Raw genomic sequence first — 72,089 nt, 5'->3', positions numbered from 1 at the left:
CTGACAACACGGCTACCCGCAATACTGCTAACACAGATACCTGAGTGCAATTTAGCTGTCACGCTTGTGGGTAAAAATTGATAACGAATGAACGCATGGGTGGCTTCCTGTATAGAAATTAATGTGTCAGGAAAAAACAGCCATAATGCAAGCAGCTAACCTTTTTAAGAGCAGAAATGAGAAATTACACTCTGTGGCTGCACAATAAATCGAACGAAAGCGTCTGTGGACAACGTCAAATACAACATTTACATCCGAAAAGTGCAAAATGACAACCTGTTTAGTAATTCGTATTGCACGAATGATAACACCGTAATGATGGAAGACCGTAACGACTAGAAAAGTAATCTTACTTTTGTAGAGAGCCTTTTGTACGGAAACTGATTACGTACAATTATGTAAAGGATACATTTTAAGAAAGAAACGAATTCAGCGCCGTGTTGGAGCATCTCCCCCAATTAGGCCATACTTTAAAGACTGACACAGAGGTTAATAAGCTCTAAAATCTCTTTTAATGCAAAAACTGATCATATTAGTGCAGGCATAATGATAAAGCAACTGTCTGTAACGACACTCCTCCAAAATCAGGCATAGTGTAGTGCACCACATTTATTTGGGCGACAGCTTATATCCGACTGAAAGTATGGTTCACTCTCTTTGAATTGTTGGTCTACTTTTAGGGACTGGATTGAATAAGCATTGTGTTTATTATTGATTTGTTTAGGTATATGTTACCGTAGAAGCACATATCATTTTTTCAGATTCATGTCGCTGGATAACAAGGGATCGTGCGGTGCATTGCCGGAGCGGCTTAGCCGCTTTTATCTGGCCACCAGACATGTCGAGCCGAAGGTAGTTGCGTCCGGAGGCGCGCATGCGTTGTCCACGGAATTCGTGCAAGCTTTTATTCAAGGTAAAATGGTTATCTGTTAGGTGCCTTTTATTTTTGTTAACCAACTGAGTATTTGTGTGCAATAAATAGTTTTGTTGACTTTCGTCGCATGGTACTTAATAGTTTGATTTTCTTACAAGCTGCTGATGGTAATTGGAAATATGTTATAAGCAGCAACGCCTGTTAAAATTTCATTAACATTATTTTTTGAGAGAAGACAGAAGGTGGCTGTCTTAAATCCACACAAATTATAAAAATGTGAATATGTAGTTGCGTATGTACAATATGTATGTTCCACATCTCCTACTAAATCACCGACCTTTTTCACCAAAATTTGGTAACGTACCCCTTACTATAGGGGTAAGAACCACCTACCTACCATAGGGGTGGGGGGTGAAAGAGAAGTGTAGCTCACGACTCCCGAATACCCAGACTTTATTCATCCGGTATTTGAGAATGAGAACACTTAGTGACTTGCAACAAACTTTAGGCTTGGTGTCAATCCTTTAAGAAACTTTTTGTCGTTGACAACCACCACAAAATAAAGAAAGAAAAAAAGATATCACTTATTACATTTTCGCTGTTGATGCAGTAAAGCTGCAAAATCAAGCAAGAGGTGTTTATTTATTACTCCTTCATAAATAAAAGAATTCACGATTTTTTTTTGCAGGTAGTATTCACATATATCACTGCCTATATATGCAAAATTATGTCATTGTACGACACATAATTCAGGAGTTAAGAGGTCATAAACACTGAGGTACTTGAAAAACAGTCGCATCGTGCATGACGTTTAAATTTATTACGGTACTTCTTTGCCAGGACCTCCATACGCAACTCATTTCGCAAACAGAATCCACATAAGCTGCTGAATGTATCTACAAAATTTCATCATATAGCACACACAGTTCCGCAAAAATGACGTCGTAGAGGTTGAGCTACGTAAAAACGTAACATGATTGCGAAATTCTCTAGAGATACAAGCGAAATAAGTGCAGAAATATTTGTGAAATATGTGAAATGTGCGTACACGGACGAAACCGCGAGTGAAAAGCTCTAGCTACAACTCTGGAACTGTTTCAACCAAACCTGGTTCACATATTACTATCTGAGAAGATACTGTATAATGTGGAGATATGAATCACAATCCTGCTGTTGGATTGGGGGTGACATCGTGGCGAGGGGCAGAGAAGGAAGAAGGATGTGGACAAGTAGAGGGGAGACGAGGATACGGACAGAGAGAGAGAGGAAGATATTACATCGACAGAAGAGGGAGGAGGAGGACAGAGAGAGGAGGAGGAGAAAATGGTTAGACAAAGTGGAGAGCAGGAAATGAACGGGGAGAAGGGTAGAAAGACCTGGACAGAGAGAGAGATAAAAATGACATGGATAGAGAAAGGGGATAAGAGAAGGAGAGGAGGGAGAAATATAAAGGGAGGAGGGAGGGGCAATGAAAGAGAATGGGTGTGAGGGCTGAAGAGAGGTAGGAGGCAGGTCGCTACAGCACGTAAGTGGGATCCGTTCCTTGACAGACCTGAGAACAACATCGCCATACAACAACCATTCTTTTTTTGCTATAGTCCGCGGTATGATGGATATTTGGAGATACGAAGCCTCACATTCAGCCTTCCATAACGACAAATTATTATTCACCGATAGTAGAAGGTCTCTAATCTTAGATGGTGGACGGAAAACTACTCTAACTGTCTGACTGGGTATTTGTGAAGAATTTAATCTGGAAGAAGATATTGCCAAAAAATGGAAGAAAATCTGTAAACTTTGGTGGCACAGTATCTTTCTTGTCCGAGGGCTGGTCTTTTTGTTCTGATACTGCCCTGTTCTTTTGCTGGGGTTTGTCCATTTTCCCTGCAGAATTTTCAAAGATACTGTCATCGAAACATGATTTGTTATAGCGGAAGGATGGTGTATGTAAAACTTTTTACCGACATGGTGCGACTTATGTGGGTTACATCACACACGCTTCATGAAGAAACATTTCACAGAACGTCAACGTAGCACTCGTATTTTGTAATCCACATGGTGTGCCCGTTTTCTGATCATCGTATGTCTAAGGAGCGCAGTGGAACACGATAAAACATAAATTTTGGCTGCAGCTATTTTGTTTTTCGCTGTTAAAGAATCTGCAGAGGTACGCATAGCACAAAGATTATTAACCGGGAAGCGGCTGTCAGTTGCGTAAAACATGGAATCAAGTTATTTCCATGAGTTGCTCTCGGCGAAGACGACAGAGTATGCCGAGGGCTACATTGGACGCAGTCTATCGACCAGTTGAGTTTCTTGTCTCTGACATCCAAGGCTCTGCCTGCTGGCATTGTGATCATTCTTGCAATTACGGTCATGAATCATGAGCGAAAAGAGTAAAACGCGCTAGTAAATGCCGTGTCGTGTGTAACCGATGTCAGTCTTTAATATCTCACCTGTTGATGTGAGACGGACGCCTAAATGAAGTATCAGGTATGGCAGTAAACAGATACCGGATGCTTCTACATAACATTCTTCCTACTAGCTGTTGCAGGATTTCCGTCCCCACGCATCGAATGACTTACAGAATGGTGGCGTCTTCCCATATCTTTCTTTCTTTTCGGTCATTCCATTCTTCCTTTTTCGACCATTTCAGTAATATGTGGTTTATTACATTTTTTACTTACCCACGATAAACTATACGTATCCCTTTAGGTTTGCCCATTATAGCGATTAAATACACAACTTCAGGAATCTGTTATACGCAAGTGTAGGTGGATCTGTTCTTTCCATAGTTATTGGCTTCGTATCCAAAAGATTCTGGCTAAATGGCTCTGAGCACTATGGGACTCAACTGCTGAGGTCATTAGTCCCCTAGAACTTAGAACTAGTTAAACCTAACTAACCTAAGGACATCACAAACATCCATGCCCGAGGCAGGATTCGAACCTGCGACCGTAGCGGTCCTGCGGTTCCAGACTGCAGCGCCTTTAACCGCACGGCCACTTCGGCCGGCCCAAAAGATTCTCCTCCCTAAGAAGAGAGAAATTATGTTTCCTTTGTACTCCAGTCTCCTTTTTAGCATTTCCACACTACTGTCATTATCTGTATGGGTCTCAAATATTAGTGCTTATGCCCTTCATCTAATTCGATTACTATGGTTTTCATTACAGCAGTTTGTCATTTTCGCTTCTCTGATTTTTCATATCTACTGAATATCGTAGTAAACAGCCCGTTCAATAACTTTAATAACTTTATCCACTTCTTTTGCCCAGAATCACTGGAGAGCGCTGTACCCAGAGGAAATTGTACCTAGGAACAAACCACGCGTTTGGTCAGTAATTCAATTTAGTGACAGCTGTAAGCAGTTACCGCTAATTTCTACAGTTTTTGAAGTTGGTAGAGTTGATAATGTGTTTTTCACAGCATTTGTAGTTATTTCGTGTTCTAAACATTTATTTGCTATATATTATATTAAAATTATTAGGGATTTATTGTTAATTTTTATGGCAAAGAATTTATGGCGAGACAAATGCTATTTATTTTAGAACTATTTATTTAACTTGTGGACAGTTAAGCCATACATGGTAAGTCATGCACCATATTGTACCTGAAAACAGAAAAAAGTGTTTTACCATAATGCGATACTTGCAAGTAACCGAGTTTCTTTAATGTTTTAACATTTCTGCCTGCCTTGAAAGTGTAAATTTGTGTAAATTTCCAACAGCTTCTATTTAGAAATGTATTTAATATGTTACTGGATTTTGATAAAACTTCTGCTTAGTTTGATTTCACTCACTGATCATTGGTGTGTAGTAAAGAAATAACGTAACAGATCCAGTATTAAATAGGACACTGACAAAATTTTCTCGACAACAACGCTTTTAAATTGCAGTAGGCTATTTATTTCTAGGTATAGGATCATATTGTACTTTCGAACATGTTTCTACATTTCTAAAAACCTTAATTTTCCAGAGTAATTTTTGTAATTTCAGAAAAAACTGCAGCACTCTAAAAGTAAAAGCCATCGTTTAAAAATGGAATAAGAAACGAATTATATTAAACTTCTATTACAAGACTGGCTAGAGGTGAAAGTCTTCTTGCATTGCACTGCACTGCATTACATTGTCTTACGGAATCTGAACAATGACGTTACTTCTCATCGCACTTGTTGCTCCACTTTCAATCTGATTTTTTTTTTTTTTTTACATTTGCACTTCAAGGAACATGAAGCGTAAGGAGGATGATAAACAGCATTTCTGTCTCAACTCATGTTCATATCTGCTTGTCGTCTTATTCTGAACTGCACTCCCAGCCTGTATCGTACTATACGAGAGTGGCCCACAGATGGACCACTGTTTCATTTTCATCCTAGGGTGTACCTCAGAGCTATTTGTCCCTTATAATATTCAGAAGGATGCTAATGTTAGATTATGTAACGTGAGTTCCATCTCCACACGGCTTCTCGAAAGCGCTCACGAGGCTTACTGAGCTCCTCTAGCAGAGCTAATCCCGTTTTAGGTACCAGTAATGAAACATGTGTCCACTATGTGGCTGCCAACCACTCTCATACCTCGGCCACATCTATGAACCTTACCATCCCTACTGTGCTAATACGTATGGTAAAGTAAACTTCATTAGTATCGCCCTCAGACCTTAGAGGTTGGTGAAAATGTACAGCCACGTAAGAGTTAATCTTGTATTAGAACAATTCATTTCAGAAGTTAAACTGCTTCATTGTTAAACTGTGTGAGAAGACAACTGCTACTGCTACTCACTTCGGGAGAAGTTACTTCTAAGTAGCAAGTCGTTCCTTCAAAAGAGCCTTCATTTTTCGTTTTGTGCGGAAAACTTTTAGATGTTGCCGGCTTCCCTATCATAACGACTTCCGTCTGGTTTACTTCATTCTTCTCCAGTGTGCCGGCCTGATTTTTGATCCATTGCCTTGGAAAAGAAAACGCTGTTAAATTGCACGGATACTGTGTCTCTCCTACATGTAAGAAGTCAGAAAGATACAGGGAGGGACAAAAAAGAAGAACTCAGAGTTAGCAATAAAACAGATAGCTTTTATTTAATGTTTAGTTAACGCTCATTGCTACCCAAAGACTCTGGAGGGAGACCTTGTAAAACATTTCTGTTAAGTTTGTGTTTCACTTCATTCCACACAAATGTTCGTTCTTAACGCAAAATTGCATCTACTTTTCCCCTGTTTTGCTAAATCACATATTGTCCCTTTTTTAATTTCATTAGTATCATTAAATTGGAGGTAAAAGTACCTGAATTTATAGAGTTTACACACTGTAACCATGTAATCGTAAGTAAAAAAGAAAGGTATTGACCAGTAACGCAATGGAACTTAAAAAGCGTTTGAAAATCTTTTAGGGAAAGCAACAAATTGTTTAAATTTACGTTGTAATATAATTTCGTACATGTTCCATATATCCTTCTTATCTTTGTACGCAATTAAAAGAAGTACATGACTTTTCACTTTGTAACTGCTAGATAAGACAATTTTACATGCATCATCTAAAATACAGTTAACTTTCTCATCATAATTTGTTTCAGGAATTACAAAATCAGAGCCTAATCTCAAGCGTAAACAGGTCACAGAAACTGAAACATGCTATTCAGCTTCGTGGGTATTTGGTACCTTATATAGAAAAAAGAAATTAAAGAGAACGTGTCATAGAATTTTTTTGCTATAAAAATGAAAATTTAGTCCTCACTTTATTATTTTTTATTTATTTTCAGGAAATGACAAGCAAAAGATTATAAAGTATTTACAGGAGTATGCTTATCTTGAAACAGATTCTACAAGAATGCTTTAACATTACACCAAAACAAATTCGATTGAAGGCGTATTGATCAAATATATTATGGAACGAGAATTGATAAACAAATCTATGTATGGTGCAGAAGATGATGGAAAAATTCCACTTATTGCTAAATGGAATAAAAATATTAAATGTTGTTACGCAGGTACTTTAAATGGAGTAAGAGAATGAAGTAAAATTGGTTTTAATACTTGAAAAGAGCGTGCAGATTTAATTTTTGAAGAAGTTACTTCAAAATATCATATTATTATATCAAACAAATGGCGTTTGTATGATGCATGGTGTCTGTTCTTTCTGACATGTCCGAAAGAAAAGACTGCATGTAAAATCCGCAGCTGTGGTACATATTAGGAGTAGATTGAAGGTGGAGTGGGGAGAAAGAAAAAGAAAGGGAAGGAACAAATGACATCAGCTGCACCTGGACTTGTGTGGAATCGCGAGCGACGAGTGAAAATGTGTGCTGGACTGCTACTTGAACCCATGATCTCCTGGTTAGCAGGCAGTTTCGTTGACCACTGCGCCTCCTGGACACATTGTTTATTGGAAATGTGAGGACTATCTCAGCAGGCTCCCCGGCCAAGTCAGATTCCCAGCCTGGATCACCTATCTGTAGTCCCCATCCATATCCCTGACCCTAACTAATTTTAGATTCTCGCTGGAGGTCGAACGTTGGTGTGCATACATACTGAATCTGCCGAAACAGCAGACACCACAGATTCATATAATCGAATCATCCCGATCGGCAATGAATCCACAACTTTCAGTGTGGATGCACATTTGTGTTCGACCTCTAGTGGGATTCTAAAATTAACGAGTAATGATGACGTGGACTGGGACTGCAGATATACGGCGTTAGGTGGGAATGTGAGTTAGCCAGGGAGCGTGACTAGAGAGTTCGCACATTTGCGATAAACACTGTGCCGCTTTGGTGCAGTCATTTATGCAACTGCTCAATAGGAAGGAGATTTCGGGTTCGAGTCAGGCTCTTGTGCACATTTTCACTCATCGTCACTGAGTTCCCGTGGAGTCGTAATGCAGCTGATATCTTTAGTTCCTTCCTTTTCCTTTCGTTTCTCCCCTCTCCACCTTCAATTTATATAAAATGTAGTTCACAGAGAAGAGAAACAGGTGGTCAGTTTTATTGCTGAAACCAGTATGATAGTAAAGTGGATGTAATACCAAATTCTTCTAATTTTCATAATAATGTTGTAGAAATTTGTGTGGATAAAGATGAAAGTTGGTACCTTGATAGTGCTGTAAGTAATCTAAAGAATAAGACAACAGTAATCTGTAATATGTCGATTTTCACTTGCTGTATATTTTTTGGGTTGTTCTGAAATTTTCTGCAATGTTAATTCACTTTTCGGAGGTGGTGGCATTTGAGTATAAATACCCTGGTAAGGGGTTACTCGTACATTCTGTAAACAGAGAGACGATGTGGGAAGCTATATATATTAAACCGCCAACCCAGGGCATAAATGCACAGACCCAGTAGCAGGTTGCCTATCAAGGCAGGGGCAAAAACTTTAATTTTTAATATTTCATATGTAAGCGGTAGTTACGTTGCCGAGAGCGTTTGAAGCACGTTGCAGAGATTTCACTGGGAGGCATTTATACATTATTCATACGGTCCTTATCTCTCCCCAAGCTATTTTCATGTTTCTGAATCTGTGAAGAGAGACATTCGTGGCCATCATTTTGCTGTGGACAAAGAGAAACAAGCATGGTTCCATAGTCTAATACATAGTACTGAGTGATTATTAATATTAAATTGTGAAGATGAACTATTAGCACTGCCTATTATGTATATAATATATTTTTTTGCAATGACATGAATATTGTTACAGTGGCAGTTGTAGGAAACAAAGAAAAGATCATTTCCACTCATCTTGTTGCGGCGTCAGTATGCAGGGGCAGTTAAATTCCATTAAGATATTCCAAAGTGAGGTCTATATTTGACAAAAAATGACTGAGATACTTTTCTTGAAACTCCACACTTTTTTTTTACAAACTTCTATGAAGCTAACAAATCCTTGCATACAACTCGGCAAAATATTGTAAAAAGATACATTTATATCATACACTGTTCGTTATAAGCCCATTAGAAAGTATAATTTGTATTAATGTTAATGATTAATATTTTGACCAATTCTGTTTGAATTAGTAGTAAGAACACCTGGCTGACTAGGTTGCCGAAATGCACATATTTTTGTTTAAAGGGCAGACGGAATATTTTCATAACTATCCACTAGGACAAAAAAAGAGAGATAATAGTCGGTACAATACAAAACAGCACCCCAGTGTAAGCCGAGAATTATGCAAAAATCGACAAAAAATAGTATCTAGCGATTCATTAGCAGTGATCCTGGCTTCGATAGAGTCAATTTGGAAGAGAGGAAAATTATCTATGGTTGTTACAGCAGGCAATTATAATCATTTTTCCATGAAGGCTTTGGTCGTTTTTTCTCAAAATGAGATAAATGTTAGGCTAGGCTTGGAGATACTCATTTTAATAAGGTTTCAAGCGCCTACAGCAGTTACATTATTACAAATGTGTTATTGTACTTTACAGTAATAAAATTTGACACAGAGAAGATGAAACATTGGGGTCGAAACATGTCTGGGTAAATATAAAAAAATAAACTAATTGTGTTCACACGAGGCTGACTTCCAAAACCACGCAGTTTTTGAGATAAATGTATCAAGAGTTATACTGATTATTTTTGAAGTAATAAACAATTTACTTGCTATTTTAATCTGTCTCATTTTCATTTGACTGGTGAAAGGTTTAACACAGTAAGACAAGCATTACAGTTAGAAATTATGTACATGTCTTAAGGCAGCGTTGCTTATGGGGCGCAGATTACGTGTTCTTCCAGTATTTGAGAGTGAGAGCACTTATCAACCGCCAACAAATTTTGCACATAATTTCAACTCATTAGTAAAGTTATCATACGTTGAAGTTGTTTTATACATGAAAATTTGGTTCTATACAGAATCAGGGCGGAGTTTTAATGTTATTTGACTTTAGAAAAAATAATGAAGTTAATGATATTAGCAGAACGAATACCTTTCAGTCTGTTTAGTGCGGGGAGGCTAAAGGAAACGTGGCCAAACTTATGTACCTATCAGGCAGACCTGAAAGTTAAAGAGTGGATCGCCAAGGGATGGTTGGGCTTGTGTTGAAGGCACGTAAGCAGTTGGAGTGGACTGTTATTCTGAAAAAAAGTATCCATGCACTGTGAGACAAGAACGCAGGCATTAGGTTTTTAATGAGCTGTCACCACTTTGTTCATGTAGTGGGCAGCGTAACTGAGAAGGACAGGCCACGACGCTCAGATCATTGATTTACTTCAAACTTTGTGCACTTTTAGCAGCCCATTAGGTCAACATAATTTGGAAGTAGTGAGGCATCCTACGTATACAATTTCGAGAAAATCGCAAGAGAAAATTTTACATGTCGAATACATTCCGGTGCGTTGCGACTCTGAACACAAGGTGGCGAAGGTCAAGAGGTTAGCATGGAAGCTCCGTAATCGGTGGATCTGTGGATCGAGTCTCGTTCATCTTTATTGTTTTACTACAATTTTCCAACACTAGTCATATTATTTCATATACACGGCATTTGAAATGTAATATAGTGAAAATGAACACGTGTATTTGCATGAACTTTTATTGAATTTCCGCTTTTGGCTGGTTACTAATTTTACATGTTTTCAAGAAATAATATATTTTTAACTATCGGCAAGTAAACGACCAAACACATTATGTTTATGGAAAATGTAAGCCTCCTGATTTGTGAAAGCCCTTATTCCTGCAATCGGCAAAGGTACACAGAACTGCTTTGCAACTGAATGTTTCGATCTGCAGACACAGAGACAGGCCAAGTTCGGCAGTTAACTTGCGTAGCAATGGTACCTTCAAAATGTAATAGGAACGAATAGTGTATGTGTGAATATTTGAAAATCGCAATCACAGAGAACAGTATAAAAGTCCATACAAATACACGTGTTTTTCATTACGTTACACTTCCTTTTCTTTCTTTTCTTTCTTTTGATTGCGTCTTATTCCCGCGAATACGCAAGGTCGGCATGGTTAATCAGATGTGGCAATGTTAGGTTAAAGGGTGGCTGGATGCCGTTCCTGCCGCCACCCCGTACCCCCCGGGGAGGAATTAGTGTACCCCAACAATCTGGGAATAGTGTAATCCATGGAATAGTGCGAAAGTGTACAGATGTCTGCGAGCCGTGTAGCTGAGGCGGGACGTGGGGACAAGCCCGGTATTCACCTAGGGGGATGTGGAAACCGCCTAAAAACCACATCCAGGCTGGCTGGCTCACCGGCCCTCGTCGTTAATCCGCTGGGCGGATCCGATCCGGGGCCGGCGCGCCTACCCTAGTCCAGGAAGCAGCGCGTTAGCGCTTTCGGCTAACCTGGCGGGTTTTTATTACGTTACACTGAGATGCATAAAGTCACGGGATAGCGATATGCGCTTATACAGATGACGCTACTGTCACGTAAACAAGGTATAAAAAGACAGTACACAGGCGGGGCTGTCATTCGTACTCAGGTGATTCATCTGAAAAGCTTTCCGAACGGATTGTGGCCGCACGAGGGGAATTAAGAGACTCTGGACGCGAAACGGTAGTTGAAGCTGGACGCATGGGACATATCATTTCGTAAACCGTTAGGGAATTCAGTATTCCTCGATCCACAGTGTCAAGATTATGCACAGAATACCACATTTCACTCTTTAAATCTCACCACAGAAAACGCAGTGGCCGGCTGATTTCACTTAACGACCGAGCGCAGCGGCGTTTGCGTACAGCTGTCACAGTCAGCGCTGAAGCACAAGCGACACCGCTTGAAATAATCGCATAAATGTTACGACAGTGCGGTGAAACGTGGCATGAATGGACTGTATTAGGAGATAACGGACGCTAGTGCTTTTGCTAACTGCACGACATCACCTGTAGCGCCTTTCCTGGGCTCATGAGCGTATCGGTTGGACCCTAGACGACTGACACCAAATGGTTCAAATGGCTCTGAGCACTATGGGACTTAACATCTATGGTCATCAGTCTCCTAGAACTTAGAACTACTTAAACCTAACTAAGGACAGCACACAACACCCAGTCATCACGAGGCAGAGAAAATCCCTGACCCCGCCGGGAATCGAACCCGGGAACCCAGGCGCGGGGACTGACACCCCGTGGCTTTATCAGATGAGTCCACATTTTAGTTGGTAAGGACTGGTGGTAGGGTTCGAGTGTGGTGCGGACCCCACGTCTGTTTTAATGCTGGATTAGACGCATCACTTCGTTACGCTTCCGAGTGATTGTCTGGATGGTCACAGGTCAGTGTAACTGATTTTAATTCGTTTGTTCCAGATCATATTCATTACAAGTTTATGAATACTCTCTGATGTAAACTGAGTTGATGGAATTAGGTTATAGTAATGCAGACACACACAGCATCGTTCAGCACTGCATGGAACACATTAGACGCGTTTGTCTGGGTCAGGAAGATAAACCAGCAATGGCAGAAAGCAGCTTTAATATTTGAATTTGAAATAACATATGCTGTACCAAACTAGTGGTTCTTGGAAGAGCATCGTCAAAGAATAAGTTGAGACTCCATTACATCTCGTCAACAGGGATGAAGGCTACCAGGTAATTGTAGTGGAAATCTGCAGTAGCATCTATGCAGCAAGAATAATCTCAAAAGATGACGCTTCCCAAATTTGGGCAAGACTGAACTCACCTATTCACCAACAGACCAACAGTGTCCCGCCCAACACCTGAGGCAGAGGTGGGGAGAGATGCCACTGCTACATAACTTCTTAATTATTTGTGTTACCCACTCACTAATGGATTTTAAATTGTGACAAACATTTTTGGAAGTGCCGGAGCAGTACGGCAGCGTCCCACGCTCTCAAAAGTGCCCCCCTTCCCAGGCCATAAGACCACTTTCAGATGTCTATAGCTATCAGCGTATTGCGAAAAAGCCCTGCTTTCTATGGTTCTGTTCACAGAGGCGCTCTCCCAGTTCTATGCCAAAAACGGCACATGCCTCCTTCCTTAAAAACAGACTTTTCCGGTGTCTCGACGCCACTGGAGGTAGTATCTGCGTTGTGACTCTTGGCATCGGCGCCCATGGGCGCCTACCTTAGAGTTTCATCACAGGGCGTTGATTCCCACAGCTGTCGGCGAGTCTCTTCTGTCAATTGTCCTGGGACAGCCCCCTTGCCAACTAATGTGACCTGCTGTTCATCCACTAAGTTGCAGTTCAGTGTAATATGCTTTGATAGTAGCCTCTTATTTGGGTGAACGTGCATTTCAGTATAAAAATGTTATCACTTAGTTAGGTACTGGCAATCACTGCTGGTCATACGTGTCTCATTTATGGTGGGAATTAATTATTACAGTCTAACTTGCCTTTCTAATACTCGTTTTATAATAGTTACAGAACAGTTTTGGAAGAAATGGTCATGTAAGAAGCCCAACAATTTTCAACCCATCCATCCATTAATTCATTTTTGATAGAATTAATAGTTTAAATGGTTTTTCAACTTCCTATTCTATTGCAGTCATTTTACTGCAGACATCAACAACTATTTTTTTGTTTACAGTCAAGGTAGAGCAGTATTTTTGATCATTAAATAAGTCTCCATAAAGTGAGCGTAGAATTCTGCAGTGCATACACTGAAAAAATCTTCTCGGCTTCTATCTAAATGGCTGTGTTGAAATTCCATAATGTTTTGGTGAGTGTCACCCTCATCATCTTCCGGCAAACGGTCGAGAGTGCGTGGAATTCCCATATATTCCATAAATCGTCATATACTGTGTTGGAATGCAAGGGGGCCATCCCAGGAGAAATTACAGAAAGGACTCTTCGACAGGTGCGGGGCAACGCCACGCAGTGAGACCAGCAGTGCTCCGAGGCAGCCGACCCTGGGCGTCTATGCCAAGAGTCACAACACAGGTACAACCTCCAGTGTTGCCGAGACGCTGGCAAAGTTTGTTTTTAACAACCTGCTTATAGATGGAGTCATGTGCCACTTTTGGGAAAGACCTGGAAGAGCGCCTTTGTAAAAAGAACCATAGAAAGCACCTATAGATAACATCTGAAAGTGGATTGATGATCAGGGAAGTTGGGACACCTTTAAAGGCATGGGACGCTGCCGTTCAGCTGGGAATTGCTTGATAAAAATGTCTATCACGATTTAAAAACATCAGTGACTGAGTAACACGAATAATTTCGCAGTCAGAAAGAGAAACATGACTCAGTGGTCCATCGTCATTGGCCATAGATAGAGACAGTAGAGACAGAAAGAGCACACAGTTATTCTGCGACAAGTGTGTGATAGCTTCTTACTGGTTAATAGCCTAGCTTCATTTAAGACGTCTTTTAACAGGTTGGTGCTCGGAATATCAATATTTCAGACAGCAAAAAAGATGTGACGAACGAAAAACGCTGAGACGCGAACCTCTCTTTAAGGAAGCAGTCGACACGAAATAACTCTGCAGCCAGCAGCAACCAAGAGGTGCTCTATTTGGCCGAGCATCGCCGTAGCCAGGTGACGTTTTTATCAGAGGACCTGGGGACAGAAATTTTTCGGGCTGACTTGAACTCAGACACTGAGGCAAGTTGTGATATGAAGCCAATTACATATTTTCCACCCAAGACAGCTTCCATCTGCAGATTAAAATGGTGAGATCTTCCCGTGACAGAGAGTCGAACTGCGAGGAGAGCTGAGTTAATTATACCGAGTTGCGGTAACTTCAGACTTCATTCTGAAGACTTGCTTGCAGCTTTGTGGTCAATATGCTTTCAGCTCTGGCCATAAATAACACACTTACCATTCTATAGAGCTATCTGCCTTTTAACGCAAGCATTTCGACAATCACGGTGAATTTTATTGTTTTATCCACATACATGTTTACTACTATCGGACTTCAGAGCCCTCACGAGGCTTGCCAAGACGTTACTTAGCACTGTCATTGCGTCCCACATCTTTTATCATACACTTTAATGTAATAAATAATGTTAATTGTGATTCTTGTTTAATTGAGTAAATAACGAAGTCCTTGTTCATTGGAGGGGAAGGATTTAGTTAAGTGAGATCATAGGGCCAGTTTATTTATTTCTAATTAACATCTCCCCAACGTACACATACAGGCACTTAACGGCGTGGCCGCAGCGCCTTTTCTTAACGCGACGTGCGTGTTAAAGAATAGTTGCTCTTATTGAAATTAAAAGCAAAGGCAATAAACTGCACCCACACTCATAAAAAGTTTCAAATATTATTTCTAGTATAGCTGTTCATGCAGTAGTCATACACTGAAGAGTCAAAGAAATTGGTAGACTTGCGTAATACTATGTATGGCCCCCTCGAGCACGCAGAAATGCCGCACATGACGTGACTCGAATAATGTCTGAAGTAGTGCTGGAGGGAACTGGTACTATGAATCCTGCAGGGCTGTTCATAAATCCATAAGAGTACTAGGGGGTGGAGAGCTCTTCTGAACAGTGGAACGTGCTATTTGCGTCCAATAATACGACCAGCTTGTGATAAACCGGTTGCCCCATACAACTGCCAAGGTCAGCCATGTACTGCCTACAAAAACAGCTTGTACATCACACATAAACTGCATTCGTAGTCCACGAAACATATTAGGACCACCCATCAGTTGTTGCTTATTAATCCGTCCAGCATGCTTATTAGCTTGCAAAATTTAAATACAAAAAATCGATCAATTTAACAACCACAGTAAAAATTTTTCTTAAATTCCTTTTGAAATCGGCATAACAAATGGTTAAAATATTAAGAAAATTCCTGTTGATGCAAATACTTAACACAACCAGGACTTGCCAAACTCTGAAACTACAAGAATATCATGTACAATGACTTATCTTTTGCAGTATAAATTCATACCAATGTATAACATTAAGGCATAACATAATGCACACAAGTAACCATAAGGCAACTTCCAAAACTTGAACGCTCAACAATGAAGACATCGGGCACACGAACTTATAAGAAATAATCCAGTTGGTGTCAGTATAGGTAGGTGTTAATTAAATAGCAAACAATTACTAAAGAAACGGCACCTCAGCGTCTAAACATTGTCTGAGAACATACACAAATGAAACCCTCCTTTATAAGAATGAAACTTCAATTAGCCTACGAGGTACAAATTTGATAAAAATGGCTGATAAGGAAATACAGAATTAATAATTTTGAAGGTAGTTGCGTACTGCTATTTACAGTTCCCACAATCTAGTACCAGTATCAGGGACTGGGTGTTGTGTTGTCCTAATCATCATCATTTCATCCCCATCGACGCGCAAGTCGCTGAAGTGGCGTCGAATCGAAAGACTTGCACCAGGCGGGCGGTCTACCCGACGAGAGGCCCTCGTCACACGACATTTTTTTTATGTAGCTATAGACGTCTCTGGTCGTAAGCAGTTGATAGGGTCTCGCTTCCCACGCCCGGGTTCCCGGGTTCGATTCCCGGCGGGGTCAGGGATTTTCTCTGTCTCGTGATGACTGGGTGTTGTGTGATGTCCTTATGTTAGTTAGGTTTAAGTAGTTCTAAGTTCTAGGGGACTGATGACCATAGATGTTAAGTCCCATAGTGCTCAGAGCCATCAAGTTGATAGGGAGAGCAGATATAACTACATGGTTGATCAGAAAACATGTGAATTACAAGCGTAGCTGCAAGCCGCCAACCGATTAACACTTCACACATGAGCGTTACATTAAATCATAGTATTTCACGTTACGTTCGCCCACGGAGCAAGGTCTGGAGCAAATGAAAGTGTGCTATATTCCATAATGTAAAGAATATCTGTAGAGTATATGTACTGTTATGCGCATGTAGCTAACATCAAACGAAAATATTCACGTGATGTGTAAAACTACTGTTTTCATTTTACGGTAAGACTTTTAACTATTCTACCTATTTACTCTCTTTTCAGACATTTGTTTATGAGCAACAAAAGTGCTGCTGAATTGTTGCTGCTATGGATGCAATTCGAAATTGATCAGAGGACGAACTGTTACTCATCACTGACTAGTACCACAATAATCTAATTACAACTGTCATACTAGCAAGAGGAGCTTAACGTATTGACTGTTATCAAGGATCAGTCTACTGAATGGGACAAAATCGTAGATCTAATTAATGTGACTGTATGGACGTATATGGCAACGGCCTTGCCGCAGTGGATACACCGGTTCCCGTGAGATCATCGAAGTTGAGCGCTGTCGGGCGTGGTCGGCACTTGGATGGGGACCACCCAGGGCACTCAGCATCGTGATGCCAATTGAGGAGCTACTCGACCGAATAGTAGCGGCTTCGGTCAGGAATACCATTTTACGACCGGGAGAGCGGTGTGCTGACCCCACGCCCCTCCTATCGGCATCCTCAACCGAGGATGACACGGCGGTCAGATGGTCCCGGTGGGCCACTCGTGGCCTGACGACGGAGTATGGACGTATACCTACCAGAGAAGTGCTAGATGAATTCCGTAATGTAGGAGTGTGCTACTTGTCATTCTGAATATACACACATTGCGAGCAGTTTTCATATTTAAATAAAATTTATATCTGTCTTAGCACATCTGGATGAAACATATCTCCAAAGAATTGTGTTTATTTTAAAGTAGCCACAACAAGAAACTGAAGTACTAGTACTCGTGATGTGGAGCTTAAACAAGTGCGATAAATATTTTATTTTCCCTAAGGATGACAGACGATTTAACTTACAAAAATATGTAAAAGTAAAAAAAAATTGAAGAATTTCAAATTACGGTAAACCTAGAATTTTTCGGCCTGTCATAACTCCAAAGCCGATGATTTTCAGGATACTTTTAACTTTGACAACTGTACGACTAAACGCCTTTCGAAACCCAAAACTGTCGAATTTTCTTTCCTATTTTCCTCTAACAAATCTGAGGTGTGACATTTGTCGCAAAAAAAAAAAATCGAAATGGCTTTACATTTATGTCATAAGAGATGAATCCAAGTCCGGCCAGATATCGAAAGTAAATTATTAAATATTATTAAGATGCCTACGAAATGCGAACATGAAATACATAATACATTTGAGCACGATCTGTTTATGCTGACAATATAATTACATTAAAAATCTGAATCGGTTTGTGTGAAACACTTATGACGCACTATAGTCACGTGACTGTGAGAGGTGTCATGCTTGCGGCAAAAATTCCGTTCTACACATTTTAATGTTAGTTATTTATGTATTCCATACCATTTGAATAAGTCTTTTATTAAAATGATGGGGAACGAATTAATTTACAGAATGTGTACATAAGATAAGTGTTAACACTTGTGTCTGTTACGGGCTGCCAGTTTTTAAATAAAACTTAGTTCAAGTAATACAAGGAGATGTTTAGGAGAAATTATTTTCGATCGGATTTAAAATTAGCTTTGCTACTGGTTAGACATTTCGTATTATTGGGCACATAATCAAAAATGGTTGTCGCTGCTTATTGAATCTCTTTCCGAACCACAACCAGCTTTAATAATGAGTAATACTAGTAATTTTTTTCCTCTAGTGTTGAAGATGTTCTAAAATTGTGATGGATTATTTATGACGAATTTCATTGGCGAATATTTGTATTATGAAGGAGCAGTTAAAATGTCAAACTCCTTGAAGAGGTACCCAACATGATAACCGCACGTGAACAGCACATTCTTCTTACAGCTCGCTTTTATGCAGTCAGTTCTTTTTTTCTAAAAAAAAATTCCGTAAGACACTACGGAGTGTAAATATCCAAAATATGTCAGAAGGCTGATTCATTTGTTTCCAAGTATAGCAATTATACGAAGAGGAAAAGTAGCTGAACTTAAGTGTTTGAATAGCTCAGCAATATGTTTCTTCCAGTTCAAGTTTCCATCACATGAACCCAAAAAATTGCTGAGTTGTACCCTGCTCATGTCCTACATCAGTTGTTGGCATGACTCCATTTATAGCACGAAACTGAATATTGCATATTTTCTTAAAATTTAGGTAGAGTCTATTTTCAGAGAATCATCATTAACAATCACTTCTGTTGATTTCCCTCTAATGGGATTTAGTTTAACACCAGTATCATCGCAAAAAAATACCAATTCCGCTTGTTGAATGCTAAGTGGTAGCTCATTCACTTACCGCATATAAGAAATGGCTAAGGCAACGTTCCTCGTTGTAGGCCTACGCAGGCCAGTTGTGCCTTGAGCGAGTGCCGTGGCATCTTTCGCCAATGGCGATACTGGATGCGATATGGAGGAGCTTAAAGTAAGCACACCGCTCTGTCTTGACCTTAGAACAGTCACTTGTAGGTCGTGTGCCTCCTCACTTGGCTTCACGAGGCTGAGTGCATTCAGCACCAGTTCTTCCAACAAGGAAACAAATCTGACACGACCAGAAATAGAGGTCGAGGCCTCCGCCAGGCAGTCAGTGGAGCAGAAGACTCAGCGACGGCGGCGGACATACACTCCTGGAAATGGAAAAAAGAACACATTGACACCGGTGTGTCAGACCCACCATACTTGCTCCGGACACTGCGAGAGGGCTGTACAAGCAATGATCACACGCACGGCACAGCGGACACACCAGGAACCGCGGTGTTGGCCGTCGAATGGCGCTAGCTGCGCAGCATTTTTGCACCACCGCCGTCAGTGTCAGCCAGTTTGCCGTGGCATACGGAGCTCCATCGCAGTCTTTAACACTGGTAGCATGCCGCGACAGCGTGGACGTGAACCGTATGTGCAGTTGACGGACTTTGAGCGAGGGCGTATAGTGGGCATGCGGGAGGCCGGGTGGACGTACCGCCGAATTGCTCAACACGTGGGGCGTGAGGTCTCCACAGTACACCGATGTTGTCGCCAGTGGTCGGCGGAAGGTGCACGTGCCCGTCGACCTGGGACCGGACCGCAGCGACGCACGGATGCACGCCAAGACCGTAGGATCCTACGCAGTGCCGTAGGGGACCGCACCGCCACTTCCCAGCAAATTAGGGACACTGTTGCTCCTGGGGTATCGGCGAGGACCATTCGCAACCGTCTCCATGAAGATGGGCTACGGTCCCGCACACCGTTAGGCCGTCTTCCGCTCACGCCCCAACATCGTGCAGCCCGCCTCCAGTGGTGTCGCGACAGGCGTGAATGGAGGGACGAATGGAGACGTGTCGTCTTCAGCGATGAGAGTCGCTTCTGCCTTGGTGCCAATGATGGTCGTATGCGTGTTTGGCGCCGTGCAGGTGAGCGCCACAATCAGGACTGCATACGACCGAGGCACACAGGGCCAACACCCGGCATCATAGTGTGGGGAGCGATCTCCTACACTGGCCGTACACCACTGGTGATCGTCGAGGGGACACTGAATAGTGCACGGTACATCCAAACCGTCATCGAACCCATCGTTCTACCATTCCTAGACCGGCAAGGGAACTTGCTGTTCCAACAGGACAATGCACGTCCGCATGTATCCCGTGCCACCCAACGTGCTCTAGAAGGTGTAAGTCAACTACCCTGGCCAGCAAGATCTCCGGATCTGTCCCCCATTGAGCATGTTTGGGACTGGATGAAGCGTCGTCTCACGCGGTCTGCACGTCCAGCACGAACGCTGGTCCAACTGAGGCGCCAGGTGGAAATGTCATGGCAAGCCGTTCCACAGGACTACATCCAGCATCTCTACGATCGTCTCCATGGGAGAATAGCAGCCTGCATTGCTGCGAAAGGTGGATATACACTGTACTAGTGCCGACATTGTGCATGCTCTGTTGCCTGTGTCTATGTGCCTGTGGTTCTGTCAGTGTGATCATGTGATGTATCTGACCCCAGGAATGTGTCAATAAAGTTTCCCCTTCCTGGGACAATGAATTCACGGTGTTCTTATTTCAATTTCCAGGAGTGTATATGAGGAATTGGCGTGGACGCAAAATTGAATCCAATGCGTCTCCTCGTTATGATATCTCTCCAGTCCACTATACTTTCTTTCCTTCTAAACTGTTTGAATTATTCAGCAAACCATGCTTCATTGTTTTTGTTATGTGTGATTCAAACAAATTGAATGTAAAGACGTAATCTCAACAGAATTTAAGTTTTTATAAGAGAGTAACATCATCTACACAATCAAAAGTCTTGGAAGGATAACAAGAAATACCGACTGGCGATATTTTTACTATTTCAGGCTTTTAAGATTTGGTGATTGAATGTGTATATAGCATTCTCAGTCAAGCAAGAAGTTTGGAACTCAAACTATGATAGTAAATTGTTTCTACTTAAATGTGAGACTGCTGTTGAGTACACTGCTTTTCGAATATATTTGGAAAAGATACCAATAGGGAATATGGACTATAATTATTTAAGACTTCCTTGTCACGTATCTTATACAGACGCATAATGTTTACATAGCTTAATCTGTCTGGAAAATTCCTCTATGGCAGGGATGTATTCCTTATATAGCTAACATCGTTAATTATTAAGTTAGAACAACTTTTCAGAAAACTGTTTGAAATTACAAGACCACACGATAATTTGTCTTTCAGAATTTTTCTAATTTCTTTAATTTTAGTGATGTGCATTTTGTGGAATGATATTTTTTTTATTCTCTTGTTTCTTCAATTGAATTATTTAATCTCATTTCAAGAATCATGAAAGGAGGCTGTATACATGGAAGAAGCCAGGAGATACTGACAGGTTTCAGATAGATTATATAATGGTAAGACAGAGATTTAGGAACCAGGTTTTAAATTGTAAGACATTTCCTGGGGCAGATGTGGATTCGGACCACAATCTATTGGTTATGAACTGCAGATTGAAACTGAAGAAACTGCAAAAAGGTGGGAATTTAAGGACATGGGACCTGGATAAACTGAAAGAACCAGAGGTTGTAGAGAGTTTCAGGGAGAGCATAAGGGAACAATTGACAGGAATGGGGGAAAGAAATACAGTAGAAGAAGAATGGGTAGCTCTGAGGGATGAAGTGGTGAAAGCAGCAGACGATCAAGTAGGTAAAAAGACGAGGGCTAATAGAAATCCTTGGGTAACAGAAGAAATATTGAATTTAATTGATGAAAGGAGAAAATATAAAAATGCAGTAAATGAAGCAGGCAAAAAGGAATACAAACGTCTCAAAAATGAGATCGACAGGAAGTGCAAAATGGCTAAGCAGGGATGGCTAAAGGACAAATGTAAGGATGTGGAGGCTTGTCTCACTAGGGGTAAGATAGATACTGCCTACAGGAAAATTAAAGAGACCTTTGGAGAGAAGAGAACCACTTGTATGAATATCAAGAGCTCAGATGGAAACCCAGTTCTAAGCAAAGAAGGGAAGGTAGAAAGGTGGAAGGAGTATATAGAGGGTTTATACAAGGGAGATGTACTTGAGGACAATATTATGGAAATGGAAGAGGATGTAGATGAAGACGAAATGGGAGATAAGATACTGCGTGAAGAGTTTGACAGAGCACTGAAAGACCTGAGTCGAAACAAGGCCCCGGGAGTAGACAACATTCCACTAGAACTACTGATGGCCTCGGGAGAGCCAGTCATGACAAAACTCTACCATCTGGTGAGCACGATGTATGAGACAGGCGAAATACCCTCAGACTTCAAGAAGAATATAATAATTCCAATTCCAAAGAAAGCAGGTGTTGACAAATGTGAAAATTACCGAACAATCAGTTTAATAAGTCACAGCTGCAAAATACTAACGCGAATTCTTTACAGACGAATGGAAAAACTGGTAGAAGCTGACCTCGGGGAAGATCAGTTTGGATTCCGTAGGAATGTTGGAACACGTGAGGCAATACTGACCTTACGACTTATCTTGGAAGAAAGATTAAGAAAAGGCAAACCTACGTTTCTAGCATTTGTAGACTTAGAGAAAGCTTTTGACAATGTTGACTGGAATACTCTCTTTCAAATTCTGAAGGTGGCAGGGGTAAAATACAGGGAGCGAAAGGCTATTTACAATTTGTACAGAAACCAGATGGCAGTTATAAGAGTCGAGGGGCATGAAAGGGAAGCTGTGGTTGGGAAAGGAGTGAGACAGGGTTGTAGCCTCTCCCCGATGTTATTCAATCTGTATATTGAGCAAGCAGTAAAGGAAACAAAAGAAAAATTCGGAGTAGGTATTAAAATTCATGGAGAAGAAGTAAAAACTTTGAGGTTCGCCGATGACATTGTAATTCTGTCAGAGACAGCAAAGGACTTGGAAGAGCAGTTGAACGGAATGGACAGTGTCTTGAAAGGAGGATATAAGATGAACATCAACAAAAGCAAAACGAGGATAATGGAATGTAGTCAAATTAAGTCGGGTGATGCTGAGGGAATTAGATTAGGAAATGAGACACTTAAAGTAGTAAAGGAGTTTTGCTATTTAGGGAGTAAAATAACCGATGATGGTCGAAGTAGAGAGGATATAAAATGTAGACTGGCAATGGCAAGGAAAGCGTTTCTCAAGAAGAGAAATTTGTTAACATCGAGTATAGATTTAGGTGTCAGGAAGTCGTTTCTGAAAGTATTTGTATGGAGTGTAGCCATGTATGGAAGTGAGACATGGACGATAACTAGTTTGGACAAGAAGAGAATAGAAGCTTTCGAAATGTGGTGCTACAGAAGAATGCTGAAGATAAGGTGGGTAGATCACGTAACTAATGAGGAGGTATTGAATAGGATTGGGGAGAAGAGAAGTTTGTGGCACAACTTGACTAGAAGAAGGGATCGGTTGGTAGGACATGTTTTGAGGCATCAAGGGATCACAAATTTAACATTGGAGGGCAGCGTGGAGGGTAAAAATCGTAGAGGGAGACCAAGAGATCAATACACTAAGCAGATTCAGAAGGATGTAGGTTGCAGTAGGTACTGGGAGATGAAGCAGCTTGCACAGGATAGAGTAGCATGGAGAGCTGCATCAAACCAGTCTCAGGACTGAAGACCACAACAACAACAACAATCTCATTTCAGTAGTGCATTTATAAAGTGATTGTTAACAGCACTAGAAACTTGTGAATTATCAGTGACAGTATTATCATCCACTTTAATTGTTATGGTATCTTGTACAATGACTGGCTGTCCTGTCTCTCGTTTGACAATATCCCATATTGTTTTATTTTTATTATCTACATTATTTACTTACTTGTGAACGTGCATACTTCTGGACATTTTAATAACTTTCCTTTAAATACTAATGTATTTCCTGTAGTATGTAATTAACGTCGGTTCTTGAAATTTTCTAGAGTTTATTTGATCCTTCATTGCGCTGCTTTGCACATCTACAATGCAGAGTTTGAACTGGATTTTCTCTGCTATCAGCCTGTGGTTAACATTGCCAATGTCCCTGCTTATTTGAATTGGCACAGTTCTAGACGGTTATTTGTTAATGTGACCAGATATACGCAGTCTTACAACTAATCAAAGCTACAAAAGAAATTATTTTTCAAAATATATAAGTGAAGTATTTTTGAACATTTTTCCCGAATTTCTTGAACAATCCTGCACGTGAGAATAACTGATATTATAAAAATTGTGGAATGAAGTGTTAAATTTCCCTCTTCTTTTATATCCGATTTTGATTCCTGTAGTTACCAACGGCTTACTTGTTTTTTTTTTTTTAATAGATTTTCTGGATAAATTTTTAGAAAATCTACTTTCGAAGATCCCCAAAAATTAATGAGCAATGTATGAATTTCTCATTACTGTGTCTTTTTGTATACAATCATTCCATTCCACGTCTTTCCTCTGACACTTCTCATTAATTAGCATCACTGCATGGTACGAACCCGCGTCAGAATTGTAAGGCGCTACATTGTTTATTTCCATTGATTATACAACGCCATCAGATAGTCCATAACCGATTTGGTACACATTGTTTCAAGATGAACATTGCCTATAAAAATTTCGTCAGTCAGTATCCTGCTATAACGGTGCAAACAAGTTTTAAAATTAGCTATTGGAATCAGACTGAACAGCCAAATAATGATTCCAATGTATTTTGGGAAACGTGCATTGAAATTTACACAAACTGATTACTGTTTCTTCCTGTTTAACAGGTAGTTCAATGATGCATCAAGATTTTTCATAACCAGCGGAAGATTTTCTAGAAGGGATCTGTAGACTGTTACAATAAGAAGGGAAGTATTCTGCAGTGACAACTCACAAGCACATACTTTTAGGGTCTGTCCCACATAAAACTGCTTGTTTCAATATTTTGGTTGTTGTATTTAATATTTTGCGACTTCTCCGTTTTCCTTGTTAGATCTACACGAAGTTGATGCTAATCCATATCCCCTGATAATTAATTTCTCCGTCCCTGTAAATACATGGTGTTCAGATAGACACACAACATCTATTACTTCAGAATATTCCACATCTTTGAGACATTCATGAACCTCATCTAACATAGTATGAAGGTTTACCAGAAGATATCTCATCTATCATGTTTGACAGCCCTCTAATGTTCTAATGAAACCAAATAATTTTACTTCTCTGGAATCCGACCTCTTCCTTTCTAATATAGTTCGAGTCTATCTATATATAATCTGCCTATCTGATTGACTAACCAGAAGGATTTTGCCTTGTGTGATTCTAGCCCAGTTTACACCCTCTGCAACATGCTCAGCTAATCTATCCTTCAGCCTCTCAGTCGATATATATTTGTACGCCTTGATTTGTTTTAAATTTAGTCTGCAAAATGAGCATACCTAATTTCAGTACTAAGAAGGTTTCCCACATGTCAAATATTCGTGAATGTAGCCAGGAATTCTTTTCTTAATTCATACCATCAATCATAAAAATTTGCTGCCATAAATAAAACTAAAGGGAAAACAGTGCAGTCCTTCTGGAGCACGTTAATGCCAGTTCCATCTTTGTGCACTTAATACTTTGTGAGTTTGAGTGAGCTGAGTGAAATGGAAGATTACAAAAAAATGACTCTGAGCACTATGCAACTTAACTTCTGAGGTCATCAGTCGCCTAGAACTCAGAACTGTATTAAACCTAAATAAGCTAAGGACATCACACACATCCATGCCCGAGGCAGGATTCGAACCTGCGACCGTAGTGGTCGCTTGGCTCCAGACTGTAGCGCCTAGAACCGCACGGCCACTCCGGCCGGCGGAAGATTACATGTGCAACACGTACAATATGTGGCAACTCTGACTCATGCTTCCACGTGCTTCTGAGAAAGTGTCAGACCTAAAATTCTTTTGAACATAGTGTGGTCGACGGGTGTTCTCCGAACCGAGCCCTATGCACCCCTGAGATCATCAGAACCGTACCGAAATGATTCTGTGCCCCTGACAGAACTGTGAACGATACGCACGCTCCTCCCCATCTCCTCGCTCCCACACACACCTTCTACGCAATTTTTGCAAATTTGATATTGTGTAAATAGGTTTAGTGGAAATTAAGCTCAATGGAGCCAATTGTCCAGTTCGATCTGATACGTGAGATGAACCTTTAGTACACTGGCAAGCAAAGTCAGAATTTCCATCGTCTAATCGTCTAGCGAAGGTCAGAGACAACTTCACGCTAAAAAAAAAAAAAAAAAAAAAAAAGGGGGGGGGGGGAGGGGGTTAAGTGCGAGGAGAAGGACTCGTGGACCGAAGGTTCTAGGAAGTTCTATATATAGATAGTTCATCCATTCCGGGAATCGATATTTTTGCCTGTTATGAATATCGATACTGGTAAGGTATCAAAATATGCGACATAAGTGGCCTCTTCCTTTGAATGCATTAACTTAAAAGATTCAGGTCCTTACACAGCAAAGGTACCATAGTATATGACATAAATTTGCCTAGGTAAGTCTACCCGTTGCTGCGAAAAAGCTTTCTTACGAGTCAGACGTACAGACAGACAACTAAGTGATCTCTGTAAGGTTTCTGTTTTTACCGACTGAAGAAAGTAACAAAATTAAGGCCTATTTCCAGTGGTCTTTTGGTGCCAAATGCTTGAATAATGCAGCCGAAGAGCAGTGGTAGAGCCTACGTTGCTAAGGGTCAAAATGGTTCAAATGGCTCTGAGCACTATGGGACTTAACATCTGAGGTCATCGGTCCCCTAGAACGTAGAACTACTTAAACCTAACTAACCTAACGACCTCACACACATCCATGCACGAGGCAGGATTCGAACCTGCGACCGTAGCATGCTAAGTGTCGGGCATACAGACAGACCGACAGACAAATGGACAGTTATTGAATTCTTTTGTGTTTACCCACCAAATGGTACCAAACGAAATTTTTGTGCAGCCAAGGTAAGTGAATTACATATCTTACAATGAAATGAACACCCTTAGCTGCTTACAGGCGTTGTTATACGTCAACGGGGACAGATGAAAATGTGTGCCCCAACCGGGACTCGAACCCGGGATCTCCTGCTTACATGGCAGACGCTCTATCCATCTGACCCACCGAGAACACAGAGGATAGCGCGACTGCAGGGATTTATCTCTGGCACGCTTCCCGCGAAACCCACATTCTCAACGTATTGTCCCTCACTACATTCGTAGTGCCCCCGCCCATTATACTCATTACTCACTGCGCGTTGCCGATTCCCGTAAGAGTTCGGGCACTGTTTGTGCATTCGCACAGAAGAAGATGGTCGTGTGGCCGGTGAGCCTTAACTATATATTCGGACATGTCCGAAAGAACAGATACCATCTTAGTAAATTACATATCTCTTCCACTCGTTTTTTTGCGTCGTGTCTCGTTCCAGTCCTCAGTCGGCAGAAATAGGAAGACTTCGGTCAAATAGAATATTTACTTCAGCATCCCTTCGCCGACCTTTGAGAACCTACAATACCGTAATGAAGTAGCAGAATGAGTTCGAATTTTCATCAGGAGCCACTTTCGTTGCCAACAGCTGTGTGAACCAGGCGCAATGCTGCCACGTAAGACGTACTAGCGATAGCAGTATTTCGGTAGAAGTCGTTTCTTTACATTACTTCTCGGCACTGTAGAAATGAACTTGTGGCATGGTGTGCATTCACAGTCGCAGGCCGATTGGAAGTCTTCTTGCTGGCGAAGGTAGGAGCACAAAGGGCACGATGTCTCACGTACCTCTCACGATTACTGCTTAAACCGTCTTTTGGCTAGCTTTTATTTTTAAGCTAGTTATTTATTGCGCACTGTTCGTGTCTGCGCCCTTGGCAGGGCCAATGTCACCACGCCGTCGGTACTGGCCTAACGTGGGAACGGGTTAGATCAGGGATCCCCAAACTATTTTGGACAAGTGACCTCTTTTCCAAAATGAACTGTTACCTCAGACCGCCATGGCCAAATTACCTACTTTTAAGATCAAACCCCTTATTCATAATGGGGTTATTTTTTGTCAGCATGTACTCTTGATAAGTGGTCATCCATTTTTGAAGGCTTCATGGCATCGTTACTGAATACTTTTTCACATGTGACTCACATCGGAAAGTGTTGATTTGATGAAGATGCAATAAATCCGAACTTAAAGTAGTCCAAACTGTATTGTCTGCATTTTTTTTCGTGTTCGCCATCATAAAACTCTCAGTAATCCTGCAAATAAAAACTACCAAATTAAAAAACAATAATAAACTGTTAAATTTGCACACTATCTTATTTTTATCACACCCAGATAATGGATTCTTATTAGGTATTACTGACTTACTCATTGATAAATTTGGATACCTAGATTAGGTAAGTAACTATAGTAGGTAATTAGATATAGAAAATTCGTATTAGGTAAGTAGGTACCTATCAGCATAAGAACGAAAACCAAAGCAAACTGAACACTTCAAAGTTTAGGTACCTACCTACTTAACAACTTAAGTGTAAGTAATTTTTACAAATACTTTTATACCTACCTATTTGAAATATGTTGTATGTTGTGTTTACCACTTTTTCAGTCACTTTGCTGCACTTAATTTAGCTATGTAATAACTTTGTAATATCTTGAAATAAATGGGTACTTATATGAGTTATTATTGTTCAAGCTCCAACGAATTTCAAAACGCAAATGAACTTCCAACCTAAGTGCAAGCTCGTTAAATAGTAAAATATCAAGAACATGTTTGGACTTGATCATGAATTTGTTCGTGTTAAATCGCGTAAGCGTCAAATAGAGAGCAAGTGCAAACGCGCCTGAAAGACGTACGCTCGAACTCATTATCTTTCACAAACTTGTCAACACAGACTTTACGAGTTTTTCATCTTGTACGAACTTGAGGCTTTACATTACTACAACAACGCTATTTACTACAAAAATATTAATTATTCTTAGTACACGTAACACAACATAAACAATACAGTACCTACCTATCTTGAAAGTTTTAAATAAGAACTTGTGTTAATTTAATAGGGGTCGATGTTTAGACCTCGTCGACCCCCAAAATCAGTTTTCGTTTATGTCGACCCCTAGGAAACCGATATCGACCCCAAGCGGTCGATATCGACCACTTTGGGAATCCCTGGGTTAGATGATGCCTCGCTGCTCTCCCTTCTTCCTTGAAAAAATTTTCCTGCGGCGGTGCAACAGAGCTCTGTTGAAATGCAATAGTAACATGATGTAGCAACTTCAATTTTGTAATAAACAGAGCAAGCGACCCGTCATGCGATTACGTGAAGGGATTTTGCTACGAGTTAGAAGAGCTTTTAAAGTACGTTGCTTCAAAGCTTGCAACTCCTGAAGTGAAATAATGACAAAAAACCATAAAAAACAAAAGATGATTACAATAAAACGGAGTAAGGAAGGGTGTTTTCGCTGTCCTGAAATTTCGTATTTTGCGTAAGCGCCAAAGGAGCTGTTTCACGCTAATTTCCATTTCCGGAGAGCCGCTGGATAATCTCCCGAGAAGAGCGCGCCCGCCCCGCTAATCCACGTGCTGTCGCGGCCAGACGTCGCCTTTGAAGTCTGTTTCCAGCGAGCAGCACCTCGTGGGCCCCGGGGTTATGAAAAGCGCGCTCGACGGAAGCGAAGACGCCGCGGGGCAGACAGACAATGTTCCGAGGCGGAGTTGGCTGGCAACTGCGCTTTTGTCCGCCACCCGCCGCCAACAAAGCCACCCACCTGCGGAAGCCGCCCGGCGCGGCTGATTCATTACGCCTCGAGGCGGCCTGGACCCACACTTCATTGTACGGCGACTGGGAAGCTCGCGGGAGAGCCGGATTGTCCGTCGCGAGGCGCCGGCGGACGTGCTGGCCGTCTGCGCTAACGACCGCTGCAGTGGGAACACTGTCGCTGCACTCTGCTCCTCCGTGGCCAATGTAGTGAAAAATATGGACCGCCATAAGACATACTGAACGATTTCTGTTACACCAAACTCTCACTTCTAAATACTGTTAGCTGCAAAAGTTTCATACACTCTTCCTCTGTCCAGTACAACGTGCTTCGAAAAAATTCACCCGATTTCACAATAATATATTGTAATACAACATTCTCAAATGGTGGCAAACTATTGTAGCCACTTTTGAATTCTTCACGGTAAACGATGACAGCCAAAACAGTTGCAGGATAAAGATTTATTAAAACTCTTGACCACAGTTTCGCTATATCTAAATATACCTTCATCAGAAGTAAAATATACATGTTTTCCGGATTTTAAATGAGATGTCCATGTATTTCGAAACAGCGTTTGAAACCTGGGCAGGTACATATTTCAAGATTTTAAACATGGCTGGAACAACAACCGTGGTCAAGAGTTTTAATAAATCTTTATCCTGCAACTGTTTTGGCTGTCATCATTTACCGGGAAGAATTTGAACAGTTGCTGTTTCAGCCATGTTTAAAATCTTGAAATATGTACCTGGCCAGGTTTTAAACGCTGTTTCGAAATACATGGACATCTCTTTTAAAATCCTGAAAACATGTGTATTTAACTTCTGATGAAGGTATATTTAGATATACCGAAACGGTGGTCAAGAGTTTTAATAACTCTTTATCCTGCAACTGTTTTGGCTGTCATGATTTACGGTGAAGAATTTCAACAGTTGCTCTTTCAGCCATGTTTAAAATCTTGACTTTTAAATTCGATTACCTGGAGGTTAACCGCAAAGGAATACAATTTCAATGTGAAATTATTAAAATATCTTCTGAATCGTTAGTGCTGAAGCTATTGATTCTTGAAAAAACTTGTTGGAAATACAGACAACTGGCATATTGTAGTTGTTATTCAGTTACTTATAGATGGTAACTGCACGACATGTAACAGTTATTGACATATTAGTCTTTTGCACTCTGGATATAAAATATTCGTTATTCGAAAATTTAGCAACATGGCACGTCTCGGCATACATAGACTTATCAATAAAAAAGTTGCTGGAAGTGTCTGTTCATATAGCAACTTCAGCTTGCGTTAACATAAATGTCCTATATGTTAGTACATTTCTCGGAGGGAAACCGTCTAAACTGTTAGCTAATGAACGTAGAGCAGAATTAACAAGAAAAATGGCAAGAACTGACAATACTCGCCGAGAAACAACCTGAACATCCGGTAAAACGGAATGAAATTGTCCACCATGAAATGGTGTACACAAAAGGATTGTGAGACAGGATAGCTATGCTCTGCCGAAGTGCACCATGCAGCAGTTGTAGCTAAAGCATGCAGGACTGTTTTACCGGACCACGACTAGAACTCTGTTACGAGCTACGAGACCGAGAGGAGGGCAACAGTGCAGCAGATGTATCCCAGAGCATTATAAATAACTAGGAACTGCAGTTTTTCAGACCTGAGCAGTATTACCATGGTGCCAGGGCTGTATTAGACAATGAGATGACTGATCACCACCAGCCACAGCCACAGGTTCAATACCAGGATAGGACAGTAGCCACACACAGTTCAAATGATTCGAACGGCTCTGAGCACTATGGGACTTAACTTCTGAGGTCATCAGTCCCCTAGAACTTAGAACTACTTAAACTTAACTAACCTACGGACATCACACACACCCATTCCCGAGGCAGGATTCGAACCTGCGACCGTAGCGGTCACGCGATTCCAGGTGTAGCGCCTAGAGCCGCTCGGCCACCCCGGCCGGCTCCACACACAGTAAGTACACCCCCTGGGACTCGGTGCCCCAGCACAGTGGACCTGCCATCTATACCAACTGCCGTCCGTCTCCTGCCAAGAGGCAGCAGGTCATGCCCCATCCACAGCAGCGAACCTTTATCACCACAGCAGATGCGAGCCACTCCTGGGTCGCAAGGGCTTTCACCATTGGAGAGCAGATGCAGCAAGAAAAAGGAGCGCGCCACTAGTGTCGGAGCCTTGGGCTACTTATAGACTCCATCTCACGTCTCAGGTCTGATGTGGCCACCATCCATCAGAAATTCTCTGGAGTGGACGTAGCCCACATCTCATTGTATAATGCACAGAAGAACTAAACAAGGCACTTTTGAGCAGTTGAAACAAGTATTATTGCAAAGGTAGACGAAGTGGAATACTGTGCAGTTTTTTGTGAGTAGCTAAGTGTTATTTCTAAGAGGTCTAACAAAGGCATAGAGCATTTTTCAGACATAATTAGTTTTGTGTACGAGATGAGTAAAAGTTTATAACTATCTACTGCATGTTTAGTGTCATACGTGCGAATTGCTCAAAGGCCGATAAAGTATTCATACGCGGTTGCTGAGCGCTTCACGCTGCATGGCACAAGCTAAAAACTGTTGACAGCAACGCTGTTATAACTGTTTGCTTAAAGGTTCCATTTTATAAACATTTGTAGTCACAGTATTTCAAACAGTATTAGAGGGGTTTTTAATATGCTAACGTTAGTATTGTGTACCTCTTCGCTCATTTTTTAATTTGCGTCATGGCATTCTACAATGCTTGTTATCCACAGAAAAACAGTTTTATGGTCATACAACCATAGAAGACCTTATGTACGTTATCTTAAGTGTGCCAATAGATTATTCATATACGGCTGCTCAGCTCCTCACGCTGCATGGTACCAGTTGAAAGTTCTTGACAACACCGCTAATATAGCTGTTTCACAACGCATTCGCGATATTTTATTTAAGCTGTCTTTTTATAAACTTTTGTAATCACAATATTACAAATGTTTTACAGGATTTTTTAATATATTGAGATTAATATTGTGTACCCCTTGACCTCTCACTCCTTCCCTTAATCACGTTATAGCGTTGTAAAATGTTTGTTATTCACAGAAAACAATTTTATGGTCATAAAGCTAGAGAAGATCTGATGTACAGTATCTTAAGAGTGCCAGCTTTAATCAATTATCTTACAACCCTCTACTAATCTGTATAATTTTAACATTTATTAAATATTTGTAAACTTTTACTTATGGTAATGATTTATGTGCTGTAAGTCGTAAATAAAACAAAATATTTGTTTGTTAACAGACAGCTGGCCCCAGCGCCAATCAGCGCTTTATTCCAATGTATTACAAAAAAAAAAAAAAAAAAAAAAGAAAAATCTGACACATTGTTTTGTAAAGCAATAACTTTTGTAAAACACTGTAAGTATTCCCATATTGACTAATGAAATTATTTTATACGTTGTAACGATGAAAACTGTAATTGTAAACAGAAACAAATTGCAGCATGTACCATATACCCAATGCCTCCTGTTCGTCTAGTCCACTTGGCTTCCAAAATTTTCCATTGGTAGCAGTTACGACAGTGTTGATGTGATAAAATGTATCTATAATTTTTTATATGACTAACACACCAATGGTAAACTATGAATCCATACTGTAGTCGTTGTAATATGTCTCTTGTCAATGCTGAAATGTATCATAATTTCATATCGTCTGATACCAGTTTTATGCTGTATTTTTGTAGCCTTTGAAAATGACGGAAAGTCGAAACCCGTAAGGTTGTTGAAAAATAAAAGTATGGTCAAAACATAAGTAAAGTTATTAAAAGAATTATGATAATTAACGTGGGAACATACGAATTAATGCAGAGTGGTGGGACGAACAAGATGTTGCTACAGGAAGCTGAGGAGAGGACACTCGTTGCATTCCTGTGTGTTTGGCACCAGAAGTATTTAGAAGAGTGCGCACTGCCATGAAGCAGTCAGACTGACAATGCAATTTGAAGAAACGGTTATTGCAACAGGGGGGAGAGACACACAAAATGTGTTTATGGCTACTGTAAAATGTTTCAATAGTTTGTGTGTGGGGCATGTACAGAAGCAGTGCTAGCAGCCACGAAAGAATATGAATGATGTGAACCATCAGCAGTATTTTGAGAATAACAATAGGGGTAGTCATCTTGGTAATAAGCATTTGTTAAACTCAAAGGGGAAACTCAGAATAGCCAAAAAACGTTTCCAGTAAAAATAGATGCAGTACATACAGTTTCAGAGGTGGAAATGACATAGTGGTTATACTAGATGGCAGAAAGTAGAAGTTCCTGTTGCACACAGGAGCACATGAGTCAGTGGCCTCAGTATATTTCGTAGGTAGAACGCAATGGGACCCATCATATTACAGTGTGCAAGGGATGGGGATAATGATATATATCCACCTGGGATGGTAATGGCGAATTTTCAATTGGGGGCACCCTAGTATAAGCAGCGCACAGATATGTCTCCTGTAAGTGAGAGCTACAGCATGATCCTAGGGTTTCATTTTCTGCTTCAGTAGCATGCCATAATTGACCTTTGATAACGTGTGATGGAACTTAGTGGGAAGACATTCCAGATGGGGAAAGCTATTGTCAATGCTCATCTTTCAAGAAGAATGTCTATCATAGCAGGCAATCCAATTAAAGATTAAGGCTTAATTCCTGGGGCTCTTGCTTGCCAGATGTTATGTTGTGTATATGGAACTGTTGGAGGATAGTGATTTATTAGGTGCAATGTGTTGTTTAGTGAGACGCATTATTGTACTCATACAGGAAACGGATGAAGGCGAGGTAATACCCACGAATGTAGATAATTTGGGCGCTGAGGAGGTTAAGTTATAGAAGGGAATACTGTTTGGTTATCAGCGATCCACAGGAAAGATCCGAGGCTTAGGGTCACCACTTATGCAAGGTGCTGAGGCTAGCAGTGTATTTAACACTAAATTCTTCTAGAATCTTCATATGGAAATGATGCTCTAAGGCCCCCTTTTCTAACTCCGACTTTTACTGTTGTGCGTGGATTAAGAAGAAACGTGAACTGACTGTAATCGACCCTGTAAGTGGAGTAGAAAAGAGTTTGGCACCTGCAATAATTTAATTTGACAGAAATTAATTTTACAAAGGAAAGTTTCATTAACGTGGTGAGAAATGAAAGGGTTGCTCAACCGATCTACAGAATGAAAGTTCTGTCCAAAATAACAATTTGATTTATTATGACTAAACTCAAAATAATAAACAAAACACATGAAACATTTACAATACGTCAAATTGGATAGTCAAATAAATATTGTGAAGGTAAAGTTGTCCATAAACTAGCTTGTGACATTTATGACCAAGTGGTATGTGGAGCCAATTCCTTGCAACTCAAATCTTAAGAGAAACACCCAGCCAACCCAACATTAATTGTTGCTACAGTAGCGAGAACTCAGAAAATGAACACCCAAGACAGAACAAAGTTAGAAAATATGAACAGGGAGCGTTCTGCTGAGCTCTGATTATCACCTAGCAAAATTCCTTAATATGCTGGTGCTGCCGACATACACTAACAAGCTGTCTTCTTAACTGCAAGGATATGATCTGGCATACTGGAGGCGATGGCTGGTTGCTTCGATGTCCCGTAGTGGTGATGATAATGTCGCGAGTATAGCCCGAAACAAATTAACCTGGTCTGGTTTTTCCAGACTAAAGACTTCCTAGCAACACAAATGCGCCTCTGAGGTTGATGAAGAAGGCTCGCTACACATTCACTGACGGTACAGTGAGTTATTTTAACAAGCGAAGTCACACAGCAACTCCGATACAGTCAACTATAGCCAAAACTGCTCAAGACGGACAACATAGGCCGCTTGTACGCAGAATGCTCAATTGCCAACTGTACTCGGAAAGTTACGTTAAAGTCGAAACTTCAGCAACTTCGTCAAACAGTTACAATTAAATGAAAGTATATTAGACAGCCAACAGAAGGCAGGCTGTCCAGAGCAGCGAGAGCTCAGTCTTGTAACCTACTCCGACCGAAAGGCGAGAGCCCACCCTCACAAGAGCATCCATACAAGCCGAACACAGAACATTCCCGCCCCCACGACAGTGGCCGTGGTTAAACGTACCAATCAGCAACTCTAAAACCGGCGGAAAATTGCACTCTATTGGCGACGCATTACTATTCCACCAATGGAGATACTTGGCGCCAATTTCTGCGCCGATTTTTCTACGTCACTGAGCTATCCCCTGAGCAAGCCAATCACAGTTATGATTTTGCAGAAAAACGCGGGAATTTGCCCGCCAAGACTGCCTGGGAACACAAGTCATTCCCATGCCTTGCTGGTAGTCCGCCAAAAAGTGTTTTCACTAAGTTTCTGCGAAGTAACGGAATCTCTAGCCCAGCCGCTCCGTCAGGCCCTGTGGGCGTGTCGCCCCAGCTCTTATGACTATGTCAGCGTCTGGAAATCATCCACTCGACTCCCTCACACCTGTCGGCATAACTCTTTCAAGATCAGCAGAACCCGCCTGTCACCGGACCACCCAGGGGACGAGAGACACTGCATGGGAAGTCCGCGTGTGAAGGAATAGCAACTTTTCACCACATGCAATTAAAGAGGAAAATCGAATTACTCAGAAAGGAATATGAGAGGGGGCTAATGCCACCTCTCAAGGGGAAGGACTGGAATAAAAGGTTACAGGAGAATATTAGCTTGGGACAAGGATTGAGACAGGAGAAAGACCGATTGAGTTCTGTAATAAATTTTTGCTAGTAATAGCGAATACTCTGCTCAAGAATCACAAGAGGTGGAAGTGTACTTGGAAAAGGCCAGGAGGAAAGGAACGATATCAGTTACATTACATCATGGTCAGACAGAAATTCCAAAATCAGATACTGGATTGTAAGGTGTCCGGACAAGCAGATATAGATTTAGATCACAATTTATTAGTTTTGAAGAGCTGGCTGCAGTTTAAGAGATTAGTCAGAAAGAATCAGTACGCAAAGAAGTGCGATATGGAGGTACTTAAATTAAATGCAAAGTGATAACACTGAAAGTGGAAACAGGAATTCCATGCTAAGTGTAGAGTAGGTAGCCAATGAGTGGAAAGTGTTCACTGAAGGCCTGTGTGAGGGGGAAGATTTGTCTGATGTGATAGAAGAAGAAACAGGAGTCGGTTTAGAAGAGATAGGTGAGCCAGTATTAGAATCAGAATTTAAGAGAGCTTTGGAGGAATAGAGATTTAATAAAGCAGGAAGGATTCATAACATGCCATCAGATTTTCTGAATTCATTGAGGGATGTGACGATAAAATGACTATTCACGTTCGTATGTAGAATGCATGAGTCTTTTGACATACGATTTTACTTACTAAAAAATATCATCTACACAATTCCGAAGACTGCAAAAGCGGACAAGTGCGGGAATTATCACACAATTAGCTTAACAGGTCATCCTTCCAAGTTGTGGACAAGGATCATATACAGAAGAATGGAAAAGAAAATCTAGGATGTGTTAGATGGCGATCAGTTTGGCTTTAGGAAAGGTAAAGGGGCCAGAGATGCAATTCTGACGTTGAGGTTGATAATGGAAGCAAGACTAAAGAAAAATCAAGTTACTTTCAAAGGATCTGTCGACCTGGAAAAAGCGTTCGACTACGTAAAATGGTGCAAGACGTTCAAAATTCTGAGAAAAATAAGAGTAAGTTATAAGGAGAGACGGGTAATATACAATACGTACAAGAGCCAAGAGGGAATAATTAGAGAGGAAGACGAAGAACGAAGTTCTTGGATTAAAAAGGATGAGTGATAGGAATATAGTCTTTCTCCCCTATTGTTCAGTCTGTACATCGAAGAAGCAATAATGGAAATAAAAGAAAGGTTCAGGAGTGGAATCAACATTCAAGGTGAAAGGATATCAATGATACGATTCGTTGATGACATTGGTATCCTGAGTGAACGTGAAGAGGAATTACGTGACCTGGTGAATGGAATGAACAGTCTAATGAGTGCGGATATTGGATTGAAAGTAAATAGAAGAAAGATGAAAGTAATTAGAAGTTACAGAAATGAGAACAACGGGAAACTTAACATCGGGATCGACGGTCGCAAAGTAGGTGAAATTATGGAACACTACTACCTTGGACGCAAAGTAACCAATGACGGACAGATCAAGGAGGACCTCAAAAGCAGACTAGCACTGGCAAAAAGGGCATTCCTGGCCAAGAGAAGTCTACTGGTATCAAACGCAGGGCTTAATTTTAGGATGAAATTTCTGAGAATGTTCGTTTGGAACACAGGCTTGTATGGTTGTTAGAAGAGATAGGTGAGCCAGTATTAGAATCAGAATTTAAGAGAGCTTTGGAGGAATAGAGATTTAATAAAGCAGGAAGGATTCATAACATGCCATCAGATTTTCTGAATTCATTGAGGGATGTGACGATAAAATGACTATTCACGTTCGTATGTAGAATGCATGAGTCTTTTGACATACGATTTTACTTACTAAAAAATATCATCTACACAATTCCGAAGACTGCAAAAGCGGACAAGTGCGGGAATTATCACACAATTAGCTTAACAGGTCATCCTTCCAAGTTGTCCGGATATTGGATTGAAAGTAAATAGAAGAAAGATGAAAGTAATTAGAAGTTACAGAAATGAGAACAACGGGAAACTTAACATCGGGATCGACGGTCGCAAAGTAGGTGAAATTATGGAACACCAGAACAGAAGAGAATTGAAGCATTTGAGGTGTGGTGCTAGAACGAACGTTGAAAATTAGATGGACTGATAAGGTAAGGAATGAGGAGGTTCGACGCAGAATGGGAGAGATAAGGAATATGTGGAAAACCTGACGAGGAGAAGCGACAGGATGACAGGACGTATGTATAGACATCAAGGAATGACTTCCATGGTACTAGAGGGAGCTGTAGTGGGCAAAAACTGTAGAGGAAGGTAGAGATTGGAATATATCCAGCAAATAATTGAGGACAGCGGCTGCAAGTGTTACTCTGAGATGAAGAAGTTGGCACAGGAGAGGAATTTGTGGTGGGCCACATCAAAGCAGTCACAAGACTGATGACTCAAAAAAAAAAGTAGGCTGTGGGGTGGTGGAGGGGTTGTGTGCTACTCTGAGGTGAAGAGGTTAGCGCAGGAGAGGAATTCTTGGCGGGTCGCATCAAACCAGTCAAAAAACTGATGACTCATGAAAGAAAGTAGGCCGGGGGGAGGCTTATTAACTGCTATCATATCCAAAAATCTACGGACAGTTCAAGAAATTATCGATTTGGAGCGTCTGTCACCATTTGAAGAGTAAAATGATCACATGTGCTTATCCCATGCCAAATATCATGGAAACAATTGGCAATCTTGGGCAGTGCCGGTATTTCTCGACAATGGATTTGAGGAGTGTGTGCCGTCAGTTGGAGTTGATTCAAGAAGATAAACCAGAGACTGAGTTTTCGTTGTCCTGGGAAGATTATCAGTGTAGCCGGATGACGTTCAGCGTTTGTTAGATTGCATGCTGAAACTGTTAATGCCTTCTCAATATTCAATATTTTTGGACGACATAATTGTTTTTTCAAGGGATTTTCAGAGCACAGGCAGTGACTGAAAGAAGTGTTCAGGAGATTATGGACTGCACATTTAACACCAAGTAAGAAGAAGTGTCATTTTGTACCGGAATAAGTTAATTACTTGGGACATGTAATTTGTAAAGTTGATGTGAGGACTGATCTGATATTTTCCAGCAATAGAGACGTGCAAATAATTATAGTCTTTCCTGGGCCTCACGAATTATTGTAAGACATTTCTATGAGGGTCTGCAGATATAGCGGAATGACTTGCACAATTGCTGAGGAAGGGTATCAAATTTGTGTGAGTGTCAAAATGGAGTTGATTGGCTAAAGGAAGTGTTGATATCCAGTCCAGTCTTGGTGATCCTAGTTTTTCAGAAGGAATTTATACCATCATCCAATGCATTGACCATGCTCTTGAGTGCGTTTTTAGCCAGGAGTTCAGTGGAGATGAACATCGAATTGCTTTTGCATTGAGACGACTGAACAAAGCTGAAAGAAATTATTCTATTACAGATAGGATTAAGCTTAGCATGGTGTATGGAGTTACATAGTTCTGGTGTTATGTTTATGTGAGAAAGTTTAAAGTACTGACTGATTGTGAAGCTTTGTAGTGGTTATTAGGTTTGAAGGACTCATGCAGTACAGCAGTGACATGAGCTTTAAGACTCAGTGAGTTTGGGTGTGAAGTAATCCACAAACTGGAATAGAAATACGGAAACGCGGACACACTAAGCAGGAAGGTAGTGATGATACAAGTACTAGATTGAGAACTCTCTGGGTGGCAAGCAGTATTGACAGAGAATGTAAACAATGCAGTACACAGCAGCAGTTGGGCATGTTTGACGGGTTGTTGTGTAAGGATATAAGACTAAGGACGTGAATAATAGTACCAGTTAAGCTGACGGAAGTGGCGCTTAAAGAGATGCATGTTCACATTTTGTCTGGCCATGAAGGATGCAGAGCGACAAATCGGAGGGTGGCAGAGAAGTATTGGTGGAAAGACATAAAAAGTGATGGCGATCGGTACATCAATAACTGTGTGCAGTGTGCTCAACATGCAGATTTGACTCCGAAAAAAGTATTCTTGCGGAGGTTATGTTACGACACAATCACAGTTGAGCAAGTGTTGGTGACTAGGTGGGTGTTGAAACTTACGGCGCCGGATCGGGGGATGAACATCAGGTCAGGCCTAATGAAGGTATTGTGTCAGTTGCTTGCAGTGAAGAAATTAAGAACTAGTCCACTTCATCCTCAGTTAAACGGAATGACAGAATGGGTTCATCATACAATCTGGAGGATGCACAGTTATTACATTAATTCCCGCAGTATGGACTGGGATAAGTATTTATCTTTTGTGGTGAGTGCATATAATCGCCATTTGAGGTGGTGTATGGTAAGAAGATGCCGTTGCCATTCCATATGATTAAGCGGAAAGGGAGCAGGAAAAAAAAGGCAATGTGAGCGTTTGCAAGAACGACGAGAGAAGTTACTAAGAGAGTACAAGAAGCAAACAACAAGGCGCTGTAGAGGCAAGAGGAAGCAGTGAAGCGTACAGGAACCTCACCTCTGTACAAGGTGGGCCAACGAGTGATGTTGAGGGAAGAGGAGAAACAAAGGCGTCTCTGGCACGGCACCTGGGCCCCTTACCAAGTTATTGAAACCACGTCACCTGTGAATGTGAAGCTATAATTACCATCGAGGACAACGATCATGCATGTTGGATGCTTATGAGCCATCGCGGATGGTCCAGAATCGATTGCAGGAGGAGTATCGGTAGAACCGAAGACGAGAGTGAAGAAGAAGGAGTAGAAGAATGTGTAACAGGATCACGTAACTCATATACCAATTCATCAAGGAAAAGAAGATAGTCGATGTGTTTTGTTATATTTTACTGTGTTTCTTGGGATATATTCCATTTACTTTACATCTATAGTCACAAAATGTTTTTTGTCAACATATTACAGGTTTCGGTCTATAATGACCATCTTCATACCTGTTTTATAAAAACACTACTGCACTGCAGCCATAGTGGCATTCCCAAATGTTAAATGCAATTTTGTGGAAGTTGTTAAAGAAGTGTTGGATAGGATCATATTTATGTGTTAGGGGAATGATTGACTTTATTTCCTGTGTGAGAGATACTGACAGGAAACAGCAGGCTTCGGGGGGAGAATAGAAATGCTCAGGTTGCCATTCGGCGAGGGCGTGGAAGGAAGGAAGCTAGAAGGATGCTAATCTTGGCGGTGCTGTACCTCTTCACCTGGGGCGAAGTAAGGGCCGTCACCGCGAGACCGTCACTGCAAGGAGGAGTTTAGTTTTCTGGGCAGCAGATCTTGTTTGGTCAGAGGTGGATGTTAAGTTTTATATTTAATTTATGGCAACTATGAAGGTGACTGAAAGAGATATTCTTCGGTTGACTGCAGTTAGCGTGCGGTCCTGGAGTATTTAGGCAGTTGTCAGTGTAACACAAGAAGCTACATGCAGCGTATGGGTGACTGAAGGAACAAATAGAAGAAATATTGGTGGTGGTGCCATGACAGAGGGGATAGACAGAGTCTAGAAGAGGGATACTCAAGGCAACGTTTGGGGTGGAAGATACAAATGATGTCCCGAAGCTGCGGGAGAGTTGGCTGAAGAGAACAGAACGTTTGTGAAATGGTGTTCCACACAGAATGGCAGTTTGGAGAGCAGACTGCTGATCAACACGTGTATTGTCCCATAAAAACACGGGAGAACTGCCGGATATCAGTAACTTCCTGCCACGATATTTCGGCGCAGAGTCTTCTGGCCATCTTCAGGTGAATGCCACTGTAGTAGTACTGGCGAGTACGCGCTGAGCTCCGCTATTTAAAGCCTTCTGAGGTGACATTGCGCATGCGCTGCTCAGCGTGCGCGTTCATAACGGCTCCGTGCGCTGCGCCTCGCGCCCTCCACTGTGAAAGCCTGGCGTATCGGTGTCAGGTCGATTTCCATTTTTACGCAGATAACTACGTCGACTACGAAGTTTCTCTATAACAGGATTCCAAGCAGAGTTCAGCTGATAACCGCTACCTCGATTGATGAGAGTCTCGTTGTCAGACAATCTTATTTCCACAGATTCATTGATAATCGAGCTCCAAAAGTTTGATGTATGGGCCAAAATTATTGTGTCCTTGTAATTCATGGAATGGTCTGTGGAAATACAATGTTCGGCGATTGCGGACTTGGTGGGTTGGAGAAGGCGAGTATGCCGTTGGTGTTCCACAATGCGTTCCTGCACAGATCGTGTTGTTTGCCCTATATATGATTCTCCGCATTCACACGGAATTTTGTAAACACCTGTTTTACGCAGGCCCAGGTCGTCTTTAACGGATCCCACCAGTGATGAAATTTTGGAAGGAGGGCGAAAGATGACTCTCACTTGATACTTTCTCAATATTCTGCCTATCTGTGCAGAAATATTCCCAATAAATGGTAGATAAACAGTCGACCTGAAGGCCTCTTCCTCTTCCTTGTTCCGTCGTTTGTAGGTCTTCATCACTCTGTTCACTTGCCTAGGTGAAAAGCCATTTTTCAAAAATACTTTTTGCAGGTGTTCCAGTTCCGCTTGAAGACTTTCGGCGTCAGAGATAGTATGGGCACGGTGGACCAAGGTTTTGAGAACGCCCATTGTTTGTGCTGGATGGTGGCAACTAGTAGCTTGTAGATACAGGTCTGTATGAGTGGGCTTTCTGTACACCGAGTGACCAAGTATGCCGTCACTCTTCCGTCGCACCAAGACGTTTAAAAATGACAGACAACCATCTCTCTCTATCTCCATGGTAAACTTTACGTTTTCATGTATGGAGTTCATGTGACGTAAAAATTCTTGGAGACGGCCCAGACCATGAGGCCACACTATAAAAGTGTCCTCAACGTACCGCCAAAATACTGTCGGTTTAAAAGTGGCAGAGTCGAGTGCTCTCTCCTCAAAATCCTCCATAAAAAGTTTGGCCACCAGGGGAGACAAAGGACTCCCCATGGCGACACGATCAGATTGTTCGTAAAATTCGTTGTTAAATATAAAATATGTAGAGGAGAGAGTGTGCTCAAACAACGCTGTAATGTCTGCACCAAACATATTGCCAATGAGGTGTAGTGAGTCTACCAGAGGCACCTTTGTGAACAGTGAAACCACATCAAAACTGACCAATAAATCACTACTTTGCAGTTGTTGCACCTCAGAAGGCTTTAAATAGCTGAGCTCAGCGCGTACTCGTCAGTACTACTACAGTGGCATTCACCTGAAGATGGCCAGAAGACTCTGCGCCGAAATATCGTGGCAGGAAGTTACTGATATCCGGCAGTTCACCCGTGTTTTTATGGAACAATCAGTATGCCGGGAAAGCTTTAAACATCACAACACGTGTATTCTTTGATGGATAACTGGGTAAGTAATGAATTATGCCTGAGCATCAGCTAGCGCTCTAAACCGGTGTTTAGAGGCAGTTAAAGAACAAATGAAGGTGTTGGACGCTATAATAACGCAAACAAGACACTTTGAAAGGTGGCTACACTGAGCCACAGCGCCAGAGATCGCGCTAGAGAGTATTGTTCCGCCGCCTCCACTGGCAGTGATTATTGAGATGTCGTAGTGGGCAGTGCTTGGGGAGAGCTCGTGGTAGTCAGTGCTTGTTAAGAACTCGTAGCAGAGAGTGTTTGTTGAGATGTGCTAGTAGAGAGTGCTTGCTGAGATGTGATACTGAAAAGTTCTTGTTGAGATGTGGTAATAGCGAGTCGGTGTGGAGATATATTGTAATGATTAGAGTGATTTTGGTCAATATATGAAGGTAACGAAACTTGATTTATTTTTCATTATTTCCATGTTTTAAATAATGCGTCATTACAGGTTCAGTCAACAAAGCATCTGGCTTGTGTTCTTGTATTAGAGTGTAATTATGGTTTTCTTGAGTAATTATGGTATTTTTATTTTCTTTAATTAATTCAGTATAAATGATATTTAAAATTTCTTGTGTTATTGAAGAAGAACCGTGCCAGATGCGTACGTTGAGTCATACTTCCACACACAGAACAGTTACACTTGCGCTTTGGTTTCATAGGTTTTATAGTTGCTGGGGACTTAATTAATTAATTGTGTTAATGAAAATTTCCATTTCATTCATTGTTGTTGTTCCATGCAGTCAGATTGCGTAATAATACTAGTCAGGGCCAACCGTTTACGAGACTTTGTAACCGAACAAACAGCTACTAAAATAAAAAATTAAAATTAATTGCATTGTATATTAATTAAGCCCCCATGCACGTGGCGACCCTGCCAGGATCGACCCTTGGATTTCTTCTGATTGCAAAAATAGTAGACAGTAGTATTGTTGTAGTAATTTGTAGTTTAGTAATTGTAGTCTATATTGCATGTGTAGATTTGGTAATTGGCATCTTCTAATGGTATTTTGCAAATTTTTTTTTGTTGTCTTGTCAATGGGTTTGATAATTTAGTGCAATTATTTCAATTGTTCGTTAATCGTGTTTGAGGGAAGCATTTCGTGTGAATGGTATTGTTGGTGATAACGTGTTATATTCTCTGTAATTTTCGTATTGTGGCGAGTTTTGTATATTTTGTAAATGATTACGTGATCGATGAAAAAGGCAAAAATGATGAATAGTCAAAATAACGAAATTGTTGACATGGCGAACTCGCCAACACAGGAGAAAGGGATGATGAATAATGGAGTTGAAAACAATTTAATAAGTCGGGAAAATAGGCCGGAAACAGTTCAAAAATTTTCACAATCGAAAAATGCTCAGATTGCGTGGTTAACGACAAAAGAAATGGAGCAGTTGATGGGTGCTATACTAAATTTGGGATCAAAAATGGGAAGACTTGAAACAACAATAGGAACAATTATAACTGAGATGAAAGCAGTGGGATCATGGTTAGGATCTGAATTAAAAACAGAGATAGGAACAAGTAAAACCGAGATGGAAACAATGGAAACACAGTTAGGCTCACGAACAGGGACATGTTTCAAAAACATGAAAGATGAATCAAAGAAAGAAATTAGAGAAGAAGTACAACCGATTTTGAATGCTCACAATAATAGTTTAATTTCAACAGGGATTAGACAAGAGGAACAGGACAGAGAACGGGAAGAAAAATATCGCGTGATAGTACAAAATTTTTCAGAGTTAAATTTACAACGTGCACACGATAAGGAAGAAGTATTTGAAAGAATCGAGGAATCCGTACCAAATGACTTAACGCAACAGTGTGAACAATCAACTACTAAATGTGACAATACCGAAACCCGAGTCGCGACACTTACGGAAGACGTAAATAATCAGAAAGAACAAATAGGTGACTTATCGGAAAGAGTTGAGGAGATTACAGATAAATCGATAAGTCTTAGCTTAAATGGGGACAGAGATTCGGATGATACAGCGCCATTGCCATTTGCAGAAACAGAAGAGTACCAGAGCATAAATAAACATGTTGACAATCAGGGAAAAGTTAATGAACGCGTGAAAAGGGAATTTGAGGCATTACAAAAGCAAGACAAATATATTGAAAGCGAAATCGTAGGAAAAGACAGCAGACGAATTTTAGTATCACAGATAGCAGAGGGCTTTGAAGAAAGTAATTTGTTTCATTTACGGGATGTAACAAGAGAGCGCCAGGCGCGGGAACTTGACAATAATCGACATTGGGACTGGGACAGACGCGGTAGGTCTTTGTCGCCACGAGGCGAAAACTTTGACTGTAAACACTTCTTGACTGTTCGGAAATTTAAGATCTTTTGCAATTCTAGGAATGACATACATCCATGTTCATGGTTAGATCAGTTTACGTACGCACTTCCGCCAGATGTGCCACTAAGTCACAAACTGAAATTTATGTGCAGCTATTAGAGTCCTCAGGGGATTCACTACACTAAGTGAATATGTGCCGTAGCGCTCACAGGGCCCCGAGCTGTAGTGGTGCTATTTCCCTTTTAGTTTTCTGCACCGCTGCCTACTCTTTCACTATTCTTTGTATCTATAAAAACAATTCTTCTACTATCCAACTTGCAACCACTAGGGAATACCGCCTGGGACGGTAGAGCTGACGAGCTTGCAGGAAGCCGTGCGTCAGGCATTCTACGGACAATTGAGCGAGGCCCGTTTGATAACGCTGGTAAATTTCCATACAATAATGTAACATACTTTTGTTGCACTTTAATGGTTGATAAGCTTGGTTGTTCCAAGGATGGTATAAAACATTTCAAAAATGTGCAGCATACAATTCATTGTTGCATCCGTCTGAACTGGTCAGTGTGTCAACTGCGATTGAAAAATGAAGAAAACAAAATTTCGTTCTGTTATGAAACGTTTTCATCTGAAGGGTTGGACTGCCACACAAATCAAAACAGATTAAGGAATTTAATTGTCAACCGACAAGCAAGGAAGACGAAGCGCTCTCCGGCCGTCAGGTTGAGGTTAACACAAAGGAAAATATTAACAAACTCCGTGATCAGTTAATGCAAGATAACCGAATAAAAATACGTGATATTTCTGAGTCTATAGGCGTCTTATCTGAGCGAGTGCATAATGTTCTGTACAGACTATGGCTATGAAGTAGCTGTGTGCAAGGTGAGTGCCGCAGTTGCTATAAAATGGTTCAAATGGCTCTGAGCACTATGGAACTTAACATCTGAGGTCATCAGTCCCCTAGAACTTAGAACTACTTAAACCTAACTAACCTAAGGAGATCACATACATCCATTCCCGAGGCAGAATACGAACCTGCCACCGTAGCGGTCGCGCGATTCCAAACCGTAGCGCCTAGAACCGCTGGGCCACTCCGGCCGGCTTGAATTGCTTCCTCATTCAGTCTAGTCACAAGGCTTAGCTCGTAATGACTTCTTCCTGTTCTATAACTTTAAACTTTGACTCACTGGGAAGAAATTTTCATGAAATGATGAAGTGATAGTTGTAGTCACCGTCAATTTTACAAAGTATGACAGGACCTATATTTACTATGGTATGAAAACGCTGGGGGATCGCTGGACCTTTATGAAACAAATATTTTTTCTTCTTTTTTCACGAGTCTTATCAAACCACCCTCATATTATCATCCGAGGAATATCTGAAGGGATTGAGAAAAGCGCAGAAAGAATTATCACATAAACCATACTTAATAGCAGAGCCTAATAGTCAAAACCTGCCTTTCTGCTATACTACTGGCCATTAAAATTGCTACACCACGAAGATGACGTGCTACAGACGCGAAATTTAACCGACAGGAAGAAGATGCTGTGATATGCAAATGATTAGCTTTTCAGAACATCCACAGAAGGCTAGCGCCAGTGGCAACACGTACAACGTGCTGACATGAGGAAAGTTTCCAACCGATTTCTCATACACAAACAGCAGTTGACCGGCGTTGCTTGGTGAAACGTTGTTGTGATTCCTTGTGTAAGGAGGAGAAATGCATACTATCACGTTTCCGACTTTGATAAAGGTCGGATTGTAGCGTATCGCGATTGTGGTTCATCGTACTGCGACATTGCTGCTCGCGTTGGTCGAGATTCAATGACTGTTAGCAGAATATGGAATCGGTGGGTTCAGAAGGGTAATATGGAACGCCGTGCTGGATCTCAACGGCCTCGTATCACTAGCAGTCGAGATGACAGGCATCTTATCCGCATGGCTGTAACGAATCGTGCAGCCACGTCTCGATCTCTGAGTCAGCAGATGGGGACATTTGCAAGACAACAACCATCTGCACGAACAGTTCGACGACGTTTGCAGCAGCATGGACTATCAGCTCGGAGACCATGGCTGCGGTTACCCTTGACGCTGCATCAGAGACAGGAGCGCCTTCGATTGTGTACTCAACGACGAACCTGGGTGCACGAAAGGCAAAACGTCATTTTTTCGGATGAATCCAGGTTCTGTTTACAGCATCATAATGGTCGCATCCGTATTTGGTGACATCGCGGTGAACGCACATTGGAAGCATGTATTCGTCATTACCATACTAGCGTATCACCCGGTGTGTTGGTATGAGGTGCCATTGGTTATACTTCTCGGTCACCTCTTGTTCGCACTGACGGCACTTTGAACAGTGGACGTTACATTTCAGATGTGTTACGACCCGTGGCTCTACTCTTCATTCGATCCCTGCGAAACCGTGCATTTCAGCAGGATAATGCACGACCGCAGATCCGTTACGGGCCTTTCTGGATACAGAAAATGTTCGATGTTGCCCTGGCCAGCACATACTCCAGATCTCTCACCAATTGTAAACGTCTGGTGAATGGTGGCCGAGCTACTGGCTCGTCACAATGCGCCAGTCACTACTCTTGATGAATTGTGGTATCTTGTTGAAGCTGTATGGGCAGCTGTACCTGTACACGCCATCCAAGCTCTGTTTGACTCAATGCCAAGGCGTATCAAGGCCGTTATTATGGCTAGAGGTGGTTGTTCTGGGTTCTGATTTCTCAGGATCTATACACCTAAATTGCGTGAAAATGTAATCACATGTCAGTTCTAGTACAATATATTTTTCCAATGAATACCCGTTTATTATCTGCATTTCTTCTTGGTGTAGCAGTTTTAATGGTCTATAGTGTATTATGGAGCAGCTGTGGAGGTGAGAACAGATAATGCTCAGTTGTGCATGTCATGTAAAGGAGGGATAAACTCGCATTGTTAGGATGTTACACGGTGCACACCTATTCAGAAAGGTTAGAAACGGTGGGGAAGTTTGTGCAGATGAAAGGTAGTGGTGCGTAACTAATAGCAGAAGGTAGGGACTGGCGTGCGTTTACGATCGAAGAACTACAGCAATGTCATAGCAGGTGATCGCCACATGTCCTTCTCCCGAGCCGCAGACGGAAGGAACCCCATGTACCGTGCAGTCGTTCAAAGGTAAGGCAGAGTGTCAGCCACATCGAAATGGGGTAATGAAACTGAAGCTATACTTCCAGCAAACGAGTCTACGTTGGGTATACTCAGTATACAATGATGTAATAATAGTGTCGAGGTGTTAGAACAAGGGATGTTCACGGGAGCGAGACACATGGAGTCAACATGCAGTGGGTTGTTAGTTAATGCAACCATACACTATGTGCTCAAAAGTATCCGGACGCCTGGCTGAAAATGACTTATAATTTCGTGGTACCCTCCATCGGTAATGCTGAAATTCAGTATGGTGTTGGCACACCCTTAGCCTTGAAGACAGGTACCACTTTCGCAGGCATATGTTCAATCAGGTGCTAAAAGGTTTCTTGGTGAATGACAGCCAATTGCCAATTCTTCACGGAGTGCTGCACTGAGGAGAGGTATCGATGTCGGTCGGTGAGGCCTGACACGAAGTCGGCGTTCCAAAACATCCAAAAGGTGTTCTATAGGATTCAGGTCAGTGTGCAGAGATGTTAGTTTCGTGTAACCACTCCTCCACAGGCCATGCATTATGAACAGGTGCTCGTTCGTGTTAAAAGATGCAATCGCCATCCCCGAATTGCTCTTCAACAGTGGTAAGCAAGAAGTTGCTTAAAACATCAATGTAGGCCCATGCTGTAATAGTGCTACGCAAAACAACAAGGGATGCAAGCTCCCTTCATGAAAAACACGACCACACGAAAAACACCATCGCCTCCGAATTTTACTGTTGGTACCACACTCGCTGGCAGATGACTTTCACCGGGCATTCGCCATACCCACATCCTGCGATCGAATCGCCACATTGTGTACCGTGATTCTTCACTCCACACAATGTTTTTCCATTTTTCAACCGTCCAATGTTTACGCTCCTTACACAAAGAGAGGCGTCGTTTTACATTTACCGGCGTGATGTGTGGCTTATGAGATATATCTGCAGACCATGAAATCCAAGTTTTCTCACCTCCCGACTGCCATAGTACTTGCAGTGCATCCTGATGCAGTTTCGAATTCGTGTGTGATGGTCTGGATGGATGTCTGCCTATTACACATTACGACCCTGTTCAACTGTCGGCAGTCTCTGTCAGTCGACAGACGAGGTCGGCCTGTACGCTTTTGGCTGTACGTGTCGCTTCACGTTTCCACTTCACTATCACATCGGAAACAGTGGGCCTAGGGCTGTTTAGGAGTGTGCGTACAGATGTATGACACAAGTGACACCCAATAACCTGACCAGGTTCGAAGTCCGTGAGTTCCGTGGAGCGCCCCGTCCCGCCCCCACACGATGTCTATTGACTACTGAGTTCTCTGATATGGAGTTCCTGGCAGTAGGTGGCAGCACAATACATCGAATACGAGAAACGTATGTTTTTGTGGGTGTCCGGATACTTTTGATCACGTAGTATGTGATATTATGGAGCCAACGTTTTATTTACCAGCTAAAGTGATGGAAGTTAGTCACTTGAATATAACACAATCGCAGCTGACAGGTGCACAGGAGGGGTGGATCGTTACGGAGCAACTAATTCTGAACGTTGAACAGTATTGGGATGGTAGACGATAGTAACCAAGAACTTGGGTGTCACAATTCCTAGCACCATAATGACTATTTTGTTTAGCATAGCTTTTATTTACTTGAGACGGGAGCCGTTCACCATGCCTAACCGTAGGTAGTCCAGCTTCTAGTGGATTGGATCCCCCGAGCATGAAATCGAGAGTATTTCGTTAAAGATAAATTTGATAGACTTAACAAGTCTGAAGTAAAATTTGTAAGAAGTCGCCACCGAGCAATGGTTAGCCATTGCTGATCGCTAAGCACAGTGTTGGGTATGTAGTTTACAGCAACTTGTACACGACAGGATTGCGAAATAGGATAGCAGAGCTCTACGAAACCTGAAGAATCCAACGGTAATATCCAGAGCAGGCAGGACAATGTCACCAGACCAGGGCTATTACTCCGTTACGAGATACGTGACCGGGAGTCGGGCAATAGTGCAACGAACCTGCAGCGGAGCGGTACAAGTACTGTAACTTTTGAGACAGAGGCCTTTGGAGCAGAATTGCGTCATTACTATACCACGGCTACGCTATACAAAGAGACAGCTGGACGCCGCCATCTGCAGCCAAGGGTTCAAGACTGCAATATCAGAGGCCCGGCGCATCAAGAAGGAACGCGCTGTTGATATCAGAGATGACGTTCGCCGGCTGCTTTCCCAGGTTTGACATCAGTTTAGCTGCCTGGAGTAGAGTGCTGCTGCCTAGTGACCACCGCCTTCCTGCTGTGCCACAGTGAGATGTGCCTGCTGCTTATTGACGAATAAGGTGTCTTCCCAACAACCAGTCACTGGACCCCAGAAGCCCACGACGCCGCCCCATCATCTGCCAGTCGGCAGCAATAACAAGAAAACCCTGGAGAACTGTCGCAATTTAATCCTTGTACCACTGAAAAAGTGAGTGGAATAAGTGTTAGTGCCAGTGATGGTGAGAAACAGTTGAAATCGTTAAAATGGAACAACCCTCCAGAGCCAGAATACGCGGTTGAGTTACCCCTTTATTTACCCATAATCTGTCGTAGATCTCTCGAACAGAAAACGATGCCCAGTAGTAGAAAGAAAGCATCACATCCGTTTAAAATAAAGGAGGTAGAAGAGAGCCACAAAACTACCGTCCAATTTCCTTGCGATCGATTTGTTGTAGAATCTTAGAACATATGAGCTCAAACGTAACATACACTCCTGGAATTGAAAACCGGTGTGTCAGACCCACCATACTTGCTCCGGACACTGCGAGAGGGCTGTACAAGCAATGATCACACGCAAGGCACATCGGACACACCAGGAACCGTGGTGTTGGCCGTCGAACGGCGCTAGCTGCGCAGCATTTGTGCACCGCCGCCGTCAGTGTCAGCCAGTTTGCCGTGGCATACGGAGCTCCATCGCAGTCTTTAACACTGGTAGCATGCCGCGACAGCGTGGACGTGAACCGTATGTGCAGCTGACGGACTTTGAGCGAGGGCGTATAGTGGGCATGCGGGAGGCCGGGTGGACGTACCGCCGAATTGCTCAACACGTGGGGCGTGAGGTCTCCACAGTACATCGATGTTGTCGCCAGTGGTCGGCGGAAGGTGCACGTGCCCGTCGACCTGGGACCGGACCGCAGCGACGCACGGATGCACGCCAAGACCGTAGGATCCTACGCAGTGCCGTAGGGGACCGCACCGCCACTTCCCAGCAAATTAGGGACACTGTTGCTCCTGGGGTATCGGCGAGGACCATTCGCAACCATCTCCATGAAGCTGGGCTACGCTCCCACACACCGTTAGGCCGTCTTCCGCTCACGCCCCAACATCGTGCAGCCCGCCTCCAGTGGTGTCGCGACAGGCGTGAATGGAGGGACGAATGGAGACGTGTCGTCTTCAGCGATGAGAGTCGCTTCTGCCTTGGTGCCAATGATGGTCGTATGCGTGTTTGGCGCCGTGCAGGTGAGCGCCACAATCAGGACTGCATACGACCGAGGCACACAGTGCCAACACCCGGCATCATGGTGTGGGGAGCGATCTCCTACACTGGCCGTACACCACTGGTGATCGTCGAGGGGACACTGAATAGTGCACGGTACATCCAAACCGTCATCGAACCCATCGTTCTACCATTCCTAGACCGGCAAGGGAACTTGCTGTTCCAACAGGACAATGCACGTCCGCATGTATCCCGTGCCACCCAACGTGCTCTAGAAGGTGTAAGTCAACTACCCTGGCCAGCAAGATCTCCGGATCTGTCCCCCATTGAGCATGTTTGGGACTGGATGAAGCGTCGTCTCACGCGGTCTGCACGTCCAGCACGAACGCTGGTCCAACTGAGGCGCCAGGTGGAAATGGCATGGCAAGCCGTTCCACAGGACTACATCCAGCATCTCTACGATCGTCTCCATGGGAGAATAGCAGCCTGCATTGCTGCGAAAGGTGGATATACACTGTACTAGTGCCGACATTGTGCATGCTCTGTTGCCTGTGTCTATGTGCCTGTGGTTCTGTCAGTGTGATCATGTGATGTATCTGACCCCAGGAATGTGTCAATAAAGTTTCCCCTTCCTGGGACAATGAATTCACAGTGTTCTTATTTCAATTTCCAGGAGTGTATATCATCTTAATCCGACTTGAAGTTTTCTCAGATGACTTAGCGAAAACTTTGGATCAAGACAGTTAGATGCTGTATTTCTTGTTTCCAAACAGCAGCTGACTTAGTACCATGTGTACTCTTACTGTAAAAAGTATGATCGCATGGGGTGTCAATCGAAAATCGAAATTCGCAACTGGATTAGGGAATGTTTTGTATTGAGGGTAAAGCAGGTTATCTTCGGAGGAGAGTAATCGCCAGATATAGAAGTAACTTCGGGTGTGCCTCAAGGGCCGGCCGCTGTGAACGAGCGGTTCTAGGCGCTTCCGTCCGGAAATGCACTGCTGCTACGGCCGTAGGTTCGAATCCTGCCTCGGGCATGGATGTGTGTGATGTTCTTAGGTTAGCTAGGTTTAAGTGGTTTTAAGTGTAGGGGACTAATGACCTCAGAAGTTAAGTCCCATAGTGCTTAGAGCCATTTCAACAATTTGTGCCTCAAGGAAACGTATTGGGACCCTTGTTGTTCATGTTGTATATTAATGACCTTGCAGACAATATTAATAACGTAACTGCAGATAATGTAGTGATCTATAACTAAACACTATCTGAAACTAGCTTCGTAAATGTTCAGTCAGATCTTGATAACATTTCAAAGTGATACAGAGATTGACAATTTGCTTTAAGCGCTTACAAATTTAAAATTGTGCACTTCACAAAACGAAAGAAACACAGTAGCCCATGAATATAATATCAGTGATCCCAGTTGGAATCAGCCAATTCATACCAAAACCCGGGTGTAACACTTTGAAGAGATGTGAAATAGAATGATGACTTACTCTCAGTAGCGGGTAAAGCAGGGTGTGGATTTCAGGTAATTGGTAGAATACTGAGGAAATGTTATCAGTGTACAAAGGAGATTTCTTACAGGTCACTCAAGTGAACCACACTAGATTATTGCTCAAGTGTGGCGAACCCGTGCAAAGTAGGACTAACAGGGGATACTGAATATCTACGGAGAAGGGCAGCAAGAATAGCCATATGGGGGATTGTTACAGAGGTGCCGAAGGAACTGAACTGGCAGACTATTGAAGACTGACGTAAACAATTCCAAGAAATCCTATTTACAAAGTTTTTAGAACCGGCTGTAAATGACAGCTCTGGTAATGTACTACAACCCCTATGTATTGTTCTCATAGCGATGAGGAGGAAAAGATTAGTTTCATTACACCACACACGGAGGCATTAAATAATCATTCTTCCATGCTCCATAAGTGAATGGAACGGGGAAAAAATGTAATAACTGATACCGTGAATTCAACATTGCCATACACTTCGCAGTTATTTGTCGAGTGTAGATGTAGATGGTTCGGTCAGGATAGCTCAGTGACTTCGAACATGGAGTAGTAATTGATGTCACTGGAGTAACAAATCTGTCAGGCACCGTCAACCTTCCTATTTCGTTGGGTCATCAATCTTCTGACTGGTTTGATATGGCGCGCCAAGAATTCCTCTCCTGTGCCAACCCCTTCATGTCGGAGAAGCACTTGAATCCTGCGTTCTCAATTATTTGCTGGATGTATTCCAATTTCTGACTTTCTCTATAGATTTTGGCCTCTAGAGCTCCCTCTAGAACGTGGAAGTTATTCCCTGATGTCTTAAAAGATGTCCTACGATCTTCTACTTTCTTCTTGTCAGTGTCATCCTTATATTCCTTTCCTCACGACCCTCCGGAGAACCTTCTCATTCCGTGCCTCATCAATCCACCTAATTTTCAGGATTATTCTGTAGCACCACATCTTTTCCGATTTTCCCGCACTTCATGTTTCACCACCATAAAATGCTGTGCTCCAGACGTACATTCCACGAAATTTCCTCCTCAAATTATGGACTATGTTTGTTGCTAGCAGACTTCTCTTGGGCAGGAGTGGCCCTTTTGCCTGTGGTAGTCTGTTTTTGATATCCTCCTTGCTCCGTCCCTCATGGGTTGTTTTGGTCATTGGTCAAATGAATATAGGACACACAAGCAGCATGCAATGGTGTAACGGAAGGACTATCCGTTATGAATAGGAAGGTAGGGCAGAGAAACAGTTACCTTGAACACTTCAGTGATAGTGTCGTTCTCATCAGAATCAACAACGATAGTTCGGGTATACATGCCGACATCACAAGAAGAAGATGAAGGGACAGAGAACAAATGCGAGAATACTGAAACGGGTAATTCAGTACGTAAAGGGAAATGAAATTCTAATAGTCATGTGGGAGTGGAATGCGGTTGTAGGGGGAGTAGAACAAGGGGTTGCGGCAGGATATGGGCTACTAGTAGGAATGAGAGAGGAGAAAGAGTAACAGGGTTCTGCAATAAATTTCAGCTACTGCTAGCGAATTCTCTGTTCAAGAACCACACGAGGGGATGTGTACCTGGGAGAAGCCGGGTGATACTAGAACATTTCAGTCAGATTACATCACGGTCAGGCAGAGTTTCAGAAATCAGATATTGGATTGTAAGGCGTACCCTAGGGCAGATATAGACATAGATCACAATTAAGTAGTGGTGACGAGTAAGCTGAAACTGAAGAGATAGGTCAGGAATAATCAATACGCAAAGAAGTGGGATACGGAAGAACTAATGAACGGGGAGATACCCTTGAAGTTCTCTACGGCTATAAATACAGCAATAATAGATCTGTAGGTAGTTCAGTTGAACAGGAATGGACATCTAGAAAAAGAGCAATCACAGAAGCTGGAAAGAAAAACATAGATAGAAAAAAGGTAACTGCGAAGAAACCAAGGATTACAGAAGAAATGCTTCAGTTGATCGATTAAAGAAGGATGTACAAAAATTTTCAGGGAAATTCAGGAATACCGAAATACAAGTCGCTGAAAAATGAAATAAATAAGAATTGCAGGGGAGCTAAGGCGAAACAGCGGCATGGAAAATGTGAAGAAAGCGAAAAAGAAATGCTTGTCAAAAGGACTGAATCAGCATATAGAAAATTCAAAACAGACTTTTGTGAAATTAAAATGAAGGGTGGTAACATGAAGAGTGCATTGTGAATTGCACTGTTAAATCCAAAAGAGAGAGTAGATAGATGGAAAGAGTACATTGAAGGCGTTTATGAGGGGTCAGATTTGTGTGATGACGTTACAGAAGGGAACAAGAGTCGATTTAGAAGAGCTATGGGATCCAGTATAAGAATTAAAATTTAAAAGAACTTTAGAAGACTTAAGATCGAACAAGGCAGTTCTAAAATCATTGTGGGAACTGGGAACAAAATGATTAGTCACGTAGGCGTGTAGAATGAATAAGTCTGGCAATACACCTTTTGACTTTTGAAGGATGCGGACAAGTACGAGAATTACAGCACAGTCAGCTTTGGCTTTAGGAAAAACAAGGGTACCTGAGAGGCAACTCTGACGTTGTGGTTGATAATGGAAGTAAGAGTAAAGAACAATCAAGACACGTTCATAGGATTTGTCGACCTGATAAAAGCTTTCGACAAAGTCAGATGATGCAAGATGTTCGAAATTCTGAGTAAAATAGAGGATAGCGAATCTTATCATTGATATTCTTCCATCTTAAACTTTAAATCCTGTCTTAAGCCTTTATTTCATTTCCGTCGTTGCTTCTTCGATGTATAGATTGATCATTATTAGCAAAAGACTACTTCCGTGTCTTACACCTTACTTAATCCCAGCACTTCGTTCTTGGTCTCCCACTCGTATTTCTCCTTGGATCTTGTACATATTGCATGTTACCTGTCTTTACCTACAGCTAACCCCTCCTTTTCTCAGATTTGCGAACATTTTGAACCATCTGACCACGTCTAACGCTTTTTCAAGGTCGACAAATCCCTTAATCGTGCCTTGATTTTTCTTTTGTCTTGCTTCCATTATCAAATCTCTGGCGCCCCTACCTTCCCTGAAGGTAAACTCATCATCTAACGCATCCTCAAACTTCTTTCCCATTCTTCTGTATATCATTCTTGTCTGTAGCGTGGATGCATGAGGTGTTAATCTGATTGTCCGATAATTCTCGCACTTGTCAGCTCTTGCTGTCTTCGGAATCATCTGGATGGCGGTTTTCCGGAAGTCAGGCGATATATCGATGACTCATGTATTCTTTACACCAACGTGGATAGTCGTTTTGTTGCCACTTTCCAGAACAATTTTAGAGATTCTGACGGAATGATATGTGTACCGTCTGCCTTATTCGATGTTAAGTCTTCCATACCTCTTTCAAATGTTGATTCTAGTACTGGATCCCCTATCTCTTCCAAATAGATTCCTTTCTTTTTCTGTTGCCGGCCAGTGTGTCCGAGCGATTTTAGGCGCTTCAGTTTGGAACTGCGCCACCGCTACGGTCGGATGTTGGAATCCTGCCTCGGGCATGGATGTGTGTGATGTCCTTAAGTTAGTTAGGTTTAAGTAGTGCTAAGTTCTAGGGGACTGATGACCTCAGATGTTAAGTCCCATAGTGCTCAGAGCCATTTGAACCATTTTTGAACCTTTTTCCGTTGCGTCATCAGGCAAGTGGTGAAAAATTATGAATTGCCTTAGCGCGATCATCATCAGTCTTACTGCCATGGCAGAAACCAGGTGAGTTAGGAAACAGATCGCAGCACAGGCTAAATTAACCGGTGTTGGTTTGACTGTTAATCGCAGCACACTAAAACGGGGCCACAGCTGTCGAAGGTGTTGAAGGTGCTCATCAAACGGCTTGCTATAAACCACTGTGTTCTCAAAGTAATTATAGACACAACGGAACTTCATCTCACCAAGCACGGAATCCAGCAAACATGATATGACTGCTGCACTAGTTGATAAAACGAAAGGAACTGTATTGAATTGAAGCAAGTTATGGTATGTGCAGAGACTTCGACTCTTTGGCTAGAGGTACATGATACTAAGACTGCTGCAGGTCAAAAACCGTGAAACAGAACACTCCCGCACCAAGACCAAAACTACCAGGTGATTCATGGCTATATAGCCTTCGACATTACCTTTCTAGGCCTTAAACATTGGCGAGGCCTATGGGGACGCAGCAATGATCTCCCTTAGATACTACACCTTGGGTGACGACAACCGGTAAGGAAACTGACGCACTTGAATCTGGATAATGGGCTGGATGTGATGCTCAATTCTATCGGTTGCATCCAATCCGTCTGGCAAGACATCTGGAAATTGACGTAATAAACTTAATGACTGCCTGGCTTCATCTTGTCCCAAATGTCCGACACGGTTTTGGTAATCCCTCGAGAGAACACTTTTATTGGAATCACGTAAATACATAATGAAGATACTTAGATGTAACTTAAAGGTAAACATATTTCAGATGTAAACGAAATCACAGCCTGTGTTGATTATGAAATCATAGTACAGTAGTAAATCAATATAAAGGTTTTCGGCAACAAGATTTTTAATAGGTCGTTACAATTGTTGAGCTCTTAAACTGACTCATGTTGTTGTTGTTGTGGTCTTCAGTCCTGAGACTGGTTTGATGCAGCTCTCCATGCTACTCTATCCTGTGCGAGCTTCTTCATCTCCCAGTACCTACTGCAGCCTATCCTTCTGAATCTGCTTAGTGTATTCATCTCTTGGTCTCCCTCTACGATTTCTACCCTCCTCGCTGCCATCTAGTCCTAAATTGGTGATCCCTTGATGTTTCAGAACATGTCCTACCAACCGATCCCTTCTTCTAGTCAAGTTGTGCCACAAACTCCTCTTCTCCCCAATTCTATTCAATACCTCCTCATTAGTTATGTGGTCTAACCTTCTAATCTTCAGCATTCTTCTGTAGCATTACATTTGGAAAGCTTCTATTCTCTTCTTGTCCAAACTATTTATCGTCCATGTTTCACTTCCATACATGGCTACACTCCACACATATACTTTCAGAAACGACTTCCTGACACTTAAATCAATACTCGATGTTAACAAATTTCTCTTCTTCAGAAGCGCTTTCCTTGTCATTGCCAGTATACATTTTATATCCTCTCTACTTCGACCATCATCAGTTATTTTGCTCCCCAAATAGCAAAACTGATCTACTACTTTAAGTGTCTCATTTCCTAATCTAATTTCCTCAGCATCACCCGATTTAATTCGACTACATTCCATTATCCTGGTTTTGATTTTTTGATGTTCATCTTATATCCTCCTTTCAAGACACTGTCCATTCCGTTCAACTGCTCTTCCAAGTCCTTTGCTGCCTCTGACAGAATTACAATGTCATCGGCGAACCTCAAAGTTTTTATTTCTTCTCCATGGATTTTAATACCTATTCCGAACTTATCTTTTGTTTCCTTTACTGCTTGCTCAATATAGGTAAATAAGAGCTTCTAATTCTGTCAGTGTTATTTACGAAGGTTTCTTTTTCACTTTTGACCCAGTGATAGTGCATGTTAATTAGCTCGTTTCTCAGTTAGACAAAAATTAGTTAACAATTCTGCCACAAAAAACATTCAGGGTACTTCCTTCTAAGGCAGCCTGATCAATAATAGTGGCCAACCTAACGCTGGTCAGCGGGATATAACCTGAAGAACTACGTCACCAGGAATTGGAAGGGCAGTAGCCTGCTATTGTAACTTAACCGACAAAAAAAATTGTATAATTTCATCACTATTCTCCACTGACAACTTCATAATCCTTGGTATAACAGCATAGCACGATTAGGTAAATGATTAAAACGTCTCTCTCCCTCCATACCCTCACCGTTCTGTGACATAGACTTAGGCTCCTAACTATCCTTTGCCTTTATCCGCTCATAAGATTTTTTTCCAGGTGCAACAGATTAGCGTGATACTGAAGTCCCCTAACCTTTTCTTGCAGCTCCGCGATTTCTGCTTCCTGCTTGACGTCGGTGTAGCCTTCACATGAAACCTGTGCCCTGTTACTCAAATGACCGAGATGGATGTGCACTTGAAATAATTGAGGTTTTCATGTATTTTTGTACAGCAATTAATGACTCACGACAAGCAAGCATGGCAAGCGAGGCTCAGCTGCGGTGGTCGCTTGACCACGCCAAGGAGGTGCTGCGCCAACTCATTAACGTTCTCTTCTATCAGTTAACCACAAATCTTTAACTCATGTAGGAGGTTTTCCTTCTTGAGATGCCCGATGCTGAGCACTTCTCTGGTCTCTAAGACGGAGATGGAATCACCTTAGAACAAAAAACACTTTAACAGTATACAGCAATAAACACAAAAAATGAATAACAGGTTTACAACTACAAATTTAATCTCAAATTTGCTTTTTATGACAGCTCACACACACATATAACCGCTCTTTGCTAACATTGAAACTGTGCAGCTAGCGAGAAGTTGCCTGGATAAACAAGTGTAACAGTTATACAAGAAAAAACATTTATTCAGAAAAATAGATCAATGCAATTACTGTATAATACTATATTAATTGGCACATAAGCTTCAATCTGTACGGCCGGCCTAGGTGGCCGAGCGGTTCTAGGCGCTTCAGTCCGGAACTGTGCGACTGCTACGGTCGCAGATTCTAATCCTACCTCGGGCACGGATGTGAGTGATGTCATTAGGTTAGTTAGGTTTAAGTAGTTCTAAGTTCTGTAGAACTGATGACCTCAGATGATAAGTCCCATAATGCTAAGAGCCATTTGAACCATTTTCAATCTGTACAACCAATGAGAGCATTTTTCAATTTGAAATTGTGCAATGTAAAATCAGTTAACTCCACTGTAGCAGCTTCCACATGTACCGGACGAACACTATTGCACTAAAAGAGAAAACTAGTCTTCATTAGGCAAACTACATACTAATATATCTAACGCAGACGAAGGTTTTATCGTTGGCTTGGATCGGACAGTAAGACAGAATTACAAAACACTATAGTGATGTGACAAATGTCATGAGATACCTCCTAATAACGTATCGGATCTCCTATTGCCTGGCGTAATGCAACAACTCGACGTGGCATACACTCAACACGTCTTTGTTAAGTCCCCTGCAGAATTATTGAGCCATACTGACCCTATAGCCGTCCATAATTGCGGAAGAATTACCAGTGCAGGATTTTGTGCACGTACTGACCTTTAGATTATGGCCCATAAATATTCGACTGGGTTCTTTTCGGGCGACCTGGGTTGCCAAAACATTCGCTCGAATTATCCAAAATGTTCTTCAAACTAGTCGCGAACAAGTGTGACACGGTGACGTCGCACACTGTCTTCCATTAAAATTCCATCGTTGCTTGGGAACATGAAGTCTATGAACGGGAGCATATGGTCTGCAAGTAACCGAACATAGCCACTTCCAGTCAATGATCTACTGAGTTGGACCAGAGCTCGCACCACCTTTGAGCCACCATCAGTTTTCAGAGTGTCTTATTGACAACTTGAGTCCATGGCTCCATGGGGTCTGCACCAAACTCGAACCCTACCATCACCTCCACCCAACTGAAATCCGGACTCCTCTACCCAGGCCACGGTTTCCCAGTCGTCTAGGGTCCAACTGATATGGACATGAGCTCAGGAGAGGCGCTGCAAGCCGATGCCGTGCTGTTAGCAAAGCCATTCGCATTGATTGTCCACTGCCACAGGCAATTAATGCCAAATTTCGCCACACTATCCTAACGGATACGTTCGTCGTATGCCCTACATCATTTTCTGCGCAGTTAGCATTTACAACTCTAAGCTAACGCTGCTGTTCTCGGTCGTTAGGTGGAGGCCGTCAGCCACTGCGTTATCAGTGGTGAGAGGTAATGCCGGAAATCTGATACTCTCTGCACAGTCTTGACACTGTGGATCTCGCAATTTTGAATTCCTTAACGATTTCCGAAATGGGATGTCCATGTTTCTAGGTCCAACTGCTATTCCGCTTTCCAAGTCCGTTAGCTTCCGTCGTGCGCCTATTATCACACCGTAAACATTTTTTCACATTAATCACCAGGGTAAACATGCACTGCCCTTGTATGCCCTATGAACCAGATATTACCGCCATTTGTCTATGTGTACATCCCTATCCTATGTCTTTTGTCACCTCAGTGTATAAGAACAGCGGGTGATAGTAAAAATATGTACAAGTGGAATATGACCACAAATATGATCAATATGTGGTCACAAACAGCCAACCTGAGCCAAATGCCCACACTATAAGAGAAGTTAGGAACTGAAAATTTGTACAAGAAAAATTTAGGGAATGACGCACAACTGGTAACAGTGAGCTAAGGTGGCTCACTTTGACATCAATAAACTTTTCATTTAAGAAAACACTACCAAGCAATTCAACAACGGTAAAGAATGTATCAATAAACTAAAACCAAAATACCCCGCTGGCTTCAATTAGCAGAATATTTTACCCAATGCAGTGTCAGCAATACTTCAAATTACAAATCAACAAATGTATTTATAACACAGAGGTAAAACCGTTAATAAGGCGTAACTTTCACTTTTGACAAATGTGTAAATACAATCAGAAACAAGAACGCCTCAGTGGTCTCAGTTAAGACAAGGAAGTTGCGTTTCTGCAAGCTGAATACCAATTGGAGACAAAACTCCCAGCCAGCATTATGCACAACGCACAAGGGTCAAAGACGCAGACACACATAAGAGTAAGGCAATATCGATTTCTAGAACTCAACTACCGCTAAACACTCTGTAAGCGTACTGTCATATCGCTGGATTGGTTGCGGAGTATCTTTGTGGGCAGCTGCGTCTGTCGACTCGAGCACGGGACACGAAACTGTTATGTTGTGTAGTGTGTAGCTCTGCATGTGAGAGGCATTGTTAGTATGGAAGTTGAAGTGTTGCTACAAGTGCTATTACAGTAAAGTGATGAAATATGAAAATGATTCAGAGGAAAGTGCGTCAAGAAGTAATTCAAAAATGAGCAGAGCCGCCGATAATGTATTTGTTTATCCTCTCGTTGGGTGTCGTACCGTACAGTATCAATCATCCGCGCCGTGTTCCGTCTCTCAGAATGAATTAATGTGAATCAGCAAAAATTAGTTACCATAAAAGAGTGCAAACAAGTGCCGGTGTCTTGTAGCAAGCGTGAGGACGTGCGTTCGATCATGGCGTTTCCGCATTATCAACAATCAACCGCGCCGCAAAGGTTACGTGCACGCTCCTACAACTGAGAACTGTGAACTGTAAATTTTACTTTGTGACCAGTGTTAAAATTTATTACTATTTATTACTAAATATCTGAGAACTGTGAACTGTAAATTTTACTTTGTGACCAGTGTTAAAATTTATTACTAAATATCTGTGTATGCGTGACGAGAGTAAGAACTTTAGTGCGATCATTCGGCTTCCGCATCATCAACAGTCACCCGCGTCGTGTCGGTTACGCGTACGCTCGTCTGAGTGATATTGTGGACTGGTAATCGTCCATTAATTGGGATAAACACTTATGAATTAGAATGTAAACAGTGCAACCTGCGATTTTCTTTTATCGTCTCAGAATATAGTTATTCATATCAGACGTAGAACAGTGTTGTCTTTTAACGTTGAGTGGCTCCCCTAAACCCGCTTGCATATTTCGATAGATAATTTCAGGCTAGCCAGCAGCAGTGTGGAGCAGAACAATACGACCGCCGCGGGATTATCAGGTGCGTGGTGTGGACAGGGCGCACGGTCAAGAAGCGGTTGAAACGACAGCCAGTACTCCCGGGCGAGTTACAACTCCTTTGCAAATGGATCGGCTAAGCCACAGAGTATAAGCACTCCACAGCAGAGAACAAGACGCTCTCCAAACAAGTTCACATGCTTTCGCTGCTCCATTCAGCCTGTGTATCTACAGGGATAAACAGTGGGAACCAGTCAAAGCCTTTTTGCAATTGGAGCGTCATATTACCGCTCAGTGAGTTTGGCAGTGCAGATATGTGCTGGAAATACGGACCGTTTCTGGCAGGTGCTTGCAGTCTTCAGGACTCATAACCACCATTCGCAGCTGCTTCATAGCCTTCCTCCGGTTGGCAGTCAGGAAAGACTGAGACCGAGCCGAACCAGAGAAGCACGAAGTCAATGTATCAGCCCATGCGCTTGCTCCCTCACTGGAAGCTGAGCAAGCGACCGGTGAAAAAGTTTCACTGCGCTTTCGATTACCTGTGGAAAGCATCAAGGTCCTATCACCCTTTGCTTAACACTTTCTACAAAGTTTTTTCTGTTATATTGTAACACCCATAACTTTGTAACCAATAGGAGTTGATCACACGTGATATGGAAAGTTTTATTTAATTACTCTGTACTATCACTTCTTAAAATATTTAGTACTCCTCCCGAAACATCCTGATTTCTATCAGGATATGACTTCCTTATAGAAACGAAGTAGTTTTGGCTCTAATGTTTGTTGACACTAGCATTCTGGTCACTATCAGAGGATTGTGATATACACATATAGACAGTAGTATCGCCTACACGAGTTATCAAAGGGCAGTGCATTGGCGAAGCTGTCATTTTTACTCACGTGATTCATTCAGACGTGATTATAGCCACACAACAGGAACTAACGGACTTTGAACACAGAATGGTAGTTGTAACTAGACGCATGGGACATTCCGTTTTGGAAGTGGTTAGGGAACCCGACACTGCGAGATCCACAGTGTCGAGAGAGTGCCGATAATACCAGATTTCAGGCAACACCGCTCACCACGGACGACACAGTGGCCGACGGCCTTCATTTAACGACCGAGAGCAGCAGCGTTAGCATAGAGTTGTCAGTGCTAACAGACAAGCAACAACGCACAAGATAACGGCAGAAATCAATGTGGGACGTACGAACAACGTATCCGTTAGGACGCTACGCCGAAATTTGACATTAACGGGCTGTCGCAGCAGATGAATGACCCGAGTGCCTTTGCTAACAGCACGATATCACACGCTGCCCCTCTCCTGGGCTTGTGCCCATATCGGTTGGAAGTTAGACGACTGGAAAACCGTGGTCTGGTCAGATGAGTCCTGATGCCAGTTGGTAAGAGGTGATGGTAGAGTTAGAGCGTGGCGCAGAGCCCAACAAGCCATGGACTAGAGTTATCAAAAAAGCAAGGTGCAAGTTGTGAGGTGTCGTCTCATTGGTGAGCCCTGTTTCCTTTCTTTGAATTTGATGTAGCACTGGGTACTCCGGCTATGTTCGGCTACTTGGAGACCATTTGCAGCCATTCATTTACTTAATTTTCCCAAGCAACGATGGAATTTTCTTGGATGACAATGCGCCTTGTCGGACGGCCACATCTGTTCTTGACTACTTTGAAGCATGTCCTAGACAATTCAAGCGAATGATTTGGCCACCAAGATCGCTTGTCATGAATCCCATCGGACATTTATGGGACATAATGGAGAGGTCAGTTTGTGCAGAAACTCCTGCACCGGCAATGATTTCGCAATTTCGGACGGCTATAGAGATGGCATAGTTCATAATTTCTGCTGGGGACTTCTAGCGACTTGTTGAGGCCGTGTCACGTAGACTTGCTGCACTGCGCCTAGGACAATGAGGTACGATACGATGTTAGGACGTATACCATGACATTTCTCAGCTCAGTGTGGAGGATGCAATCAGGAACGGCACACTTCGAAATCGAAACCTTTTTGTAGAACTGGTTTACACAATGAAAACTTTTTTTATCAGCTGTCATAAAAATTTTAGTGGCCAGTGGTTACGAATCGTCTTTCGGCCACGTTTCACCTGATGCCTTCAGAATATGTGCAACGAATTCACGTCGCCGTATCCTTCATTAACGACTGATTTATACAACTTTAATATTACTAGTAAAAGTGTATATTGTAGAACCCCTAAGGTGTAAGTGACTTCATAATATGTGTTTTTGTGGAAAATTGCGTATTCTGTAGTAATTTGTTGAGGTGTGGGGGTCGGAGGGGGGGATCGGAATGATTTATTGTTTACAGCGTTAAAACTATTTAATGTATTGAAGCATGGTGCACGCAAGATATCATATTAACATGTACATTTCGTCTGTTACCTCGTATATAAGGCTCTCTCCCAGGTCATTTTTAAGGAAATTTGCGTAAATGACAACGATTGAGTCGTCTCATTGGTGAGCCCTGTTTCTTTTCTTTGAATTTAATGTAGCTTTATCGGATAATGTGAAACAGTTTCAAAGATCTTGGCGTAGAAATATTTTACTTCAGCGATCGTTTTCTTCCTGACATTCCTTTCGTTCCATGTGTGTCGACGTGGCGTATTTTGGCGGTAGTGAATCCCACCACGTGTTGATCAACTCTCCCGCCCTGCTGCTTGCCTCGTTGTCAGGAGCTTAAGCTTCGCCCTTTCTGAGGGGCACACTCGTTTAAATCAATCGCTCCTGCATAGGGCCTCACCATCGATTATCTTACAGTCTGCGATAATCAAGTTGCTGATGCAACTGCCAACGAGGGTCGCTTCCTCCAGCCTCCTACTTGCTGTTTGGTACGCGTTTTGTTTGTTTCCAGTTATTCTTCCTGAAATAAAGGGATTGTCATTTTAGGTGTTCCGTAGTGACTTGGACCCCCCTCATTTTAAGTAGTCACTCAATCACAGTACCACTTAATAATCCTGGAGGCTGTGTGTTATTGCAAGGTTCAGTGTCTGGAAGTGAAGTGCATTAAGCTGCGGTAACTGAATTCTACAGTCCAACGATGTCGTACCTTCTTCCGACCTCGCCCTCGACAAAAGATTTCGTCGTACGAGGGTGGGGGTGGGGGGTGGCAGATTTGTGAATTGAAGCGTTCCCCCCTCTCTAGATGAGGGCCAGATGAGGCTTTACTGAAAGGGGTGGTAAGAATTAAAAAATTTACGAACTGGGCAATTTAAAAGAATAGAATGGCGGCGGAGATAGTATAGAGCGACTTGGGAAAGTTAACCGCTTTAATACAATAAATTACCTTACTGTATTCCCCTGCTCATTTTTATTTGCAGTACGGCGTAGTATTAGGCACTTGAGTAGACGATTAGTCCGGCACAAATTTTAATTGAAAAACATTGCATACAGCCGAGAACGGATCGGAATAGTATCTCACGTGGGTTCGTATATTTAATTGGAAAGTAACTAACGCAAGAACACTAATTATTCCGATCGTTCGTGTCCGAACAATCCATCGCCAACCTTGCCTATTTTGCCTGTAACATGTGGAGATAGTAGCATGAGTGATTAAAAGACAAGTTAATGGCTTGAATTAATAACGAAGCCGACAAAAGGTAGATTTGAATAACGTTTATAGAACAAATGTAGTTACAACTGAGACATTTACAACCACTCAGCTCGAACTCCAAACGACAAAATTTAATTAGTACAAGAACAAGAGAAAAGAACGGCACTCTTTCATTTACTCTCTGTGGCTCTGCATTCACCACTTTTACAAATTGTAGAAGTTTCTGAAATCTGGTTCCGCAGGACAGAACGGATCAGTTTGTGGAAAGGGGCCAAGGTCAATTACTGCTAGTTATACAAGAACACACACGACTTTATTCCTCAAACCAATGCACAGTTTTCTCTTTAAAACAACAAAGATCAATTCACGGTTGAGGGCCCAAGTAAATTCTCTAGAATAAGTTTAAATGATTTAAAACACCAGGATTTAGAGTAACGGCTGAAGGCCTTACTTAAGCAAAATTACAATATCTTCTCGGCTAAAGGCCGAAATAATATTTCAGATCAGATAAGGAAATTCTCTAAAGCCAAGCATTTACGAATTCTGGCTAAAGTCCATATTAAGGAAAATTCAAGTTAATTCTTCGGCTGAAAGGCCAATTAAAAATATTTTTTTTTACATAATAAAAGAAAGAATTTAAAGATAGGCCTTTACTCACAAGGGAACCTCCCCATCGCACCCCCCTCAGATTTAGTTATAAGTTGCCACAGTGGATAGGCCTTGAAAAACTGAACACAGATCAATTGAGAAAACAGGAGGAAGTTGTGTGGAACTGTGAAAAAATAAGCAAAATATACAAACTGAGTAGTTCATGGGAAGATAGGCAACATCAAGGACACTTGGCCCGCAGGAGCGCCGTGGTCTCGTGGTAATGTGAGTAGCTGCGGAACGAAAGGTCCTTGGTTCAAATCTTCCATCGAGTGAAAAGTTTAATTTTTTATTTTCAATTTATGTGACAAACTCTTATGTTTTCATCACTTTTTGGGAGTGATTATCACATCCACAACAAAACCTAAATCGGGCAAGGTAGAAGAATCTTTTTACCCATTCACCAAGTGTACAAGTTAGGTGGGTCGACAACATATTCCTGTCATGTGACGCACATGCCGTCACCAGTGTCGTATAGAATACATCAGATGTGTTTTCCTGTGGAGGAATCGGTTGCCCTATGACCTTGCGATCAAATGTTTTCGGTTCCCATTGGAGAGGCACGTCCTTTCGTCTACTAATCGCACGGTTTTGCGATGCGGTCGCAAAACGCAGACACTAAACTTATTACAGTGAACAGAGACATCAATGAACGAACGGACAGATAATAACTATGCAAAAATAAAGAATGTAACATTTTCACTCGAGGGAAGACTTGAACCAACGACCTCTCGTTCTGCAGATGATTACGCTACCACGGGACCAGGGCGCTCCTGAGCTCACATTCTCCATGATGTTGCCTATGTCGCCCATGGACTACTCAGTTTGTATATTTTGCTTATTTTTTCACAGTTCCACACAACTTCTTCCTGTTTTCTCAATTGATCTGTGTTCAGTTTATCAAGGCCTATCCACTGTGCCAACTTATAACTAAATCTGAGGGGGGTGCGATGGGGAGGTTCCCTTGTCAGTAGAACAGAAAAATATCTGAAGAAAACATGAAGTATCTTGTCGGCTCAAGGCCCAAACAATTACTCAAGAATAATTAAAGACAACCTTAAGATAAACATTTACAGAACACGGCTGAGGGCCGTTTCAAGAACTCAAGATAATTAAAGGGAAACCTTACAGACAACGATTTACATATTAAAGCCACAGATTCTGAAACAAACGCGGCTGAGGGCGTAAATGCAGAGCAACAAGAATTTTAAATGAAAAACGGCTGAAGGCCGAATCTTAAAGTTATTATGAAGTTCTGCTGAAGGCCATACACTAAACAGACAATATTAATAAACGGCTGAAGGCCTGGCACAATACCTGCGACCCAATAAAATGGCAATCACAAACAACAAACAGTGGTGCTCAGAAGTGTTGCAAGGGTTGGCCTGGGGAGGAAACTAACCACAGTTTAGGTGAGACAGACAGCCAAGCGTAACACTAAACGATAGGGTTACAGCACGATCTACGGAAGGCTGACGAACCAACCAGTCGCCTAATCAATTCCCTTCCACCCGACCAGCAGCACGACAACAAAAAGTATCAGCGAAGACGAGGATCAGAGCAGGATTATGTATTAATAATAATTGACGTTTAAACACAGTCAAGACACAATAAATACTAAAAGATAAAATAAGAACAACACCAAGTTGTCGAACTACACGCCTTGCCGGACAGCATGAACACGGCGAGGAAAACACACTGCCGCAAAACTACGCTAACGACCAGGGCAGGTAACCGGAACCTTAACAGCCATAAGGCAGAAGATACCGCTGGTGCACTTCACTAATAAATTATAGTCATTTCAAAGGTTAAACACCATACAGGGAGACGGGTGCAAAATTTTGCCGACTCCAACACATCATCGCGTTGCTGCTTGCGGGGACAGCCCAGGATGCAACAACCAGCGATCAACAAGAGATGTCACAACGCTTGAGCATTCATGACAGGTTCACTGATTACTCAATTCCAGTGTCCAGGTGCAGTGGAGACGAACTTAGTAGTTCTCGCAGCTGGTGCCACACAACTCACGACCGCGCGTGCACGCTGCCAGCAGCCCCAGCCTGATCACACACCTCAGAGACTTCCTCGCGCTGCGCCGCAACCGACCAACTGCCTACTCCAGTACGCTGACAGCATTCATCTGCTCAATGGCAATCACAGAAGCTACACACAGTGCCACGTAAACACTTGGACTAAGAACTCCGACAATCCTAAAACCAATCACTGTGGAACGACAAGAAGAAATGACAAGTCACACACACTGAGTGTTTCCATAAACGTTCGGCGACCAAATACACATCGTCCGGTGAGACAACCAACCGACGGTCGTTCCTGCTCCAGTCTCCTTCCGGTGGACAGTTCACATGTGTGGCCAGCGGTCGGCAAGTCCTGGATGTCCGCACCTCACTGGCGCTCCGTCCCCGACTCGACTCCAGACCCACGACGACCTGGAAATACTAGCGGTCGCTCCAGAGATAGTAAAACAGTGCACTTATCGATAAGCGCTGCTACTGCCACACACGGGCAAGCAAACCAGCCAACTTAGGGACGCCAGTAAATCGAATTAAAATAAAACGAGGCGACAGACCCATAAAAAACAAGATAGCGAGCCGCACGCTTATTTTACAATTAAAATATTATTTTCCTTTCTTATACACTATCACAGTATCAGCTAAGAGAATAAAAATAGGGCAAGAAAAATAATGAAACGTTTTACCCTCCACCTGAAATGATAATGAGTGCGGTTCATGTTTTACTGGTTCGTCTGTTGTCATGTTTCCATCCCAAAATACTGGGTGTGAGATATTGTTTTGTAGCAGAGCGACTGAATCACCCATCCGTTATTCTGTTGAGATTTTATGTGCTTTATACGGATTGTCTCTTATGACCCTCCATTTACAAATGCTGTATTATAATTTCTCATTTATTCTCTATGTTTTTTGTTGATACAGTATGTTTTAGAAATTATTGTTATTGTAATATATTTTAAGGTAACTCGTCTTTATTTATTTCATGCAAGTCCGCTGATATCCTCGCGCCCTAAAACACTAAACTGCTACGTACGGGGAGTTTATTGTAAAATTATCGATATACTGAAAAATATCCATTGGTAGTCTTAGTCGACCATGAGTTGCTATGTGACTTAGGTTGGCTCGGTTTTAAACGCGCGGTTATGCCCCCAGTATCATTTGCATCGAAATTATCGTTACACTCTAATTATTAAACAAAAATATGGTGACTGCTAGCTATGAAATCAATAATGCGATGATTAGCATATGATACCAAATTAATATTTATTCAGAAAACAGGATGAACAATATTTCTACACTAACGTGACAGTCCAATACATTTCTAGCCTAACATGACAATCCAATACACTCGCTAACCGAACTAGCCTATCATTGGCACAATGCATCCTCTTTTCCTAACTACTTAAGTCAACACTGAACCCGCAAGTGACCCTACTGAAGTTCTGCCTGAACGGACACAGGCTCAGAGAGCGCCAGTCAAAGAGCTAGCGGAATACGAACTCATTTAGAATTACAGTGCCCTACTTTGGCAGATGATGGCTAATATCACCGTAATTCTCCGTGATGATTAGGACGGTCGGCCCTGCCAAAGTCGTGCTGCCGTCTTTCCCGTGAGCGAGCTTGGCTTTAACCTCGAACGTGGACGTGGTTTGCGTCCGTAAACTCCTGTACGTAAGTGTTCAGTTGCGGAGTCCATCACTAGTCAATACTCAAGCTAGTCGCACTAATGCCAAGAGTAGTTGGTCGACTCAAGTGCGCGGCAGCAAAGGTACACTTCAGATTGCATATGAACAGCCTCTCCCAACGTCTTTGGTGGTCTGAAGTGACAGTCGACAAAGGGGTCCGGCCGCGGCCATCCCATTAGTTTGACATGACATAAACACCTTCCTTAAGGGTTCCGGCCATTTTCCAGCCTCTGCGGCCATCTCGTTAGTTTGACATGACACACAC

This window comes from Schistocerca nitens, chromosome 6, assembly GCF_023898315.1.
Source record: "Schistocerca nitens isolate TAMUIC-IGC-003100 chromosome 6, iqSchNite1.1, whole genome shotgun sequence".
NCBI lineage: Eukaryota > Metazoa > Arthropoda > Insecta > Orthoptera > Acrididae > Schistocerca > Schistocerca nitens.
Note: the sequence above shows the minus strand (reverse complement) of the source record.